The sequence below is a fragment of the Homarus americanus genome, unplaced genomic scaffold, assembly GCF_018991925.1.
Source record: "Homarus americanus isolate GMGI-L3 unplaced genomic scaffold, GMGI_Hamer_2.0 scaffold38613, whole genome shotgun sequence".
Taxonomy (NCBI): domain Eukaryota; kingdom Metazoa; phylum Arthropoda; class Malacostraca; order Decapoda; family Nephropidae; genus Homarus; species Homarus americanus.
Genome location: NW_024742068.1, coordinates 2,741 through 66,597, shown reverse-complemented (window position 1 = coordinate 66,597; position 63,857 = coordinate 2,741). Strand labels below are relative to the sequence as shown.

The 63,857-nt window shown below is 43.0% G+C and overlaps 1 protein-coding gene and 1 long non-coding RNA gene across 2 annotated transcripts; one reads left to right on the top strand and one right to left on the bottom strand.

The window, feature by feature from the left end:
• Positions 1–8,609: 8,609 nt before the first annotated feature.
• On the bottom strand, positions 8,610–37,590 carry LOC121876475 (protein unc-13 homolog A-like). The gene is made up of 5 exons (XM_042381576.1): positions 37,551–37,590; positions 34,767–34,781; positions 19,638–19,725; positions 18,720–18,728; positions 8,610–8,752 (listed from the first exon to the last, which is right to left on the bottom strand). Coding segments are annotated over exons 1-5 (225 nt in total). The 5' UTR covers positions 37,553–37,590; the 3' UTR covers positions 8,610–8,641.
• LOC121876476 lies at positions 26,190–26,590 on the top strand. Its single transcript, XR_006090771.1, has 3 exons — positions 26,190–26,214; positions 26,428–26,518; positions 26,550–26,590. It is a non-coding gene; the product is annotated as an uncharacterized LOC121876476 (long non-coding RNA).
• Positions 37,591–63,857: the final 26,267 nt, after the last annotated feature.

Below are 63,857 nucleotides of genomic sequence, written 5' to 3'. Positions count from 1 at the left end.
ACTGGTAGTGATGGTGGTAGGTAAGAACACTGGCAGTGATTGCAGGTAATGAACACTGGCAGTGATGGTAGTAGTAATGAATACTGGTAGTGATGGAGGTAGGTGAATGAACACTGGAGTGATGGTGGTAGGTGAAGAATACTGGTAGTAGCGATGGTGGTAGGTATGAACACTGGCAGTGATGGTGGTAGGTGAATGAACACTGGCAGTGATGGTGGCAGGCAGGCGAATACTGCAGTGATGGTGGTAGGTAATAACACTGGTGTGATGGTGGTAGTGAAGAACACTGGTAGTGATGGTGGTGGGAAGGAATACTGCAGTGATGGTGAGTGGCGAATACTGGTAGTGGTAGTGATGGTGGCAGGTAATGAACACTGCAGAATGGTGGCAGGTGAAGGAATACTGGCAGGATGGGGGTAGGTGGTAATCACTGGTGATGGTGGTAGGTGAAGGAATACTGCAGTAGTGGTGGTAGTGAATGAACACGTAGCAGTGGTGAAGGGCAGGAAAGAATACCGGTAGCAATTGCGGTAAGGAACACTGGCAGTAATGGTGGTAGGTGTAACACTGGCAGTGATGGTAGGTAAGGAACACTGGCAGTGATGGTAGGTAATGAACACTGGCAGCAATGGTGGTAGGTAATGAACACTGGCAGTGATGGAGGTGAATATCACCGAGTGGCAGTGATGGTGCAGGCAATGAACACTGGTGCAATGGTGGCAGGTAATGAACACTGGCAGTGATGGTGGTAGGTAATGAACACTGCAGTGATGGCGGTAGGTAATGAACACTGGCAGTAGTGGCAGGATGGTGGTAATGAATACTGGCAGATGGTGGAGGTACGAATACTGGTAGTGATGGTGGAAGGAAGCGAACACTGGTGAAAGATGGTGGTAGTGATGAATACCGGCAGTGATGGTGGTAGGCGATGAATACTGGTAGTGGTGGTAGTGATGAAGCTGGATGATGGTGGTAGTGAATGAATACTGGAAGGATGGTGGTAGGTGAAGGAACACTGGTAGCAATGGTGGTAGTGATGAACAGAAAGATGGTGGTGGTGAAGGAACGCCGGTAGTGATGGTGGAGTGAAATACTGGTAGTAATGGTGGTAGGTGAAGGAACACTGGTAGTGATGGTGGTAGGGGTGAAATACTGGCAGTAATGGTGCAGGTGAAGGAACCGGTAGTGATGGTGGTAGGTGAAGCGACTGCAGTGATGGTGGTAGGTAAGGAATACTGGTGAAAATGGTGGTAGGTAATGAATACTGGTAGTGATGGTAGTGGCGGCGCAGTGATGGTAGGTAATGAACACTGGCAGTGATGGTGGTAGGTGAATGAACACTGGCAGTGATGGTGGTAGGTGAATGAACAGAGGATGGTAGTGAAGAACACTGGTAGTGATGGTAGAGTAATAACATTGTAGTGATGGTAGAGGTGAAGGAATACTGGTAGTGATGGTGGCAGGTAATGAACACTGGTAGTGATGGTAGAGGTAAAGGAATACTGCCAGTGATGGTGGTAGGTGAAGGAATACTGGTAGTGATGCAGGTGAATGAATACTAGCAATGGTGGCAGGTAAAGAATACTGGTAGTGATGGTAGGTGAAGAACACTGGGTGGTGATGGTGGTGAGGGAATACTGGTAGTGATGGTGGTAGTGAATGAATACTGGCAGTGATGGTAGGTAATGAACACTGGTAGTGATGGTGGCAGGTGAATGAACACTGGCAGTGATGGTGGTAGGTGAATGAACACTGGTAGTAATGGTGGCAGGTGAATGAACACTGGTAGTGATGGTAGAGGTAATGAACACTGGTGAAAGATGGCAGAGGTAATGAACACTGGTAGTGATGCAGGGTAATGAACACTGCAGTGATGGTAATGAACACTGGTAGTGATGCTGTAGGTAATGAGCACTGGCAGGGATGGTGGCAGGTGAAGGAACACTGGTAGTGATGGTAGTAGGTGGGCGAACACTGGTAGTAATGGTGGTAGGTGAAGAATACTGGTAGTGATGGTGGAGGTAATGAATACTGGTAGTAATGGTGGTAGGAAGGAATACTGGTAGTGATGGTGGTGTAGGAATACTGGTAGTAGGTGGTAGTAATGGTGGCAGGCGCGAATACTGGAGTAATGGTGGTAGGTGATGGAAACTGGTAGTGATGGTAGTAGGGGAGGAATACTGGTAGTAATGGTGGTAGGTGAAGGAACACTGGAGTGATGGTGGTAGGTAAGGAATACTGTAGTATGGTAGGTGAATGAACACTGGAGATGGTAGTAGTGAAGGAATACTGGAGTGATGGGTAGTAGGTGTAAATACTGTAGTAGGTAGTAAGGGTAGTAGGTGATGGGACGAAAGAGTGGCAATAAGGGAAATGAAGAGGCAATATTCACAAATACAAGGGCAATAATAGAAGACTGAAGGAATAATTAGAAGACGAAGGCAATACAATTAGGAGCAATGAGAGCAGAGAAGGCAGAGAAGAGACAAGGAGCATGGATAATGAAGGGGCAATAATGAATTTGAAGGGGCAATAATGAATAGAATAACGATGGCGGGTAAGGGGGCAATAATAAATGGCCAAATTGATAATTCTTGGAGATGGGCAAGGGAAGACAAAGGTAAGGGCAATGGGGGCAAGTTATATGTTAGTAATTAGACACAAGAGAAGAAAACAAGACTTACTGCAACTAGTGCAACTACAAAAGCAACATACAGACACACGATTGAAAAAGAGGCACACACACACACAATCAACATGCAACACACAATGTTCATAATGATACAAGGGACAAAATATATATAGACCAAATATATATATATATATATAAATAAATATATACAGAGTCATCATAGAGCCAATGAATATTATATATATATAGGCTATTCTATATATTTCAACATAACATTGCTTTAATTAATATATATTTCAATTAAGAACTGATGGAGGGGAGGCAACAAGCAAGATCAATAGCGTAACTTAACTCACTAAGCTATTGAAATAAAATTATCCAAGCCAAATCTATTATATACTTTCACTGTACAATTGCAAAAAAATAAATAAATAAATAAATATAATAATAATAATAATAATAATAATAATAATAATAATCATAATAATAATAATTCATTCTATTGTGTTTATGATAAAAAAATATATATAATAATAATCGATAATAATGATGATTATGATGATAATAATAATAATAATATTTATCATAAGGTACCAAAGCTGTTGGGAGTTAGAAAAGAAGGGGAGGAAGCTGAGGTATAAATTTTTACCTACCTTACCTTTGACTCAAAAACCGACTATTTAATTTTGCAGGTCAGGTCAGGTCAGGTTATGTTAGGTTTTTTAGGGTTAGGTAGAAGTTAAGGTTTGGGCTTATTAGGGTTAGGTTAGGTTAGGGTTTTGGTGGTTTTGTTGAAGGGTTAGGTTAGGTTATTTTCGTCCACCGAGCCTGGTGTCAGGAGCCACCTCATCACCAGCTCCCTACAAGGATCATCACTATATTGTTGCTAACAGCCTCATTCTCTAGTTAACATATCATTATCGCTCACTACACTGCTGTAAGACCCATGCTAACGAATGAGGTGATTGCGTGGTGATTGGGTGGTGATAAGTAGTGATTTTTACGGGTTGGTTGACTGGTGAACGTGGGGTGAGTGTGTGTGGTGATTGTAGGGTGCTTGGGTGGTGATTGATTGCGTGGTGATTGAGTGGTGATTGTGTGGTGATTGATAGCGTGGTGATAAGTGATGATTCTTACGGGTTGGTTGACTGGTGAACGTGGGGTGAGTGTGTGGTGATTGATTGCGTGGTGATTGAGTGATGAGTGTGTGGTGATTGATTGCGTGGTGATTGAGTGATGAGTGTGGTGATTGATTGCGTGGTGATTGATTGCGTGATCATGGAGTGAACGTATGGTAACCCAGTAGTAAACATATAGTGAACATGTGATGACTGTGTGTTGTGATGCATGTATGGTGACAAATATAGTGAAGGAAAGATATAGTGACTGATGGTAGTAGGATAGTGAGGTGATGGTGAGATGTGGTGACACCATCACCACCACCACCATCGTATATAAACACACCTTTGACACCTATAACTAATTAAATATATATATAATTACTGCTTCAATTAGTATATAAATAATTATTCTTAGGCCATAATTAGTGAATCATAAGTAATCCCGTTTAGTTATGGTCATTAGCCCTGATTAATTATCCTGATGTAATTAGTATGTCAGGTAATTAATTTCATTGTCTATTTAATTTACGTAGATATATTAGTTATTTTATATTGTTTATCTGTATGACGTAGGCCTCTGTATAACGAAAGCTTTTATAACGAAGTTTCTTATATAACAAAACCTCTGCGTAACGAAGCCTCTGCATAACGAAATGTCTGTATAACGAAGCCTCATATAACGAAGCCTTTATAACACAACCTGTATAACAAAGCCAGATATATAACGTAAAACTATACCGTATTTCGTTATATATTTCGTTTATGTCACAAATTACGAAATAGATTGAAATATATCCATTCCGGGTGAATAAATAATAATTTGAATATATTTTGAAATATATTTTTATTCCGCTGAAAATACGTCAAATTTCAGATTAAAACACCGAGTTCTATTTCCTGTTAAATTATGTTCGAAATCGGATTAAAATACGGATTGTTATTCCACCAAAATATGTTCAAAATCGGATAAAAATATGTATTGTAATTCCACCAAAATATGTTCAAAATCGGATAAAAATATGTATTGTTATTCCGATTATTACATGTTCGAAATCTGACTCAAATACGTATTGTTACTCAGATTAAAATCGGTTCTAAATCTGAATGAAACACCGCGGAGGCTTCCATTTTGCTTACGGGTTTGGAAGGTTATGAGTGAACAGTGCCACTTAGTAATTGGCACTCCTTATACAGTGCCTAGTGCCTTATGGTGCCTGGGTGGAGAGTGGGGGGGGAGGGGAGGAAGAGGTCTTTTGGCAATACTTATTATCTTCAAGATCAATACAGAGGAGGGAAGGAAGGAGGGAGGCAGGGAGGGAAGGAGAGAGATAGGGAAGGAGAGGAGGGGGAGGAGGGAGGGAGGAAAGAGAAGAACGCGGAGGAGTTCTGCAATAGGTCGGTTGGCTTGTGCATGGCAGCTCCTGTCGAGAGTTACTACCACCTCTATCATCCATGAATCTATCTAGCCTTCTTTAAAACTTTCCAGAGTTCCGCACTTACTACAAAGTTACAGCTTGTTCCATCTGTCCACCACCCTATTTGTGAACCAGTTTCTTATCTCCTCCTAAACCTAAACTTATCCAACTTGAATCCGTTGTTCGAGTCCTATCCTGCTCGGATATTATAAGAACTTTATCTATATCCCTTTATTGATTCCTTTCACCCACTTAAATACTTCTATCATATCTCCCGCACTCTTCGTCTTTCTAGGAATGCAAGTTAAGTTTCTTTAACCTATCCTGATATGGAAGGCTTCTAAGTCCCGGAATCATTTTTGTCATTCTTCGCTGCACCGACTCTAGTGAATTGATATCCATTCTATAATAGGGGCACCAGAACTGAACCGCATAATCGAGGTGCGGCCTGACTAGCGCAAGATATAGTTGCAAGACCTCCTATTACTTACACTTCTAGATAAAAACCCAATACTCTGTTTGCCTTATTTCGAACATTAACGCACTGTTTTCTAGGCCGTAGGTCCGCTACAAGTACCCCTAGGTCTCTTTCACAAGTCGTCTTCTCTAGGTTGATGTTGTTAAGGCTGTATACATTGACAGTATTTGTTCTTCCAATATTAAGTACGCTGTGTGGAAAAAGGGTATAAGTACCATAACACCCCCCCACACACCTGTTCAGCACCTGTGACGGCAGGTGACAACATACTGCTGTAGTGTGACGGGGGTGTGACGGTCTGTGACGAGAATCTATTTATGTTACTAACGCGTGACGGCAATTTGATGTAACAGGCAGACCGTGTAACAGGCAAATGGTGTGGCAGACAGATGGTGTGACAGACAGATGGTGTGACAGACAGATGGTGTGAGACAGATGGTGTGACAGACAGATGGTGTGACAGATAGATGGTATGACAGATAGATGGTGTGACAGACATATGGTGTGACAGATAGATGGTGTGACGCTACTGTCGGATGAAAGATCAGGGAAGTGTCACAAAAGATGGCAGTGTCAATAATCATGAGAAAGTGTCAATACAAATAATGGTAATGTCAATAACTCACAAATGACGCAATGAATGACATGACACAATGAATGACGCAATGACAATGAATGACGCAATGACGCAATGACAAAAAAATGGAATGAAAACTTTGAAAATGAGATAAATTCATATATACAAGATCAAAAAAATAATAATAATAGTTATAATCATCATAGCGGATATTCATAATTAATAATAATTAGAAGTAAAAATTGTAACTTGTGTACTTACTGGCACCTAGCCGAGGTAAAGTAGATTAAAATACAGAAAGATAAGGAAGAAAGATAGTCAGAAAATGAGCAATTAGCAAGCCCCCTCCCCCCCACCCCCCCAACCTTTACTTAACTATCACAACTACCCTTCAACATTTCCATCCCTTTCCCTTTACGTGTTACGGTTGTTACGGCCGCTAGATACCGTAACAGGACGTAACTCGTTGTCTGTTTCCCCTTTGTAGTCACCACTCTTAGTCACATTGCCCCTTTGTTACTTGTTTCTCTGGTCATATAAAGGGGGGGGGGGTGAAGTTTAAGCCTTTGTTAGATTTAAAGGGTGGAGTAATGGGTACCTAAGGGGTGTCAAGCACTGCCTCTTCACACTAAGGGGAGATGTAATGCTTAAGGGGAAAAATTCTACCATTTTGACTCATTAAGGGGAAAGGGGTAGGTTGAGATTGATATGACCCCTTTACTACACTAAGGGGAGATGACATACCCTTTAATACACTAAAGGGGAGGTGGTATACCCTTTAATACACTAAGGGGAGGTCCTAGATCTATACAAAAGCATTAACATATCACCCCTTAGATAATGTGACCAACTAAGGGGTAAATCTACGTTCATTAAATGGGTGAAGAGAGTAACCCATTATATCAGTCTCTAGTTAAGGGGGAAATACAAAAACCATTAGGAGTTACTTATATACAAACCTATTGATTCCACTAATGGGAAAATAGGATCAAAGGAATTAACACTAATGGGGAAGAGGATTATCCCTTAGTTACATCCAAGGGAAAGGGGGTAATGATTCGCACCCCAATTTCATTGAGATTCGAACCACTACGGATGAAACCCCCACCCGAATCCTTTCCACCCTTTAACCTCGTCCCTAATGGTCCAAAAAACGCCCCAAAAGCTAAATAGGATAAAATATCAAAGCTAAGAGGAGCTGATATATGGCAAAGCTAAAAGCCAGAAAGCCAGCCAATCAGATACCACTTGAACCTGAATCAAGGGCCAATCAGGTTTTTAAGATTGAGTGTGAGTAACGCAGAAGGCAGAACGTGAGTGCTAGAGGGAGTGACTATTAAGGGGAGTGAGTTCCCTCTCTGAGTTCCTGGAAGCTATATAAGGAGTCTAATTTATCACACTACAGGGAAACAGATAAATATTACAGGTGAGAGACAAATGAGAATATAGTGTGTCTGACCAATCTCTTCAGGTCGAGAGTGAGAAATATTTTGAGATAATTAAAGAATTGTAGATATTAAGAGAAATTTGAATATCTCTTAGGTATACATAAGAGACATTAGGACATTTGTGAGATAATAAAAGTTAAGTGAGAGAGAATTTGAGAGATTTTTTTTGAGATATTTAAAGAGATGAAACTACTGATAGGTTTTCAGAGATTTACACTCCTAATTGTGAGACACTGAGCTAATTATTCTATTCCACCTTATAATTAAGAGATAATGACATCTGGGGGGGGTTAATTAGGCAGTCTTATTAGCCTAATGACCTTGTTAATTACATAAGTTACACGGCATTATATTACTCACAATGGGAGAAAATTTACTTATGCATTAATTAGCTCTCTCAAAATGGAGCGTTTATGAGTAATATGCTCAAAAAATACATCTCAGTAAAGTATTAGGAGAGGTTTACAGCTATGAGTTTACTATTTATGAGAGCTATTACTCATAAAGGATGACACATAGGTAAATTTACCCTCTTGTGAGTCTTAGCATTGTCTCAGTATTTTATGAGACATGATTTAAAAGAGAGAGTGTTTCTGTGAGTTTGTGAGTCTAAGAATGCTTGTAAGTTCTCATAAGTGCTTGTGAGTACTCATAAGTGACTTGTAGTGTGCTTAAGGGTGCAAAATAAGTGTTTGTGGCACCACTTACACTGATAGTAAAAATAAGTGCCAGTCTGTGTGTGAGAGAGAGAGAGAGAGAGAGAGAGAGAGAGAGAGATGCTGTGAGTGGCCTTGTAAGAGAATTAGAGAGAGAGAGAGAGAGAGAGAGAGAGAGATGCTGTGAGTGGTCTTGGAAGAGAATTAGAGAGAGAGAGAGAGAGAGAGAGAGAGAGAGAGAGAGAGAGAGAGAGAGAGAGAGAGAGAGAGATTTCCTATGAGTGGCCTTGTGAGTGTCTGTGACAGAGGAGATATTATGAGTGACAGAGGGGGTAGGGAGGGTTACTCACCAGCTCCTCGTCGTTGAGTGACGCCCTGGGAACTGCTGACGTCAACCCGGCATTTCTCTTCGTAGCTGCCATCGTCTGTAGCAGCATCGAGCGAGGGGAGAGGAAGGGAGAGAAGCAAAATAGAATTAGTTACATCGTATTGGTATATGGAAGAGGGGAGATGGGAAGGGGGAGCAGGAGGAGGGGAAGGAAAAGGAGTAATCACGAAGGAAGGGGGAGGAGAGAGAGAGAGAGAGAGAGAGAGAGAGAGAGAGAGAGAGAGAGAGAGAGAGAGAGAGAGAGAGAGAGAGATGGGATGGGTGATTAAAAGTCATGGGAATATCAATAATGGTCGATAAATGGGAGAAAAAAATAATGGGAGTTATAATACAGTCATGATGGTAATGGAAAAATAATGGTTATGGTAGTAAGAATAATGGTAGATAATGGTAGATGAAGGGGGGTAAAAAAATGGTAGTGATCAGATAGTAATGGTAATAATGGGGGAAATATTATCAATGGTAATACAGCCATAATGGTAATGGGAAATAATGGTAGCCAGAATAATGACATAATGGGAAAATAGTGACAATGGTAGCCAGAATAATGACATAATAGAGAAATAATGGTAATAATGACATAATGGGAAAATAATGACAATGGTAGCCAGAATAATGACAGATAATGGAGAAATAATGGTAATAATGACATAATGGGAAAATAATGACAATGGTAGCCAGAATAATGACAGAAATGGAGAAATAATGACAATGGTACTAATAATAATGATAAAGGGAACTAATGGTTATCCAAGTAATAATATAATGGTACATAAGGGGGGAAAAATTTCTAATGGTAGTTATATTAATGGTAGTGACGCAGGTGACACAACGAAGAGGAAGAAATGAAAGAAAACGGGTGATGATGGAGGGGGAAACTAGCGTAAACACGAGAGAGAGAGAGAGAGAGAGAGAGAGAGAGAGAGAGATATGGATAAGACAAAAAAAATCTGAAAGCAAAATGAAAGTAAGAAGAAAAATGAAAGATGAAAGAAAGAAAGAAAGGAAAAACCCCCAAACACTTTCTCTTCGCAGTCTTCTGGCACACGAGGATAAAAAAAAACTTTCTTTCACACGCAAAATGAAGGAGAAAGTAAAGACAAAGAAAACAAAGACTATGACGTCACATAACCTAGACACTATGACGTCACACCGCCTAGATACTATGACGTCACACCACCAAGGCAGTAATTAGGGACAGGTAAGCCTTTTGTTTACCTGCGGGATCACGTAACATAAATGGCTTTCTTAGACAATGTTGATGTTTTCTTGAAGGAGGGAGAGAGAGAAGAAGGATAAACAGTGGAAGAGAGAAGTAGGGGAAGAGAGGAGAGATAAGAATAGCGAGAAAAAAGGTTAAGATAATAAGACAGACAGAGAGAGAGAGAGAGAGAGATATCCTAAGTTAAAAAAAAAAAATTATAGCCCCACTGTTGAAAATATAGCCTAGAAAATAGTCCCTACTACAGTGCCCAATGGAGGAATGCAAACTAGCCCTGACTGTAATATAGCCCACACACACACACACACACACACACACACACACACACACACACACACACACACACACACACACACACACACACACACACACACACACACACACACACACACACACCCATACCATTCTCGCTCTCCATTTGTCACGGGAAACCAGAGAGTCAATCTAATATATGCATAGTAACTCCTGGGGAAAAAATATGCAGTCCTCCCCATCCCTCCTCCTTCCTCCCCTTTCTTCCTCCTCCCCTTCTTCCCCCTTCCCCAAAAACAAACATCATCAGCTATGCATAGACCCGAAGCCTGAGGCAAAAAAGACCACAAAGCCTCAACCCTGGTGATTATTATTTTCCAATATGGCGATGATGTTTCCTATGAGAGAGAGAGAGAGAGAGAGAGAGAGGAGAGAGAGGGAGAGAGAGGAGAGGAGAGAGAGAGAGAGAGAGAGAGAGAGAGAGAGAGAGAGAGAGGAGAGAGAGAGAGAGAGATATCTTTAATCACGACCCATAACCATGCCTAAATATCCCCTTTAACATACAAACAAACATCATTCTCCAACACAAACACCAAAAATAAATAAAAAAAACACAAATAAACACCGATGTTTACCTCCTAGAACACAAAAAAAAACACCTGATTGAAACACGTCAAGATTCTTCGCTACCAGATGACCGATAACTGCACTTGCTTTCCCTCGTTCCTAAGGACCTCACTAGCTTGATTCCTAACCTAACCCAACCTAACCTAACCTAGCCTAACCCAACCCAACCCAACCTAACCTAACCTAACCCAACCTAACCCAACCTAACCTAACCTAACCCAACCTAACCCAACCTAACCTAACCTAACCTAACCTAACCTAACCTAACCTAACCTAACCTAATCTAACCTAACCCAGTGACCTTAAACCCAACTTTTTATCAATATTCTCACCTTGACCTTTGACCTACTGACCCCATAACTCACTATCTCCAAGACGTTGTGACAGACAGACAGACAGATAGATAGATAGATAGATAGATGCCACCGGTGTCGTTGTCAGGCTAAATAATAATAATAATAATACAAAAAATATATAATAAATGGTTAAGGAAGGATTGAATAAGTATGGATAGAGGTGGATAGATGGATTGACAAACGTGAAGTGGCTGTTATGACTTACCTGGATAGTTTGGTTAGCATCGGTTCATTGATTATGATATTTAGCGGTGATTGGTGGATAGGAAGGAGACTCGAATGGTGATTGGTGGATAGTAAAGAGGAAATGACCGGTGATTGGTGGATAAGATTCTGAAAAACACGATGATTGGTGAAGAGGAAAGAGATATGAACGGTGATTGGTAGAGAGAAAGAAAATACGAACGATGATTGGTAGAGAGAAAGAAAATACGAACGATGATTGGTAAATAAAATAATGAAAAATATGGTGATTAAAGGTGGAGAGAGAGAGAGAGAGAGAGAGAGAGAGAGAGAGAGAGAGAGAGAGAGAGAGAGAGAGAGAGAGATTTTACATGAAGAAAAAATATGGAAAAAAAAAAAAAAAATCACCAAAAACTGATACATTATAACAAATTAAATTATTATATAAGATAATTCAACCTATAGAAGAGATGATATATATATAGAGGAACAATATAGCAGTATATACATAGGCATAGTGTACAGTGAGACAGGTGATAGCACAGAATTGAGGTGGCAGCGAGACATTTTTATTCACTTTAAATAATTTTGGCCCCTTAGAGGTCAACAGAGGTCAATAAAGGTCACATCCTGAAAGAAAGGTTATTGAGGAAGGCATAACCAACCTCATGGCGTAATAATAATAACGAGAAAAAAAAAATCATGCATCATTCGCGGTTAACTCACAACTACTATGGGTTAATGCCCCAGTCATGCGTCAGGCACGGTTAATGCCCTGTTGAGTTTAACCCATGCGCCATGCACCACCAACACAGGACACTACAGTAGCTATAGCCTATGGGGGTGATGGAGAGTCGATCACTCACTAACAGATGCGATCGATCACTTGTTTTGAGCGGAATGAGGGAGTGATGTGAGGTGAGAACACAACACGGGGGTGAGGGGGGAGAGGGGGGAGGGGGGAGTATTTTGCCAGGAGGAACGCTGAAAGAAAGGGGGAAGTGGGAAGGGGGGGATGGGGGAGGAGGGAATGAGATACCTAATCGGAGTTTAAGCGACCTGTTTCTATACAGAGAATTGACCGCCGCTTGAAATTCAGGGGAGACTTGAAGAAAAAAATCGACCTAACCTCATATTACCAAGTAATCTATAATCACCTTAAATAATTAATCGATAAATAAGGATAATAAACAATAACGAACATACAGATAATAGGGAAATACAAGAATTGCGAAAGAATTTAGGAAATTTAAATAATGATAAAAATCTAAAAAAAAAATCGATTTTCTTTCTGGGGGGAAACTGAAATATTTTGAGGTCTACTAATAAGTGTGAGAAGACATGCCGTTAAGTGCTCATGTGAACTTAAGTGCACTGACATGTGAAATAAAGTGTGATGCTGTTAACACAAACTGTACACGACTTACTGGGTTACTGAATTGAGTGAGACTATTTAATGATTACATACGATTAACGGCACTAATTATTACCCGATCATACATACGATATTACTGAACACAGGTAACTAATTAATCGGACGAAACAACCAACACCTAAGCTAAGTGTTCTCAGCTGAAGCTACGTCGTAATTTTAACTGAAACTACATTCGTTTCAGCTTCAGTACAGCTAAAAGCTATCGACAGTTACGTTTATGAGTGGTGGTGACAGAGATATAGACAACCTCGCTACATTAACACTGGACAGGTGTAGGTCAGGATAGGTCAACCTCTGACGTCATATCAAGTGTCATTTGAGGTCAATGGAAGGTTAAAATCGACATTCTTGATATAGAAAGGTTGAATAAAGAAAAAAATGCAATATATATACACTGAAAAAGTCTAATATATCGAAATTTAATTATTTACAAAAAACTAAATCTAATCAAAGGAAGAATAATTTACAGATTACTTAAAAAAATCACTAAAAATCGATATTTAAAGAAGAGAACGAATTAAATGCTTTAGGCCAAGAAATTCAGTGTCGAATTGTCTCCAAACCAATTTTTTTTTTAATTTATTATAAAAATCGATGAAAATTCTCTAAATAAAACCAATGTGACTTAAGTTTCCTCAATAGCAAGATGACTCCATCTTATATACAATGAAAACAACAAAAATATATGAAAAAGCATAAAAAAAAATCACCAAAAAATAAAATTCCTAAGATTCTATATTATATAAAAGCCGCAATATTTACAATGCAATATGAAAAAGCATAACAGACAAAACCGCAAACAACTATTTTATTTATAGTTTTACACTAAATCCGTCATATCCACAACGTAAACAAAATAAGAAAATGCTTAAAAACAAATTACAAAATAAAACAAATCTTATCATCTTCTTAAAAATAACACCGTGACGTCACATCCACAAAGTCGAAAAAAAAAACCAAAAAAAGCATCGGACAAAAGATCGCTTAAGGAACGTTTATATTCAACACCATCGTAAAAAAAAAGGGAAATAAATCACCAAGTCAGAACGAACCTGAATAAAAAAACAATAAAAACCAAGACCTTTTTAAAACCACGAGTCAAAGGTAATTATTGACCAGGCAAAGAAGAGGGGCAGAGGTCTTAGGGAGATATAAAGAACAACAAAGAAACAAATAAACAAGACCACAGACAAATGCCAACATGACACAGAACTAAACAGACAGACACAGACATACAACCTTGGGTTAATAGGAGCTGGTCTCGTAAGGTCTAATATCTGGTGTATTTGGGATTAATTTTGACCCCTAGTGATATATTTTTAGCGTGTTCTTGCCTAGCCTGGAGGAGATAGATAGATAGATAGATAGATAGATAGATAGATAGATAGATAGATAGATAGATAGATAGATAGATAGATAGATAGATAGATAGATAGATAGATAGATAGATAGATAGATAGATAGATAGATAGATTTACAGAAAAAATCAGAGAACATTCAAAGGAACTAGAGAGAAATGGAGAATAATTCATGAAAGAAAGAAAGAAAGAAAGAAAGTAAGTAAGAAAGAAAGAAAGTAGAAGCCAGGGAAAATGATATAGTTACCCAATAAAAAAGAAAAAACCCGAAAGAAAACGGAACAAGGTTGAGATGCCAGGGGTAACTTGGCCAATTAACCCAAAATAATCTCACAGAAAACGGGAGGAGGTACTAAAGATGGGTAACACTTTAGTTAAATGAGTCAAAATAAAGCCTCACAGAAAACGGAACTTGATACAGATATTAGGAAGTAATTCACCCAAACGAACCAAAAATAATCGTAAAGAAAATGGAGGGCGGTAGTTATTTCAGGAGATACTTAGCTAAAACGTTTAGAGCCAATAAACTGCACAGAAAGTGGAGGGCGGCAGTTATTGAAGGAATTAACTATGCAAACTTCCTGAGCTAATATAATGCATAGAAAACGGAGGAATGTAAAGTCCTTAGCTTATAGAATGGAAGGAAAACGGAGGGATATACTAATTGAAGGGGTAACTTAACCAAAACGTCCAGAGTCAATATAATGCATAGAAAACGGAGGTATGTAACGTCCTTAGCTAATAAAATGCAAAGAAAAGAGAGGAATATCATAATTGAAGGGGGTTAACTTAGCTAAATGACTATAAATGCCTCCCAGTGCTGTGATAATTTCCCCCTTAGACACAGCTGATGTTGGCGAATTAGTAAAAACTACACTGGGAAATTATATATATCAAGTAATTTAAAAAGGCAATAATTAGCCTATAATTCATGAAGTAACTGCCAGCTAGAATAGGCTCATCTACCTATAATTGTTGTAGTTAGCTGGGAATGGTTCTCTGCAGGGCTCTTATAGTTAATGGTATAATATCGTGTTTTTTCTATAATTTCATTTTAGATTATATTAATTTTGCAGTTTTTTTTCTATGATAATATTTTTTGATGCTATTTATAATATGTTTATTTCATCTTATAAATTAAAACCTGTTCAAGATACGCAATATTAATTAAAACAATATACAAGTACCCCATAAAAGAAAATGACTTCATAGAAAACGGGGACGATAGAGGATACAGGGGTAACTTTAATAAATTTACTGTGACGTGAATAATAATGATGGTTGCAGATTCACACTTGAACACATGTAACTTAATCCACAGTGTGTCTATAGTGGGTAAATATGGCGTTGAATTCGTAACGAACCTAGAGTAAACAAATACATTATTTTATCGTAAGTCTAATGAAAATCAATTTACGATTATTTTGGGGTAATTTGGCGTGGCTAAATATGGATGACGAATAGGTAACAAACTGAATAGGAAAGGATAGTTAATAGAAGATTTGTAAAAAAAAACACACTAGCTTAAGTTCCCCCTCGATTAAACCTCAACAGAAAACGGAGCTGAATCATCAATAGAAAACGTAACTTACCCAAACAAAAGATATAACTAAACCCTTTAAATAAAATAAAATGCAATACAAAAATAGGAAAAAAATTCCCCACCTTAAAAAAAAAGGCGAAACTAAACATTAAAAACTAAGTTCACTCTAAAAAAAAAATAAATAAAAGAAAACGGGTCTGCATTATAGAAAACCCCCAAGCGATTCAGGGAAAACTAAACCAATTTTACACACTTAGGACGGAACCAGCACCCTATTTGACACCAGGCTCTCAGTTCCTTGCCTTGTTCTCATACTTACAATAAACTGGACACAGGAAGATGAATTGAAGGAGAATGAGGAGGAATGATGAACGTGAATACCAAACAAACACACGGACGATGGAGATATTGTCGGTACACACGATCATGGTGAGAGAGGAGCACATAAGATCTAGTTCATCATCAAATTAATATTATTGTTAATTATCTTCTTTGCTGTGTGTGTGTGTGTGTGTGGTGTGTGTGTGTGTGGTGTGTGTGTGTGTGTGTTTACTTTTATTAATAAGGGTTGGGCGGGTTAGGAAAGGGTGATGGAAGATTAATTATATGGACGAAATTGAGTTGTATTCCCACAATGTCCAAAATTATGGATTATTTCACTACAATAATAATAATAATAATAATAATAATAATAATAATAATAATAATAATAATAATAACAGCCATCATTATCATTGTCATTATAATTTTCATTTCTCCAATAACATCAACTAAATTATCTCACTATTTAAAGTAATTACTCTATTCTTTTAATAATTCTTAGTTAACAGATAAAAGAAGAATATAGTGAAACCTCTATTTAACGCACAATGTGGATGAAAAAGTCCGTTATATCGAGGATCCATTCCTTGAAACCCTCCATTTAACGGACTATATGGCTAGAGAAGTCCGTTATATGGAGGGACTGTCATAAAGAGACACAAATCATAACACAGGATGCGCCATCTTTGGGACTGTGACGTCATCTGTGGTGTCAGGCTGAGAGGGTGCTGTCAGTCTGAGTGGGTGCTGTCAGTCTGAGTGGGTGCTGTCAGTCTGAGTGGGTGCTGTCAGTCTGAGTGGGTGCTGTCAGTCTGAGTGGGTGCTGTCAGTCTGAGAGGGTGTTGTCAGTCTGAGAGGGCTGTCAGTCTGAGAGTGCTGTCTGAGAGGGTGCTGTCAGTCTGAGAGGGTGCTGTCTGAGAGGGTGCTGTCATTCTGAGAGGGTGCTGTCAGTCTGGAGAGGTGCTGTCAGTCTGAGAGGGTGCTGTCAGTCTGAGGAGGGTGCTGTCAGTCTGAGAGGGTGCTGTCAGTCTGAGAGCTGTCAGTCTGAGAGGGTGCTCAGTCTGAGAGGGTGCTGTCAGTCTGTCGGTCTGAGGAGTGGGTGCTGTCAGTCTGAGAGTCTGAGAGGGAGTCAGTCTGAGAGGGTGCTGTCAGTCTGAGAGGGTGCTGTCAGTCTGAGAGGTGCTGTCAGTCTGAGAGGGTGCTGGTCTGCTGTCTGAGAGGGTGTCTGAGAGGGTGCTGTCAGTCTGAGAGGGTGCTGTCAATCTGAGAGGGGTCAGTCTGAGAGGGTGCTGTCAGTCTGTCATTCTCATGGGTTGAAGTCAGACACCAACAGACCGCCACGTAGGTGGGGGCGAAGGGGGGGGGGAGGGGGGGACAGGGGGAGAGGGGGAGGCATAGGGGGGGGGCATAAGGGAGGAGGGGCAGATGGGGAGGGGAGGGGAGGGGGCGACACGTAGCAGCCAAATGGGAAGGAAAAATAAATAAATAAATAACAATAACAACAACAATAAAGAAAACATGAAACATTTATATACCAACAATATTATTAGAAAATATTTATCTGATTAGCCACAAGACAGACATTAAATTGCTTTATTAACCATTCTGCGAAGAGTATAATAATAATAATAATAATAATAATAATAATAATAATAATAATAATAATAATAATAATAAAATAAATTTGTCTACAAGAGCCTAAAATTTATTCTCTTCTCTAATAAGCTAAAAAAAATCCTCAGATGCGATAAAATTCAGGAGAATAAATTTATATATTGGAATATATTTTAGATCAAGTAGAATAAATTTGTGGGTAGAACAGAATAAATTTTTAATAGAATATTGAGTTTCTATTTAAATGTAATATTATATGATTGTATTGTTGTATTTAGTATATAAGTATTAATAAAGCATTGATTTATATACAATACTGTATCTAATCAACACAGGTAACAATAAATTCCCATAATACAACACATAATTAAAAATCAACACAATACAATAATACAACGCCAATTAACCTGAATATTATCACCTAAATACCATATTACACACCTGGATAATTAATCAAAAATAATAATTAATTAAAAAAGGACACACTATGAGCTGCCATTATTGCATGCATTATCTGCAACACAAACACGGACACCAAACTGCGTACCACTGAAGAAGCCTTGGGTAAATAATAATTTTTTTTAAGATCTGGAGCTAAGAGGTACACATGCTCTGTAAACGGGAGTTAGTGGTAGTGGTGAGACGGGTATATCCGGCCTGGGATATATCCGGCCTGAGGTATATCCGGCCTGAGGTATATCCGGCCTGAGGTATATCCGGCCTGAGGTATATCCGGCCTTGGGTATATCCGGTCTTGGGTATATCCGGCCTTACAGGTATATCCGGCCTTACAGGTATATCCGGCCTTACAGGTATATCCGGCCTTAGACAGGTATATCCAGCCTTAGGTATATCTGGCCTTAGACAAATATAATCTGTCCTTAGACGGGTATTTTCGACCTTAGACAGGTATATCTGGCCTTAGACAGGTATATCTGGCCTTAGACAGGTAAAACTAACTCAAAACACACACACACACACACACACACACACTGAATATAAACCCACACGTAAAAATCCCATTAAAACATAAAAAAAAACCACTAGCTTAAAACACTACATAAATCACGTCAACAAGAGATAGAACTTGTACCTTGAGAACCTGCAGCATGGGAAGACACGAGAAAAAAAACAACATTAATATACAAAGACATACATAGACCCTGTAACAGTGACGTATGCAAGACTCCAGTGACGTATGCAAGACTCCAGTGACGTATGCAAGACTCCAGTGACGTATGCAAGACTCCAGTGACGTAAGCAATATGCCATTTACATTCGATAAAGACATAATTTCTACATATTATGACTTACACAATTTACAAGCATATCTTTTATTACTCCTATACCATAGAAATTAATACTAATTCTCAAAGTAGTATTTTTTTTTACATTGTTACGAGGTCTGTCAATAATGCATATGGATACGAACTCCAAAAATATATATATCTCATAGTATGTATATTAATGTATTATATTCGTATTCCAGAAATATTAAGGTTGTTTTAAGTAATGCTAAATGTTAAAACAACTATAATATGGTTTAATTATTAAGTAGAGTAATTATGGATAAACCAACAGTATTTTGTGACGTAATAATAATAATGTCAGTATAATCGACCACAAGAAGAGTAAGTGAAACGTGGCACCATATCACAGTAGACTTTATTATATTATATTGATCAGTTTTAACTCATATACTGTTGTTTATCCAGAAAATACTCGTTAAAAATAAACCAATTTCGAACGCTCATTAAGCTACGGCCAATTTCAGCGTTCATAGCAACCAGTGTGCAATTCATGGACGCTGATTGGCTGCTGGTTGCCAAGTGAATCCCCTCAGACTCACCAAAACAAAACAACAACCAATTTGCTTAAGATGACCATTTAACAGTTAATCTTCCTTTAATTTTTTTGAGATTACTGAGGAAATTAAGTCCATGAATTGTAGAGGTTGCTGAGGATGCCAAGAGTGAACTAAGCACGTAAGGCAAAGGTAATTCGTACTCACCAGCTCAGAGACGAGAGGTATAGACTTCCTCCTGGGTCGAATATCAGGCATACTGTCAATGTTGCTGTAGAAGGGGTTATCGCCCGGCCTACAGAGAGAACAGAGAGAGGCACAGGTTACTCCTCAGGCACTCCTGCTCTCACCCATGCTTGGAAAAAACATAACAAATAAACTTCTTTTTTTTTGTCTAATCTATAAAACCTTTTTTTTTAACTGGTGACGAAATAAAACATGCCTATTATAATATTTTTTTGCTGAAATGTACATAATATTTTTTGTTTGTTGAAAAATCAAACCGATAAATCTTTTTTTTTTATGATAAATTCAGCAGCTTAAAACTGACTATAAAACAATATTGAAGCTGTGATAAATTAGAACATAACCGTGCATGTGAGTATTGAGCTGCCTTGACAGTTAGGCCTCTTGTCGTGGAGAGTTTTGTGGGCATAAGGAACAAGGGTACAGTACAGCACTAATAAGTCCACGGGGTACACAAGCGGTTTTTATCAATACACACTATTTAATTATTTAAAAAAAAAAAAAAAAAAATCAACAAATATCACAGAAAAAAAAAATTAGTTTAAATATCGTTACTATACACCAGACTACATGAAACATTAAACTCTTCCTGTAGTGTGAGGTTAGGACACAGCACACCATCACTGTGTCTTCTTTACAACAACAATCATGTGTTGTGACTTAGACTAGGAACAACTATGTGCTGATGACAGAGAAACACACACGAGAGTTGTCCAAAAGGTAGAACACACCAGAATACACGTGTAGGGTGTCGTAACCTCACAACACAGGGAGTAGTTGGGATTGTTTGGCCGTAGCGAACATGGGATAAACTCTTTGCTAAAATCTGTCTACAGGAAGGAATCAGTCTTGGCCAAAATAACTGTCCCATTGGTTTTGGCAGACATGATAACAACAGCCGGAAGCCTTTCACGCTAATGAGGCCAAGACATGATAACAACAGCCGGAAGCCTTTCACGCTAATGAGGCAAAACTAGGTGTGGGCTGGTCTGGTCTGGGCTGGTCTGGGCTGGGCTGGGCTGGGCTCTCCCTGTTCACCTAATGTAGCAACTGTGAGCTCTGTACTGTATGTCTGTAGTTCCTTAATGAGTAGTCCTCCGCTGATGCCGATGTGGTCCAAACAGCTTCTGGGGCTACTGGCATCACTTCAAAACTTCACTTTATATGCGAACCTGTTTACTTAATCCTCTAAAAACACACACACACACACACACACACACACACAGAGAAAGGTCAAATCTCTCCCAGATGACCTCTCAATATATGACCTTTGCTCTAGTTGAAGGTCAAACACACCCATTCCTAAGAGCCCCCCTCCTTCCTCCCACTATAGCCTAACCTAACCAAAATTTCCAAAGTTCAGTTAGGTTAAGGTTTTCAGGGGAGGAAGAGGGGAATATGACAGTTCACTCGTTTGAACTTTTAACTCTTTTAAGATCAAAAGGTCATTTCAGGTCACATCACTACGTCATAACTTGTGTGTAAATGAGGCTTCACACGATTACCTTGGCCTGACCTGACTTGATCTGACCTGACCTAGGACCTCGACACTTACCCCACAAGTATTCCAAATAGTTCTATGTACTCAGGGGATCCTACAAATGTGCTAATATATTATAACTGTACTCAATCTACAAATTCCCACAAATGTACTCCTTAAAACTGTACTCAATCTACGAATTTCCACATATGTACTCCTTAAAACTGTACTCAATCTACGGGTTCCCACAAATGTACTCCTTAAAACTGTACTCAATCTACGGGTTCCCACAAATGTACTACTTAAAACTGTACTCAATCTACTAATACCCACACTGTACTTGATCTGAGTCCCTACAAAAGTACTTCCTTCCTACAATGTACTAATTCCATCGACCGCCAAAAGAGTACTAATCTACTAGAAAGCAATGATGACTTTACTATGTACACTTTACAAGATGACACCGCAATCACGCAAGTACTCAAATTACCCCCAAAATGGCGTCAAAATTACACCAAGACTCTAATATAACCAGTATCAATAAGAGACAAAAATTACCTCAATCACCAACCTTAGGAAAGTACATCAATCACCAGCCTAAAGACAGTACTTCAATCACCAAGTTTAAGAAAGTACCGCAATCACCAAGTTTAAGACAGTACCGCAATCACCATTCTTATGTTAAACCCTGGTAATAAAACGGGTTTAAGTTTAGCGTGGCGACGTGGTTTAACAGTGGATGAAAAAATGATGATTAAACCTGAGTAAACAGACAGACAGACAGACAGACAGACACAGACACACAGACAGACACAGACAGACAGACACAGACAGACAGACAGACATGACATGACCACAATACACAAGGAAACGCAATTCTAACTCTGAACTTAGACAAGAGACATGTAACTTATTGATCGACAGACAGACAGACAGACAGACAGACAGACACACAATCTCCCACGCCCACATAAACCCCCACCACCCCCACTACCACGCCCACATAACACAACATAGAAAACAACATGACAAATAAGAGCTCCCCTTAACACGTAATACCTTGATAACACAGTTGGCAACACTATCTTTGTTTTGATGTGTGTGTGTGTGTGTGTGTGTGTGTGTGTGTGTGTGTGTGTGTGTGTGTGTGTGTGGTCTTATCGTGGCGTCTCTATTAAGCTGTAAGACGTGTTTATTCGGCACGTCTTACTCCAGGTATGAAATTTGCATCCCAATTATGTTCATTTGTCACCTAAATATGTGGGGTGTCTTCAGCCGAGCTGATTCTCTCCTGGTTATTACAGAGTGTGTGTGTGTGTGTGTGTGGTCGATTGCCTCATAAATAATGGTTATATTAGCGATCCACCGGGGCAAACAGCGAGCGACCCTTCCCTTCCTCCCTTCCTTCCTCTCCCTTCCCTACCCTTCCTTTACCTCCCTTCCTCTTCCTTTACCTTCCCCTCTTCCTTTCCCTTCCCTTCCTCTCCCTTCCCTACCCTTCCTCCCTTCCCTACCCTCCCTCCCCTCCCTTCCCTACTCCCCTTCCTCCCTCCCCCAACCTTCCCTCTTCCTTCCCTACCCTACCCTTCCCTTCCCTACCCTTCCCCTCCCTCCCACTCTCCTTCCCCATGTATTTACTCAAAAGTCCCTGCATTAATAATTCCCACTGAAAAATATGTTGCAATTTTATACACGTTGCGGCGACAGATGACCAAAGAGGGGCTAGTACTGAGAGAGGTCGTATCTCAACGACTCCTCTTGGCAGGGGTCGTACGTAAGGCTGTCAGGATTAGTAATTGGAAGTAATATCATGGCACTGCTAAGACTCTCGTGGCATTTATTCCAGGAGGTAGTGGCACTGTGATCTATCATCGTAGCACTCTTGATGACTCACAAGGTGCCAGAATACTATCACACTGACTCATAAGTGCCTGAAGATGCCATGACACACTGACACAGCCTTCTGACTCACAAACAACACACTGCTGACTCAAAGTGCCATGACAGTGCCAGCTGACTCAAGAGGAAGAGGAGGAGAGGAGGGAAGAGGACGAGGTCTCTCTCAGTATCTCCAGCTGAGAGACAGACACTCAGAAGGTCTCAAAAATTGACTCCCACACCTGAGGCTTCTGACAGACAGATCGATAAGCAGGACAAATGGTGCCAGTCTTGTGGTGACATTGTGCCAGATGTGTGTGATGGCTCCTTCCCTGTGATGGCTCCTTCCCTACCCACCCTGTGATGGCTCCTTCCCTCCCCACCCTGTGATGGCTCCTTCCCTCCCCACCCTGTGATGGCTCCTTCCCTCCCCACCCTGTGATGGCTCCTTCCCTCCCCACCCTGTGATGGCTCCTTCCCTGTGATGGCTCCTTCCCTCCCCACCCTGTGATGGCTCCTTCCCTCCCCACCCTGTGATGGCTCCTTCCCTCCCCACCCTGTGATGGCTCCTTCCCTCCCCACCCTGTGATGGCTCCTTCCCTCCCACCCTGTGATGGCTCCTTCCCTCCCCACCCTGTGATGGCTCCTTCCCTCCCCACCCTGTGATGGCTCCTTCCCTCCCCACCCTGTGATGGCTCCTTCCCTCCCCACCCATGATGGCTCCTTCCCTGTGATGGCTCCTTCCCCTCCCCACCCCACCTCTCATCATCATCATCATCTACACTCCTTGACATTTACCTCCCCATTTAGACCTCCTCCCCATCTACGTATCCTCCCCAAATCATCTCCTCCCATCGACAAATTCTTCCTAAAAACCCCACCTACACCTCCCTCTCCACCCACACCCCCTCCTCCCCCACCCACACCTCCCCACTCCCCACACCTCACCTACACCTCCACCCCACCTACACCTCCACCCCACCCTCCACCTCACTCTCCACCTACACCTCCCTCCCCACCCACACCCCCCCACCCACACCTCCACCCCACCCACACCTCCCTCCCCACCCACACCCTCCCCACCCACACCTCCTCCCCAGCCACACCCTCCCCACCCAAACCTCCCTCCCCCACCTCCACCCCACCCACACCCTCCCCACCCACACCTCCCCACCCCACACCTCCTCCCACCCACACCTCCTCCCCCACCCCACACCTCCCCACCCACACCCTCCTCCCCACCCTCCCCACCCACACCTCCTCCCCACCCACACCTCCTCCCCACCCACACCTCCCCTCCCCACCCACACCTCCCTCCCCACCCACACCTCCTCCCTCACCCACACCTCCTCACCCACACCCCTCCACCCACACCCTCCCCCACCCACACCCTCCCTCCCCACCCACACCTCCTCCCCACCCACACCTCCTCCCCACCCACACCCTCCCCCACCCACCTCCACCCACACCTCCTCCCCACCCACACCCCCCTCCTCCACCCACACCCCCTTCCACCCACACCTCCCCACCCACACCTCCCTCCCCCACCCACACCTCCTCCCCACCCACACCTCCTCCCCACCCACACCCTCCCCACCCACACCTCCTCCCCACACACCTCCCTCCCACCCACACCTCCTCCCCCACCCACACCTCCTTCCACCTACACCTCCTCTCCACTCACACACCACCTCCCCACTCCACCTCCTTCCCCACCCACCTCCCCTCCCCACCACACCATCTCTCTCCCCACCTCATCTCCTCCTCTACCCACATCTCCTCCCCTAAATACCCTACCAAACTGGTACAGTTCTCCCCTCCCCATCATAATACCCCATCTCAAATCCCCCCTCCCGCCCCCAAACGAACACCTCTGGCTTCACCCCCACCCTACAGACAGACAGACAGACACAGACAGACAGACACAGACAGACAGACAGACAGACAGACAGACAGACAGAGACACATACAGACAGACAGACAGAGACAGACAGACAGACAGACAGACAGACAGACAGACAGAGACAGACAGACAGACAGACAGACAGACAGACAGACACCCACTAACTTCAAGAAATCATTAATACACATTGGCTTTCCTCTCTGACTTCATATATTGACTTCATCAGCTGACGTCAAAGGAATATTATCTATCGTATCTATTCTGGAAGCCTTTGATGTCGTAAAGGTTACCTGTAGCCTTACCTGGGTGGTAATTAAGTCTTTAGTGAATAATGATGATGATTCAGGTAGTTGTTATAGTGGTAATAATAATAATAATAATAATAATAATAATAATAATAATAATAATAATAATAATAATAATAATAATAATAATAATAATAATCACACAATATACCAACGTTATTTAAGACTCTCTCTCTCTCTCTCTCTCTCTCTGCAACACCTCATCAGCCTACATGACCTGACCTTACAAGCCACATCTGGGGTCATTACAGCCAGACAGGTCAATCTGTCTCCCAAATTACTACTAGGTGTACCTGTCTCTACCTGTACTAAATTAATGACTAATTTACAGGTGAGATATGTGGGTGGATTATACTTTCTCTCTCTCTCCGTCTCTCTCTCTCTCTCTCATCAACCAAACAAAGTAAATCCATCTTACGATCTCTCGAGCATCCATCTTTATCCACACCACACAATCCATACATCTTGAATCCGTCCCAATCCACAATCCAATTTATACCAATCACAGAGAGAGAGAGAGAGAGAGAGAGAGAGAGAGAGAGAGAGAGAGAGAGAGTGTGATATACTACCAATAGACAAAAGGGGAGCGTTCTTTGTGCCCTTCTCCCCCTGACACTAGAGACGAAACTCACATCCTTTAGGGTTGAGACTTTCACCCTTACTGAAGACCAAGATGAGGGAAGAAATTGCGTTAAGATTTATGGAGATGGATCGTGGCTGAGTTGACGTCTGGAAGTGTGTGGGGATCTGTGGGGGATGTGTGTGGGGGTGTGTGGGGGATGTGTGGGGGGGTGTGTGGGGGTGTCAAGTCTCGGTACAATTTCATCGCCATTCTCGCACTAAAACAAGACACAGACACGAATTTCCTGATCATAACGACAGGTGATAAATGACAAACTATTCTGGTCAATATTTCATCTGTGACACAACACAAACACGGTTAAAGGTCTGAGTGCCACCCTCTGTGTTAAGGTCATAGGTTAGTGCCACCCTCTGTGTTAAGGTCATAGGTTAGTGCCACCCTCTGTGTTAAGGTCATAGGTTAGTGCCACCCTCTGTGTTAAGGTCATAGGTTAGTGCCACCCTCTGTGTTAAGGTCATAGGTTAGTGCCACTGCTGTGTAAGGTCATAACTCAGTGCCACCCTCTGTGTTGAGGTCATAGGTTAGTGCCACTGCTGTGTAAGGTCATAACTCAGTGCCACCCTCTGTGTTAAGGTCATAGGTTAGTGCCACTGCTGTGTAAGGTCATAACTCAGTGCCACCCTCTGTGTTAAGGTCATAACTCAGTGCCACCGTCTGTGTTAAGGTCATAGGTTAGTGCCACTGCTGTGTAAGGTCATAACTCAGTGTCACCCTCTGTGTTAAGGTCATAGGTTAGTGCCACTGCTGTGTAAGGTCATAACTCAGTGCCACCCTCTGTGTTTGGGTCATAGGTTAGTGCCACTGCTGTGTAAGGTCATAACTCAGTGCCACCCTCTGTGTTAAGGTCATAGGTTAGTGCCACTGCCGTGTAAGGTCATAACTCAGTACCACCCTCTGTGTTTGGGTCATAGGTTAGTGCCACTGCTGTGTAAGGTCATAAGTCGGTGCCATTGGTGTGTAAGGTCAGACGTCAGAGTCACTTCTGTGTATGGTAAGAGTGCTACCCGTGCATAAGGTCAGAGGTCATGTGCTGGGTAGATTCATTAGGTCGAGAGGTCACGTTTAGAGTGATAATTACCTATATAAGGTGTAGGTCAAATGTAAATATCTAACCCATAAGGTCACGTCAGGGTCAAGAGGTCAGGTCAGAGGTCACGAACATTTTAGGTCAAGAGGTTGGAGGTCAAAATACACCTTATCTTTGCTTTTCCTCTTTATTACTTTATTTCTTATTCACCTGTTAATTACCACCAGGTAAGTAATTACGGTGAATAACTTCCCTTTGTAATTATCAAATCACCTGGAGGAAGATAATCGGAACACCTGTGGGATTATTGCTGCTGTAATTACACCATAATAACAATAATCGCTAGGGAATTAATTTTGTCTAAGATATAATGCGATTAATAATTATTCCGCCGTGTCAATAATTTCAAAACTAAACCAATGAATTATATTTCCAGCTGTCAGACAATAACGAATTATAACCCGTAATAATCTTGATAATCGCTGTAATAATCATAACATTTAGACAAACTAACGTACATAGAATTATTTTTCACTCGATTATGGAACGGGAAAGTGAGACTGGGAATAACATTTGCAATAATCGTAGAAATAATTACAGCTATTGTCATTTAATTCCACTTAATTCGTCGGGTAATTCTTTTAAGGTAATTCAATAACCATTTAAGATCAATTATAGTATTATTATCCTTTAAATAATTACTTAGTTTAATTATACTTTAAATATTTTAAGGACCCTAAATTTACCTAATATTTAAGGGGTTAAAGTTGGTGTGTGTGTGTGTGTGTGTGTATGTGTGTGTGTGAATTAGTTTAAGTGTACATTGCTCGATCCTGTTCATTAATCCTAAAACACACACACTATCAACGTTTTCCTTACATACATACATACATACATACATACACACAAAATATTTTTCTATCTTGAATTTTCAATATAAAAATTATCTTTCTAGGACCTTAATAATACAAAGTACTCCCAATAATCACTAAAATCGAGAATTTTTTTAAAATATCACAAATTATGTGATTAATCATTAAAATAATCGCCTTTACGTCACTAAATTATCCCCAGTAGCTGCTATAATCAAGATTAATCTACAAGTGACAAATAATCTACCTATAATCGCTAAAATAATCACCTATGGCACTAAATTACCCCAAATAACTGCTATAATCTCAAGAATAATCCTCAAGTGTCCAATTACCTGCATATAATCACTTAAACAATCTTCACGTCACGAATTATCCCCCCAATAACTCATATAATCATGAATAATCCACAAGTGACAAATTATCTACCTATAATCACTATTTACTTTTTACTCTGAGTCGCTAAGTAGGAATTCCAATAGAAATTCCACCCCATCTTATGTGCCTGACATGTGAGAGGATAGGTACGTGTTAGTATAGTTTCCCCTTAACATATCATAGAAAACGGGCAGAAATATATATCTTCATAGAAAACGGGGGTTGTGGAGTGTGATAAATATCTTCATAGAAAATGGGATCTCCTTGTTAATTATCATGCATGACATAATTTAAATTTTCCTGATTAAAAATGAATGAAACATGACCTCTTTCCTTCCCAAGATGACAACTTCATTTTCCTGTCAAGTATGGACACGTGACATGGAGGGGGGGGGGTTTCCTTCTCTGGATGAATGACAAGATGAATGGCATATGACACCTCAATTCTCCTTGACAAGATGACTGACACGTGACATAAGACATATGACAATTTAATTTTCCCTGACAAGACGAATAACATAATTTTCCTTAACAATATAACTACCACATTGCTCAGTTATCCTCGACGAGATGAATACCACATGACAAAAAAATGACACATGGCAAATCAATTATCCTGTGACAATATAAAAATGACACATGACAGATCAATATTATATTCCTAGTACAATCGCCTTCACATACACCTAATACACAAGTTAGCACCTTCTGCGAGATGTGGCAATACTGTGTTTGTTTACATCATGTTAAAACTCCCTAAATGGCCCCCCTAAGGAACCTCGCAATAGTAGCCAGAATAGAATACTAGATAAACATTCCACAGTGGTGCCACATCTCACAAAACACACCACTCACTGTACCAGGTGTTAATGCAAGCAACTGTACATATACATAGACAAAACTCGGAAGATTGTGACGCTAAAGAGTACAGTTTTCTATAGTGAAAGTGGAGTCAAGGGAGAGTTTTTTTTTCTCGAAATCATTGGAGAAAGTTCACAGCTTTCAGAGTAGAAAGGGGGGGCATGGGAGACAGCTGTTCTAAGCGAGAGATAATTCTACTTTTGTTATACTCGTACTGTAAGCAAAGAGAGAGAGAGAGAGAGAGAGAGATTCGGTGGTGAGTTCTAATATACAATAAGCAACACCGCACAACCTTATACGAGAGAGAGAGAGAGAGAGAGAGAGAGAGAGAGAGAGATAAGAGACAAAAATAAACGTTAAACAGAGACAAGAGATAGAGAGATAAGCACCCAGAGATGATGCTAGTGGAACGAGAGAAAGCGAATGAGAGACAGTGAGTGAAAGAGAGCCAAAGAGAGTGAGAACAGAAGTGAGAGTGTGAGTGAAAAAAAGAGAGATTAGTAAAAGTAGAAAAACAAAAGAGAGAGAGAGAGAGAGAGAGAGAGAGAGAGAGAGTCGTCAACACCAGCGGGTCGTGTTGCCACCTACAAGTATATAACTAAACTGAGCGTGCCTTTGGTATAGCGTCTAAGCGAGCGAGAGTTAGCGATATTTTTTTTTTCTCTCCAGCAGCAGCAGCAGCAGCAGCAGCAGCAAACAACAACAACAACACGTAAAAAAATCGTCTGATCTCCAGCAATAACTTGGCTCAGACAGGTTGGGGGGGAGGAGGGGGGAGGGGAGGGGGGGTTTTTGAAGGGAGAGGGAGGGGAGGAGGGGGGGTTTATTGTTTACGTCAACACCAGTCAACACCACCAACAATGCCAGTTTATAATCTACACTGAACAAGCAGCCTTTCTACCATACCATACAACACCCGTTCTCCATCCCATATACGTGCAATGAGACTATTTTGACCCTTTCACTCCCATAACGAAATGTAAGTAAAGATTTTAATATTACTTTTTTTTTTCTTACATATTTTCCAAAGTTACAAGGGAAAGTTTGTTGTGATTCCTTATCTTACACTCGTGAGGTGAGAGATGAGGGGTGAGGAGAGAGGGGGGCTGGTAGTAGTGTCATTATCACGTACAGAGTTTGTTTGTGTATGTGTGTTTAGGAGAACGGAACAATAAACATATTTATGACCACGTACAAGTACTTTCCTCCACCCCTAGTTAGGTTAGGTTACGTGGGCTTCTTCGTTCGTGATCCGCTGTTAGTCCCTTTGTCGTTTAGGGGAGGGGAGGACGTGACCCCGTAAGGGCATGACCTCGTATGGATATGACACCGTAAAGACATGACCCCGCATGGACATGAACCCATTTTGACCCATGGTGAAGACGGCAATATGACCCCTTACGGGCAATAACATGACCCCCTTGATAACAGTGACATGACCCCCTTGATAACAGTGACATGACCCCCTTGATGACAGCAACAAGACCCCCTTGATAACAGTGACATGACCCCCTTGATGACAGTAACATAAGCCCCTTGAATACAGTGGCATAAATCCTTAAGGACAGTGACATGACCCCTTCCATCCAAAGATAATATAGTGACCTGATCTAACTCCGACATGACCTAACTCCTTTAGAAAGACAGAAGAGCGCCTAAAACGCCATGAAAAGTCTCAAAACGCATCAAAACATCTGGAAAACGCATTAAAACTACTTGAAAACGCATTAAACATCTTGAAAACGCACTAAAAACGCCTAAAGGTCTTCAAAACGTCTTGAAAACGAATTAAAACGCCCGAAAACGTCTTGAAATAACCAACATAACTCACTCCATAATGTAAACAAACGCCTTAATTTAATAATATATTCTAGGGTTCGTCTATGCAAATTTAAGGGCTAGAACGCACTTACACCCACTTATAAAAACACTTATAACATGTAAAGTGAACACAATACACTCTACTTACAATACCAGAGCCCGAGTTTTTTATTACTACTTAACACTAAAACACACACACTCCCTTTGGGTATATAGAGAGAATTAATTAGAAGTTAAATCATGAGTTTCTTCAATTAAAATAAACTGTCTTCACTTATTTTTTGTTACTTTAGGGCTTATTCGTGTTACTTTAGGGCTGTCTTCACTTATTTTTGTTACTTTAGGGCTTATTCGTGTTACTTTAGGGCTGTCTTCACTTATTTTTGTTACTTTAGGGCTGTCTTCACTATTTTTTCTTACTTTAGGGCTGTCTTCACTATTTTTGTTACTTTAGGGCTGTCTTCACTATTTTTGTTACTTTAGGGCTGTCTTCACTATTTTTGTTACTTTAGGGCTGTCTTCACTATTTTTGTTACTTTAGGGCTGTCTTCACTATTTTTTGTTACTTTAGGGCTGTCTTCACTATTTTTTGTTACTTTAGGGCTGTCTTCACTATTTTTTGTTACTTTAGGGCTGTTCCTCACTATTTTTTGTTACTTTAGGGTTGTCTTCACTATTTTTGTTACTTTAGGCTGTCCAATTATTTCGTTACTTTAGGCTGTCTTCAATTATTTTTGTTACTTTAGGCTGTCTTCACTATTTTTTGTTACTTTAGGCTGTCTTCACTATTTTTTGTTACTTTAGGCTGTCTTTCACTATTTTTTGTTACTTTAAGGTTGTCTTCTACTCATTTTTGTATACTTTTTAGGCTGTCTTCAATTATTTTTTGTTACTTTTCACTTATTTTGTCATACTTTAGAGCTGCCTTCACTTATTTTTGTTACTTTAGGGCTGTCTTCACATATTTTTGTTACTTTAGGGCTGTCTTCACGTATTTTTGTTACTTTAGGTCTGTCTTCACGTATTTTTGTTACTTTAGGGCTGTCTTCACTTATTTTTGTTACTTTAGGGCTGTCTTCACGTATTTTTGTTACTTTAGGGCTGTTTTCACGTATTTTTGTTACTTTAGGGCTGTTTTCACTTATTTTTGTTACTTTAGGGCTGTCTTCACGTATTTTTGTTACTTTAGGGCTGTCTTCACTTATTTTTGTTACTTTAGGGCTGTCTTCACGTATTTTTGTTACTTTAGGGCTGTCTTCATGTTACTTTAGGCTTGACTTCACTTATTTTGGAGGACCTGTAATTACTGTGGGAACTAATTTACATACATACGAACTATCTTAAGTTATTCAGTAAGTTTCCAGTTACTCAAGAGCTCTTATGAGTTACCGGTACTCAGAGGCCTTACGAATTGCCGGTACTCAAAGCCCTTGCAAATTATCGGTACTCCAGGCCTTACACTATATCGGTACTCAAAAGCCTTACAAGTTATCGGTACTCAAAAGCCTTACAAGTTATCGGTACTCAAAAGCCTTACAAGTTATCGGTACTCAAAAGCCTTACAAGTTATCGGTACTCAAAAGCCTTACAAGTTATCGATACTCAAAAGCCTTACAAGTTATCGGTACTCAAAAGCCTTACAAGTTATCGATACTCAAAAGCCTTACAAGTTATCGATACTCAAAAGCCTTACAAGTTATCGATACTCAAAAGCCTTACAAGTTATCGGTACTCAAAAGCCTTAGAAGTTATCGATACTCAAAAGCCTTACACGTTATCGATACTCAAAAGGCTTTACGAGTTATCGGTACTCAATGGCCTCGTGAGGTATCGGTACTCAAATGCCCTTACAAATTATCGGTACTCAAAGCCCTTACAAATTATCGGTACTCAATGGCCTTATGAGGTATCGGTACTCAAAAAGCCTTACACGTTATCGATACTCAAAAGGCTTTACGAGTTATCGGTACTCAATGGCCTCGTGAGGTATCGGTACTCAAATGCCCTTACAAATTATCGGTACTCAAAGCCCTTACAAATTATCGGTACTCAATGGCCTTATGAGGTATCGGTACTCAAATAAGTTATGCTATATTATTATGGGATGCTTAAAGTCATTTGAGTGACGGCAAAATGACCATATTATTCTTTGTATTTCATTCATATTTCTAATAAATAATTAATCTTTTTTATCAATTATAAATCCTATGTTAAAAAAAATATCCTCATTTAGTGATAAGAGTTAAGAATAATCGTAATTTAAAATGTTTATAAATTAAGAATAAAAATCATATACAAATGGGAATTATTTTTCACTTTTAAAAATTAGTAAATCTTGGTATATATGTTGGTTTCCTGGCCATAATCTACCATAGCCACACTACCATAGTAACACCACCAATAGCCACACTACCAATAGCCACACTAACATAGCCACACTAACATAGCCACACAAACGCTGCCTTCCGGATCACGTACGAGAAGCCCAGACCAAAGGGAGGGTGGAGTCTTAAAATAACTGGCCGGAATCAGGGCGTATTGTCGAAGCGTAGCCAGTGCTCAGTGAACTAGTCAACACGTACACGGCCTTGATAGGTAAGTACGGTCCGTGTTGGGAAGGGAGTAGGTGGGTGGCGGGAAACCTGGACCCTTGAGAATATGTAATTCGTAAGGTGGAGTATTAATTGCAACCAAATCTCCAAAGTGAAAATAATATAAATAACCGCAAACTACGTTATTTTATCTTCTATGACGTAAAAGTGAAAAGAAAACGGAGATGTAGAGGGAAAACTATCATATTTAATCTTCTATGACAGTAACTAGAGGCAATGAGATAATTTTAGAGGAGAAAACTAGAAAACCGATAAAACAAGAGAACAAGTTGACATTAACGAATAGAAAACGAGAGAGAAAAGAAAACGGGGTAAAGAGGTGTAAGGGAAATTAAATTATTCTTCTGTGAGGTGCTTAGAGTGTTTGAAGAAGAATATAAACACACACGATAACACGATAATGAAGGTTTCAACATAAATACAAACCACGAGAGAGAGAGAGAGAGAGAGAGAGAGAGACGTATATATGTGGAAATAACACCAGAAACGACTCACAAGATAAAGTATATGTCATCCTGGGAGAAAAAAAAACATAGGTTAATAATAAAAGAAGAAGATCAACAGATATAAAGATCAACTGTGGTATAAATAATGACACACTGAAGAGGTCATAGAAGACTCGTATGTTTGCGCGTCTACAGTAATCAATAAGCTACGTTACTTGTCAACAATGAACACAGGAACAAGTTCACACCAAGAGCCTTTACTGACAGCAGTCTGGGATTATTACAACTTGCGCCAGACGGGCCAGCGCCACAAGGGCCCGGTGCCACAAGGGCCCGGTGTCACAAGGGCCTGGTGTCACAAGGGCCTGGTGTCACAAGGGCCTGGTGTCACAAGGGCCTGGTGAAACAAGATCCTGGTGTCACAAGGGCCCGGTGCCACAAGGGCCTGGTGTCACAAGGGCCTGGTGTCACAAGATCCTGGTGTCACAAGGGCCCGGTGCCACAAGGGCCTGTTGTCACAAGGGCCTGGTGTCACAAGATCCTGGTGTTACAAGGGCCTGGTGTCACAAGGGCCTGGTGTCACAAGGGCCTGGTGCCACAAGGGCCTGGTGTTACAAGGGCCTGGGAGACACACAGGTACTTGGGTCACACGGGCCTGGCGTCACAAGAGCCTGGCATCACAAGGCGGAACAGGACGACAGGGGAGGAGGTGGTGGGGGTGGGACACCTTTCGTTACAAGGGCCTGGCGTCAAATAGGGATAAGAGATAAGGGAATGGAACAGGGGTAAGGGACAGAGGGAAGTACTCGTTACACTGGGGCTTGAGCTACGCTTCGTCAACCACCGAGCCTTAGTAATACCCACCTCGCCAAGATGACCCTTATGGGAACGTAGACAGTCATATAAGAGAACAAGAATAATAATAAAGGGGAAATTGTAAGAGAGACGAGAATAAATCCTGAAAAAACTAATGTAAGTAAAAAGACGGCGTTAAGAGAGAGACACACAGGCATATGTACAGCTGACTACTGGAATGGTGAGAGGATAAGACGGGGGGGGGTTGGTAGACGAGGGGAGGAGATGAGAAGACAGAAAGTGGAGACGGGGGAGAAGGACAGAGATGGAGGAGGAAAAAGGGGATGAAAAGGAGAAGAGAGAGGAGGAAAAGTAGGTACGGTAGGTAAAGAAGACAACAAATACAAGAGAGAAAGAGACATAACGATACTGGTAGAGGATGGAGAGGGGAAAAGAAGGAATCAGAGAGACAGGAAAGGGTGGATAAGACTCCGGGAGACAGGAGGGATATGGAATTCGAGGGAAGAAGGAAGAAGAATGGAAGGAAGGAAGGAAGGAAGGAAGGAAGGAAGGGATCAGAGTCATAACTGAAGTAGAGATTATATAAATAATACAAGTCATTAAATGGATGCAATAGACTGAAATATATACACATTTTATATACATTTATATATATATATGTAAATACTTCAAAAAATTCATATATATATATAAACATACATATGAACTACTATGGTACAAATATATATATACATACAAATTATTAATATATATATATACAATAATAAATAAAATCAAGCCACATTATAGGTCCACTGAGCCCTGTCTGGACAAAGAGGAGGGTCAAGATAATGCTATAAAATGATGGGAAAATAAGTGTCACAATCTAGTCTCTGTGAGCGTGGCTGTGGCCCTTCTGTCCCAAGGAGCACTTCGGGCCATTAACACTCGTGATCTGGCAGCTCTAGGGAGGGGCAGTAAGTGGCAGCTCTAGGGAGGGGCAGTAAGTGGCAGCTCTAGGGAGGGGCAGTAAGTGGCACCTCAGGAGGGCCAGCATCTGCCATGTGTGCCACCCTATGCCTGGGTCACTGTGCTGCTCTGTTGCTACGAGGTGCTAAGTAATGGTGCCTGTGTCACTTGAGGTATGTGTCCGGGGTGAGAGGTGTCCAGGATGAGATGTGTCCAGGATGAGATGTGTCCAGGATGAGATGTGTCCAGGATGAGATGTGTCCAGGCGAGATGTGTCCAGGTGAGATGTGTCCAAGTGAGATGTGTCCAGGTGAGATGTGTCTAAGGTGAGATGTGTCTAAGGTGAGATGTGTCCAGGTGAGATGTGTCTAAGGTTAGGATACTAGGCAGATATGTAACCAGGGTGAGATGTCCAGGGGTGAGATGTGTCCATAGAGAGACACATGAAGGCAACAGAGAGATGTGCTGGTGAGATGTGTGTCCTGGTCAGATGTGTCCAGGGGGTGAGATGTACAAGGTGATGTCCAAATATGCCCAGAGATGTATCCAGGAGATAAGTCTGAGAGATGTGTCAAGGTGGCAAGCCCAAGGAGGGGTCCAGGTGAGATGTGTCCAGGTGAGGTGTCCAGGTGAGATGGGGTCCAGGTGAGAGAGGCCAGGTGAGGTGTCCAGGTGAGATGTCAGGAACAGGAGATGTGTCCAGGTGAGGCCCAGGTGGAGATGTGTCCAGGCAGATGTCCAAGGTGAGTGTGTGTCCAAGGTGAGATGTGTCCAAGGTGAGATGTCTGTTAAAGAGATGTGTCCACAAGAGATGTCCATGTGAGATGTGTCCAAGGTGAGATGTTCAAGAGAGCGTAACCAAGGATGTCCACAGAATGTGTCCAAGTGAGATGTGTCCAGGATATTAATATGTATCCGGATGGTGGTAATTGTGGTACTTTGGATTGTGGTAGATGTAGACTAGTGTGTATGTGTGGTAGAAGAAATTAAATTGTGGTTGAATAACTTTAGTGTGTGAGAAAGTGAACAGAATTTGGTGGACTCAGACGATAGTAGTGGAAGATTAGCGTGTGTGTGTGTGTGTGTGTGTGTGGTAGAGGTAATTAGAGTGTGTGATAGAGGTAGTTTGGCTGTTTGGAATTAATAATAAACAAATACCAAAGTTAAAGACAGGTGTGTAATGACTTAATTAATAGCGGTTGTTGGGTTCAGGTTAATCACAGGTAAGGGGTGGTGTTTGTGTTGACCTATGACGTCACAAGGGAGGGTGGTGGTATATATCGGTTACCATGACTACCTATGTGATAAAAAATTAACATATTACAACTTATATAATAATGTTAATAATGTGTATAGATGTATATATATATATGTATAAATTTCAAGTTATTAATAAGTGTAATAATGCTATGTATATGTATAAAAGTGTATTAGTGAAAGATTATTTACAAGTGTATGCATTAGATTACACGTATGTATGAATATATATATATATACATAAATATATATATATACACATACATACATATATATATATATACACAAACTACCATGGTATCTTGCATGTATAACAAACCATATTTTTTATACATATATACAGTGCTGTCTGTATGAACGTTAATTCATTATAAAGATCATACTAATATATACAAAACTACATAATATACATAATATATACATACATATAATAATAATAATCACTAATAAAACCACATTATAATTATCAATTTAGAAATATTTAGAAACAATTATATAAAATGCTCTAATTTTTTTTTCAAGATAGTGTGCTTGTAGCAGATGGCCAGAGACTGATAACACACAGGTAATTCTAATTGGTTTCTATAATAAACAACTAGAGAACTGGGATAGAAAACAGCTACTTACATGAGTTTGGTGACAACCCCATCAAGACCACCTCGATTATGCTGTAAACAACAAACAAATGAAAGTTAGTTGGTTTTTTTTATATGGAAATTTTAATATATGTTAGATTGGTGAAATGATACGTGATGTTGACAGACAGACAGACAGACAGACAGACAGACAGACAGACATACACAGGTGAATCAATATTGTTTACATGTATAAATGTATCTGCTTCTCGCTCTATGATTTGTCGGCTCTTGACCAATCAGCGTTCACCTCTCTCTCTCTCTCTCTCTCTCTCTTTTAACAGTGAGAATCCATCTTCGTATTGTACAGCAGCTTAGCTTAAGTTAAGTTAGGTTAGGTTAGGTTAGGTTAACAGACCAAAACCCCACCATTAAAACAAATAAAATAAATATCACCTGGCAACTTACCCACCCCCCCCTACCTCCTCCCAGGTAAGCTTTCCAATATTGTCTCTGTGTCGCCTTAACGCTATGGTAGCTTAACCGTGATTGGATGGCTGCCAGATTGCCAATAACCAATGAAAATGGTTGATAATATAGTTGGTCTGAACGCTGGGGGTAATACTTCTTGTTGTGTGTGTGTGTGTGTGTGTGTGTAGATGTATATGTGTACGTGTGTGTGTATGTATATATGTATGTATGTGTGTGTGTGTAAGTAATTAATTTTATACACTATTTACCTATACAGACAATCCAATTACCTTTATAAACAATCCAATTACATTTATCTAATATACGAAACTTAAGGCATAGTGGAAATGAATTGCCACAGTGAATTAAGTACTAAAGATGTTTACACGACCCCCCCATACCTGGCTTGCCTAATTAGTGGAGGGGGGTCAGGTGATAGGTGGAGAAATGGGGAAGGTGAGGGAAAAGAGGAAAGAAAGAGGGAGGGAGGTGAGGGAGGAGGGGAGAAGGGGTGAGGGAGGGGGGGGAGGGGTGAGATAGGGAGTGAGGAGAGGGAGATAGGGAGTGAAAAGAGGAGGGAAAAAGGGAAGAGGAGGAGAGGGGGGTGAGGAGAGGGGTGAGAAAAGAGAGAAAGAGGGTGAGGGAGACGAGAGGGGAAGGGCAGGTCAGATAATCAATGCAGTGTTAGTGTGGTACCTGGGTTCTTGATACACGCCCTGCCACGCCACCCACGGTTAGGTTGCCATACCACCCAAGGTCAAGTTGCCACACCACCCACGGTTAGGTTGCCATACCACCCACGGCTAGGTTGCCACACCACCCAAGGTCAAGTTGCCACACCACCCACGGTTAGGTTGCCATACCACCCACGGCTAGGTTGCCACACCACCCAAGGTCAAGTTGCCACACCACCCAAGGTCAAGTTGCCACACCACCCAAGGTCAAGTTGCCACACCACCCACGGTTAGGTTGCCATACCACCCACGGCTAGGTTGCCACACCACCCAAGGTCAAGTTGCCACACCACCCAAGGTCAAGTTGCCACACCACCCAAGGTCAAGTTGCCACACCACCCAAGGGAGGATTAACAATAGCGTGACTTATCAATCTAATATATTATTCCAATTCTTTCTTATACGTCATTACCCTGGAGCTTATGCGTGAGGGCTTCCGGACCTGAAACCTCGAGTCACGAAACCCCCCGGAAGCCACCAAAATGAACCCCCCGCAGGACTGAACCCACCAAAAGGAACCCTCCGGAAGACTGAACCCACCAAAAGGAACCCCCGGAAAACAGAACCCACCAAAAGGAACCCCCAGAAGACTGAACCCACCAAAACCCCCGGAAGACTGAACCCACCAAAAGGAACCCCGGAAGACTGAACCCACCCCCAAAAAAGGAACCCCACTGAACCCACCAAAAGCAACCCCCTGAACCACCAAAGGAACCCCCCGGAAGACTGAACCCACCTAAAGGAACCCCAGGACGAACCCCCCCCCGAAGACTGAACCCACCAAAAAACCCCGGAACTGAACCACCAAAAACCCCACCACCAAAGGAACCCCGAATAACCCACCAAAAGAACCCCGGAAACCCACCAAAAGAACCCCGAAGCCTTAACCCACCCAAAAGGAACCCCCGCCTTAACCCACCAAAAGGAACCCCAGGAAGCCAACCACCAAAGGAACCCCCAGGAGCCTTAACCACCAAAAGGAACCCTTAACCCACCAAGGAACCCCGGAGGAACCCCGGAACCCACCTTAACACACCAAGGAATCCCAGAGCCTTGATGAAACCTCACAAGGAAAATACCAGCACACACACACACACACACACACACACACACACACACACACACACACACACACACACTAAAGAAGGTAGGTAGAATCCCTCTTGTAATGTCGCACCGATCAATGTATTAAGAGAGAGATATTTATTTCCTCCACTTTTCTCCTTCTTACCCTTTCTTCCTTCCTTCCTTCCATCTCTCACCATTCTTTCTTCCTTCTCATCCCGCCGTTCCTCCCTCATCCTTCCTTCCTCCCTCCTACTATCTCTCCCCCCTCCCCAACTTCTTATTTTACATAATTTGATTTACTCGGCAGCCAGAGAAGAGATTTTTATTGTGTTTCTTCACGTAAACAAGTAGTAGTATAGTAGTAGTAGTATAGTAGTAGTAGTAGTAGGTGTTCGGTGGAAGTGAGGTCAAAATAACAAAGGAAGGCCAAAGACACACAGGCGCAGTAATCGGCACGACGGACTTCAAGACCGAGTACGTAACGGGAAAGGTGAATGAGTGGGTTAGGGAAATCCAAGCTCTGTCTGAGATTGCTAACACAGAGCCACATGCGGGTTTTGCTGCATTCACCCATGGAGTCAAGCATCGCTGGAACTACCTGATGCGCACTATCCCTGATATTGGACCCCTCCTCCACCCTCTGGAAGAAGCTATCAGAGTCAATTTCATTCCCAAATTAGTGAAACACCCTCACTTAACCCCAGCAGAAAGATCACTCCTTGCACTACCACCGAGACTGGGAGGAATGGGATTGACCAATCCAGAGGAGATTGCTGCCACCGAACATCAAAACTCAGTTAAGCTCACGGCAGCCCTCACGGACCACATAATAGCCCAGAACGCAACAGGCGAGGTAGATACCAGTGAAGTAAACAAGATTCGAAGGTTCATTACGACAGAACGACAGCACTGCCAAAGTGATAAGTTGCAGCAACTGTTGCTGCAAGTACCAGAGAATTTGAAAAATAAGTAGCTATAGCGCAGGAGGTGGGCGCCTCGAACTGGTTAACTACGTCACCAATAAGGGCAAATGGTTTCAGTCTCAATAAACAAGAATTTACAGATGCCATTGCTCCAAGGTACGGTAGGCCAGTAGAAGGTTTGCCCTCCCAATGCGTGTGTGGCTCTTCGTATGACGTCGATCACGCCATGGAGTGCAAGAAAGGGGGCTTCTAAGGCATGAGCCATGACGAGGTAAGGGATCTCACAGCAAATATGTTGAAGGAAATCTGCCGTAATGTCAGGGTAGAACCGACCCTCCTTCCATTGGACGGTGAGAATTTCCAACATAGGACTTCAAAAACATCCAACGAAGCCCGTGTTGACGTCAGTGCTCCAAGATTCTGGATGCGGGGACAGCGAGCCTTCTTCGACATCAGGATTTTTTATCCCATGACCGCAAGTCACCGTAACTTAGCTCACGATGCTGCACATAGGAGGAACGAGAACGACAAGAGAAGGGCATATGGGGAGAGAATTCAGAAAGTTGATCAAGGCAGCTTCACTCCTCTAGTGCTCACAACCTCTGGTGGGATGGGACCAAGTGCAAGATGTTTCTACGCCAGACTCACGGAGGTGCTATCCGAACAGAAGCAGCAGTCCAGAAGTTATGTTACAGCCTGGATGAGATGTCGACTGTCCTTCTCTCTCCTTCGGTCGGCTTTGCTCTGCCTCAGGGGAACGAGAGCTTCTGCCCCAAAGCCAAATACAGTCACAGATATCGACTATGAGGCAACAGTCACTGAATGCCGCATAGATCTGCGGCTCAACTAACTCAACACAGCCAGGGTAGCTACTTATGTATTAGGATATTTAATATTAAGGTAATAAAATGGCGGAGAAGGTGTGGCTATTGGGGGAGGCTGGAGGCCACCGCGTAGTAGTAGTGGGGGAGGCTAGTAGTAGTAGTGGGGGAGGTTATAGCAGTAGTGGGGGATAACAGAGTAGTAGTGGGGGAGGGGCTGAAGAATAGTAGTAGTGGGGAGGCTAGCAGTTATAGTAGTGGGGGAGGCTGGGGCAGTAGTGGGGAGGCCAGTAGTGGGGAGGCCATAGTAGTAGTGGGGGAGGGGCTAGTAGTAGTAGTGGGGAGGCCAGTAGTAGTAGTGGGGGGACATTAGTAGTAGTAGTGGGGAGGCCAGTGAGGTGGGGAGGCCATAGGTAGTAGGTGGGGAGGCCAGTAGCAGTAGTGGGCAGGGCTAGCAGTAGTAGTGGGGAGGCCAGTAGTAGTAGTGGGGAGGCCAGTAGTGGTAGTGGGGGAGGCTAGTAGTAGTAGTGGGGGAGGCTAGTAGTAGTAGTGGGGGAGGCTAGTAGTAGTAGTGGGGGAGGCTAGTAGTATTAGTGGGGGAGGCTAGTAGTAGTAGATCAAAAATAGCAACTACTCTAAACTGTAGTAACTCAAATATTCAATAAATCATGAGACAGACAGACAGAGAGACAGACAGACAGACAGACAGACAGACTACCAGACAGACAGACAGACAGACTACCAGACAGACAGACAGACAGACAGACTTAAACCACCTTCCACTATACATGGGTATTTTATATAGTGAACCTCCATATAACGAACTTCACTATCCATTGGTATTCGTTATATGGGGGTGATATCTAACGGACCCTTGATATAACGAATGATCAGTTCTATATAGTTCGTTAATAAATGTTTCACATCTAACAGATCTTTAATATAATTTACATATTATAACTGGGGCCTATTAGAACTGGGGCCTATTAGAACTGGGGCCTATTATAACTGGGGCCTATTAGAACTGGGGCCTATTATAACTGGGGCCTATTAGAACTGGGGCCTATTAGAACTGGGGCCTATTATAACTGGGGCCTATTAGAACTGGGGCCTATTAGAACTGGTGCCTATTATAACTGGGGCCTATTATAACTGGGGCCCGTTTGAAATACCACAGCCAATAAACTGTTGCATTTTACCGGAAGTATGACAAAGCCTGACACAGCATGACACGGTATGACACAGCATGACACGCCACTTGACACCTGACACAAGCTCTGGTCACGTGAGGATGTCAACAAGACCTCTCTAATATGGTTACCTTGTGTTGTCATATACGTAGGCAACAGGTATACATAATGGCGTCTGAGTGGCTGATTCTCTGACCAATGAGAGACCGGAAAAGATCAAATGAGAGTCTGACAAATACTTAACCTAAAATCAAATGAAAAACTAAAAATAAATAAATAAATAAATATTAAATAGATCAAATGAGAGTCTTAAAATTACAAACTTAACCGAAATCAAATGAAAAACTACCAAAAAAAAAAGCAAATACAATTATAAAATAGATCAAATGAGTAACTGACAACCTCGTAATCCATCACTGAACTCCTCATCAACAACAAGTCAAATGAGAAACTGATACGGGGAAGTCAAATGAGAATCTGATGTTTTAGCGCTTAAGCGAAATTGAAATCTGACGCAGCGGATTCTCTGACACACACACACACACACACACACACACACACACACACACACACACACACACACACACACTATTTTTGCGAATCCAATCAGTCAACTAATTTTTAGCCAACATACATCTGTCACCGTCAAGCAGCAGACTTCGTGTAACTGAGCAAACAGATGAGAATGAAGGAAGGAGGAGGGAGGAATGAGGGAGAGGGAGGGAGGGAGGGAGGAATGAGGGAGAGGGAGGGTGGAGGAATGAGGAGAGAGGGAGGAGGGAGGAATGAGGGGGAGAGGGAGGGAGGGAGGGAGGAATGAGGAGAGAGGGAGGGAGGAGGAGGAATGAGGGGAGAGGGGAGGAGGAGGAATGAGGGGAGAGAGGGAGGGAGGGAGGAATGAGGGGGAGAGGGAGGGAGGGAGGAATGAGGGGGAGAGGGAGGGAGGGAGGAATGAGGGAGGGATGAATGGGAGGGAGGGAGGGAAGGAAGGAAGGAAGGAATGAGGGGGAAGGAAGGAAGGAAGGAAGGAGGGAGGGAGGGAGGGAGGGAAGAATGAATTAAGGAAGGAAGGAGGTAGAAGCACAATAATAAACAGATGTAGCTCAATAACACAGAAAAAATAATAATAACAACAACAACAACTTAATCAAGTATCGTAATAAAAAATACAAACTTAAAATACGTTATTATCTAAGTCAATAACAAGATCTTGAACAATAACAAATCAAAAACATTCACAATAACAAGAGTGTTATTGTGAATGCTTTATACTCAATGTGTGTGCGTGTGATTTATGCTTTAGTGTACAGAGGTATAGACGGCAATTCCTATTGGTTGATTGCTTGGCTACACCGTCTCCTATTGGTTAGTTTTTCTCCTCTATAAAAGATTGACAGCTTGGCTATATCCGTCTCCTATTGGCTGATTGTTTTGATGAATGGCCTCCTATTGGTCAATTTCCTTCCCAGTAAAAACCACCTTAAGGTTTCATTGGCTGGTTGCCCGACTATATCGCCTCCTATTGGTCAACTTCATTCTCCACACAATATTACGTCTTACTGCCTCCAATTGGTCAATTTTCCTCTGTGGGCAACATAATCTGAGGGTTTTTTATTGGTTGGCTGGATCTGACACTTGCCATTGGTCAGCGTTGTTACTGGGTCGTTTCTATTGGCTGGCTGGACACCTACAACTAACCAATACCGTTCTTTGGTTCATGTAAACATCCAGGTCTATTGGCTGAGTACCTGGGCCCTGACACCTCCCATTGGTCAACCTCTTTTCCTCTCTAGTTCCGGGTACAATCAATCATGTGTGTGTGTGTGTGTGTGTGTGTGTGTGTATGTGTGTGTGTGTGTGTGTGTCGATAAGCTGTAATAGTGAGAGTCCAGTCAGTCAGTCAGTCAACCAACCCCTACTCCGACAACTGCTGCAGATATTGACTATGAGGCTACAGTCACTGAATGCCGCATAGATCTGCGGCTCAACTAATTTAACACAGATAGGATAGTTGCTTATGTATTAGGATATTTAATATTAAGGTAAATAAATGGTGGCGAAGGTGTGGCTATTGGGGGAGGCTGGAGGCCATTTAAAAAAAAAAAAAAAAAAAAAAAAAAAAAAAAAATAGTAGTAGTAGTGGTGGTAGTGTGGTGGTAGTAGTAGTAGTGGTGGTAGTAGTTGTAGTAGTAGTGGTGGTGAGTGGATAACAAACGGAAGGAGTGGCTCAGGCATTTCACTTTAAATTCTGAATGGTTGTGAATGTGGAAGAGGGGCCCTAGGAGAGAGGGGGTGAGGAGGGGTGGGAGGGAGAGAGAGTGGGAGGGAGAGGAGTGAGGAGGGGTGAGAGGGAGAGGGAGAGAGGGGGGTGAGGAGGTGAGGAGGTGAGTGAGGGGGGTGAGGAGGTAAGGTTAATGAGGCTGAGAGGTATGAGTGGGGGATTGAGGAGGTGTAGGAGATTGGAGTGAATGAGTGGGAGGGATTGCGTGAGAGGGAAGTGTGATGGAAAGGGGGCAATGGGGAGGGGAGGGAGGGAGTGGAAGAAGAGAGGAGGAAAAGAGAGTGAGGAGAAGAGGAAGGGAAGGTGAGAAGAGAAGGAAATAGGGGAACAGAGGAAAGGGAATGAGTGTGTGTGTGTGTGTGTGTGTGTGTGTGTGTGTGTGTGTGTGTATGTGTGTGTGTGCGTGTGTGCGTGTGTGTGTGTGTATGAGATAATCACCGACCAGCTGATTTCCTCGTCGACGGATTTGTTTGTTTACATCCGTCAGCTGATTCCCCTGCATCAGCTGATTGGTAAACTTGCCGACTCATTCATCACATTATCTGCAAAGTTTCCCGCGCAAACTCATTGTTGTGTCTTATCAGCTGATTGGCGATATTATATAGACGCCCAGTGATTGGTGAACTAGATCAGGTGTACTAGGACCGTGAGATCTGATTGGTGGAACGGATTACAGGGTCAATTCTACCTCAATACGTGATAATTAACTTAACCAGGTGTAAATAGTCTCCCATATACATCTATTAATTAGCGATTAATTAACAAACTATCAAATTAATTACCCTTTAACTACCAACTAAACACCCGTTAATTACACAAACTTTATTTTAACCCCGATTACAAAAAATAAATAAATAAATAAAATAATTACTCACTTTTGCATTGCATATCGAGGCTTAATTAATACAGGTAATTACGAAGCCTTACCGGTAAACTCAGGTGTATTTTCAATTAGGTCTGAATTTCGTGTCTAATTCATCTGCCAAGTTAGTGATTATATATTGGCTGGGTAGAAGTGCCACTGGTCTCCTAGGTGAGAGATCTCCTGGGTTGTGGCGTCTCCAAAGTGGGGTGTATTGTGTATTGGGTCTCTGGGGAGATTAGGAGATGTTTGTAGTGTCTCCAAGGTAAATGGTCTCCATGGTAACAATCTCCAAGGTAAATGGTCTCCATGGTAACATATTTCCAAGGTAACATATCTCCAATGTAACAGATCTCCAAGGTAACATATCTCCAAGGTAACAGATCTCCAAGGTAACAGATCTCCAAGGTAACAGATCTCCAAGGTAACAGATTCGATCCAGATCCATCAACTTGATAAACCAATTATCAATAGTTTTGGTAATACACCCACTAATACATGGATATTATACACATTTGGCTGCGCCAACCTCAGCACCAGGAACAGCGATGAGAGGGAGAATGAGGAGAGAAGAAGAGAAAGGAAGGAGGGGAAATGGGGAAGGAGGGGGAGGGGAAGGAGGAGGGAGAGGGGAATGAGGGGAGAGGGGATGGAGGGGGTGGGGGAGAGGGGAAGGAGGGGGGAAATTGGGGAAGGAGGGGGGGGAGAGGGGAAGGAGGGGAAATGGGGGAAGGAGGGGGAGAGGGGAAGGAGGGAGTGAGAGGGAGAGGGGGATGGAGGGTTGGGGGGAGGGGGAAGGAGGGGAGAGGGGGGAAGGAGGGGAGAGGGGGGAAGGAGGGGAGGGAGAGGGGAAGGGGAGGGGAGAGGGGGAAGGAGGGGAGAGGGGGAAGAGGGGTGGGGAGGGGAAGGAGGGGGGGAAAGGGGGAAGGAGGGGGGAGAGGGGGGAAGGAGGGGGGAGAGGGGAAGGAGGGGAGGAGAGGGGAAGGAGGGGAGGGGAGGAGGGAGGGGGGAAGGAGGGGGGGGAGGGGAAGGAGGGGTGGGAGAGGGGGGAAGGAGGGGGAAAAGGGGGGAAGTAGGGGAAATGGGGGAAGGAGGGGGAAGAGGGGGGAAGGAGGGGGGAATGGGGAAGGAGGGGGGGGAGAGGGGAAGGAGGGGAGGGAAAGGAGGGGGAGAGGGGAAGGACGGGGGAGAGGGGGAAGGAGGGTGGGGAAGGAGGGAGAGGGGAAGGAGGGGTGGGGAGAGGGGGAAGGAGGGGGGGGGGAAGGGGGGAGAGGGGGGAAGGAGGGGGAATGGGGAAGGAGGGGGGGAGAGGGGAAGGAGGGGAGGGAGAGGGGAAGGGAGAGGGGGCGGCTGGGTCAACACAGCAGCACTAATCTCACCTGACGTCAAGCAGCACTAATCTCACCTGACGTCAACACAGCAGCACTAATCTCACCTGACGTCAACACAGCAGCACTAATCTCACCTGACGTCAACACAGCAGCACTAATCTCACCTGACGTCAACACAGCAGCACTAATCTCACCTGACGTCAACACAGCAGCACTAATCTCACCTGACGTCAACACAGCAGCACTAATCTCACCTGACGTCAACACAGCAGCACTAATCTCACCTGACGTCAACACAGCAGCAACTAATCTCACCTGACGTCAACACAGCAGCACTAATCTCACCTGACGTCAACACAGCAGCACTAATCTCACCTGACGTCAACACAGCAGCACTAATCTCACCTGACGTCAACACAGCAGCACTAATCTCACCTGACGTCAACACAGCAGCACTAATCTCACCTGACGTCAACACAGCAGCACTAATCTCACCTGACGTCAACACGCTAATTTAATTCACGGAAACAAAAATACTAATTAATCGTCTCTGACCTTAAATTACCCTAAGCGATTACCCCGATTACTTGAGCGAAATTCTGATTACCCGTTCCAGAAGTAATCGTTTTAGTTACGAATGGCTACTTAGGTACACATGGTTCTATTGTATACATGTGGTTTATATATGTATACATGGTTTATATATCTATGTATACAAGGACTACACACACTTATTCATTTCCTGTCTGTCTCTCCTTCTCCACTCCTCCCTCCATTATCTCCACCAATCTCTCCATTATCTCCACCAATCTCCTCCATTATCTCCATCCATCTCCTCTCCATTATCTCCACCAATCTCCTCCATTATCTCCCACCATCTCCTCCATTATCTCCACCAATCTCCTCCATTATCTCCACCCATCTCCTCCATATCTCCACCAATCTCCCTCCATTATCTCCACCAATCTCCTCCATTATCTCCACCAATCTCCCATTATCTCTCACCAATCTCCTCCATTATCTCCACCAATCTCCTCCATTATCTCCACCAATCTCCATTATTCCACCAATCTCCTCCATTATCTCCACCAATCTCCTCCATTATCTCCACCAGTCTCCTCCATTATCTCCAACCATCTCCTCCATTATCTCCATCAATCTCCTCCATTATCTCCACCAATCTCCTCCATTATCTCCACCAATCTCCTCCATTATCTCCACCCATCTCCATTATTCCCCTTTTTTTCCATTATCCCACCTCTCCTCCATTATCTCCACCATCTCCTCCATTATCTCACCCATCTCCTCCATTATCTCCACCCATCTCCTCCATTATCTCCACCCATCTCTCCATTATTCCACCAATCTCCTCCATTATCTCCACCAGTCTCCTCCATTATTCCACCAGTCTCTCCATTATCTCCACCCATCTCCTCCATTATCTCCACCAGTCTCCTCCATTATTCTCACCATCTCCTCCATTATCTCCACTAATCTCTCCATTATCTCCACCCATCTCCTCCATTATCTCCACCAATCTCTCCATTATTCCACCAATTCTCCATTATTCCACAGTCCTCCATTATCTCCACCAGTCCCTCCATTATTCCACCAATTCCTTTCTCCACCAGTCTCCATTATTCCACCAGTCTCCTCCATTATCTCCACCATCTCCTCCATTATCTCCACCAATCTCTCCCCACTCCATTATTCTCCACCAATCTCCATTATCTCCACCCATCTCCTCCATTATCTCCACCCATCTCCTCCATTATCTCCACCAATCTCCTCCCCCACCTCCATTATCTCCACCATCTCTCCATTATTCCACCATCTCCTTATCTCCACCATCTCCTCCATTATCTCCACCAATCTCTCCATTATCTCCTCATCTCCTCCATTATCTCCACCATCTCTCCATTATCTCCACCAATCTCCTCCCCCTCCATTATCTCCACCAATCTCTCATTTCTCCCATCTCCCCATTATTCCACATCTCTCCTATCTCCCAATCTCTCCCCCACTCCTCCATTATTCACCCATTATCTCCACCAATCTCCATTATCTCCACCCATCTCTCCATTATCTCCACCAGTCTCTCCTTATCTCCACCAATCTCCATTATCTCCACCAATCTCCCATTATCTCACCAGTCTCTCCATTATCTCCACCAGTCTCCATTATTCCACCACCCTCCATTATTCCACCAATCTCCATATTCCACCACTCCCATTATCTCACCACAAGATAAATGAACCAACTTGAGGAAATTATATCATTTTTCCAGGGCGTCAGCTAGGATACATAACATGAATACATACATGAATACATACACACGGATACATACATGAGTACACAAACACACACACGTACACAGACACATAAATACACACACGTACACACACAAGAAAATACACACATAAATACACACAGGAAGAAACAGCCCACGACCAGACAACATCCCTCCCTCCCTCCTCACCCCTCTCTCTTAATCCCTTCACCTCCCATCATCACTAACATCATTCTTGGTCCTCATTCACTTAATCCTTCCCTCACGTACAGGATGATGTAGGATAATACGTACACATAACACACACGTACTCAACACACACGTACACACGTCTCACTGGGAAATAGTTCAGCGATAAATTGTCCAGTGAGATTATGTCCAGCGGAAATTGTCCGGACACAACAGAGGGAGAGGGAAGGTAGGGAGGGGGGGAAGGGGGAAGGGGGAGGGGAGGAAAGGGGAGGAATAGAGTAATGTATATAGTTAGGTCTTTGGGGTCGTGCTATTTCCAGGTCATGGGGGAGGAGGGGGGGGAGGGAGGTGTTCTCCCTTCCTTCCCTCCCTCCCTCTGATGATGGTCGCCTTGGGAGGTCAGGGAGATGGTGTAAGGTGAGGGGGAAATGGAAGAGGTGGGGGAGGAGGAGGAGGAGATGAGGGAGGAGGGAGGAGGGAGGGTAGGGAGGAGGGAGGAGGAGGATGAGGGAGAGGAGGAGGAGAGAATGAGGGAGAGGAGGAGGAGGAGGAGAGGAGAGGAGGAGGAGGAGGGAGGGAGGTGGGGAGGAGGAGGAGGAGGAGAGGGTGAGGGAGGAGGGAGGGAGGAGGAGAGGTGAGGGAGAGGAGGAGGAGGAGAGGGTGGGGAGAGGAGAGAAGGAGGAGGAGAGAGAGAAACAGAGGATTGGGCCTTCTTAGAATACGAATACTACTACTATTACTATTACTACTATTACTACTACTACTACTACCACCAATAATAATAATAATAATAATAATAATAATAATAATAATAATAATAATAACAACAACAACAACACAATCAATAACAATCACGAACTTAAATCACAGCCAAAAATAACCTGAAGACCCCAAACTAACATCACAACAGGCACTCGTAAACACAAGAGCTTCAAAAGGTTTCATAAGGCAATTTTCCTCCTGGCCGGGTAGGTAAAATGGCACTTAACGACATAAAAGATGGATTCTCCCAATATGGCGGAGATATTACATGGAACTTTACTGGTTGGAGACAGTTATGGAGAACCAGGAGACCATGTGTGGGTAGTGAAGATGTTTTGTAAAGAGGGACACATCTTGGAATGGAACGGCACACACACACACACACAATGCTCCTTCAGTCATACAAATGCCGAGTTACGCTAATGCTCGACTCACGCGACACTATGTCCTTGTTAGTCTGATCATGATTCCTGAGTCACTGGTATTCACTCTGAGTCACTGTTATTTCCTTTGAGTCACTGGTATTCAGCCTGAGTCAGTGTTATACATTCTAGTAGCAGTGGTAGTAGTAGTAGTAGTAGTAGTAGTAGTAGTAGTATTAGTAGTAGTAGTAATAGTAGTAGTACCATCATACAGTCAACCGATGGAACAACGCAGGGGGTTCCTGTTGCAATGGCAATGTACGCAATAGGTCAAGCAATGGCGTACGCTGATGACCTCACAGGAGCAGGAAAAGTGGAGGACATCAAAAGTGGTGGGCCTGGTAACATCACGAGGCCCCACAAATAGGGTACCACCAAACGCCAACAAGTCCTTCCTCATTGTGAGGCCAGAACACTATGAACGGACAATGGAGGTGTTCGGTGGAAAGTGAGTAAAATCATGAGATGGCCAAAGACACCTAGGCGCAGTAATCGGCACGACGGACTTCAAGACCGAGTCGTAACGTGAATGTGAATGAGTGGGTTAGGGAAATCCAAGCTCTGTCTGAGATTGCTAACACAGAACCTGCGGCTTTTGCTGCATTCTCCCATGGAGTCAAGCATCGCTGGAACTACCTGATGCGCACTATCCTGATATTGGACTCATCCTCCACCCTCTGGAAGAAGTTATCAGAGTCAATCTCATTCCCAAATAGTAAAACACCCTCCACTTAGCCACAGCAGAAAGATCACTCCTTGCACTACCACCGAGACTGGGAGGAATGGGATTGACCAATCAGAGAGATTGCTGCTACCGAACATCAAAACTCAGTTAAGCTCACGGCAGCCCTCACGGACCACATAATAGCCCAGAACGCAACAGGGAAGTGGATACCAGTGAGGTATATAAAGTTCGTAGGTCATTACGACAGATCGACAGCACTGCCAAATGATAAGTTGCAGCAACTGTTGCTGCAGGTACCAGAAAATTTGAAAAAAAAAGTAGCTAGCACAGGTGGGCGCCTCCGAACTGGTTAATTACATTACCGATAAGGGCAAATGGTTTCAGTCTTAATAAACAGGAATTTACAGATGCCTTGCTCTAAGGTACGGTCGGCCAGTAGAGGTTTGCCCTCCCAATGCGTGTGTGGCTCTTCCTATGACAGCGATCACGCCATGGTGTGCAAAAAGGGCTTCATATGCATGACGACAGAGGCAAGGGACCTCACAGCAAATATGTTGAAGAAATCTGCCGTGATGTCATGGTAGAACCGACCCTCCTTCCATTGGATGGTGAGATCTTCCAACACAGGACTTCAAACACACATCTATGACCCGTGTTGACGTCAGTCTTTCGAGGATTCTGGGCGCGGGACAGCGAGCTTTCTTCAGGATTTTTATCCCATGGCCGCATGTCACCGTAACCTAGCTCACGATGCTGGGAGGAACGAGAACGACAAGAGAAGGGCATATGGGGAGAGAATTCAAAACGTTGATCAAGGCAGCTTCACTCCTCTAGTGTTCACAACCTCTGGTGGGATGGGCCCAAGTGAATGTTTCTCGCCAGACTCGTGGAGTTGATACCAGAAACTAGCTAGCCCAGAAGTTATGTTACAGCCTGGATGAGATGTCGACTGTCTTTCTCTCTCCTTCGGTCAGCTTTGCTCTGCCTCAGGGGAACGAGGCTTCTGCTCTACTCCGACAACTGCTGCAGATATTGACTGTGAGGCTACAGTCACTGAATGCCGCATAGATCTGCAGCTCAACTAATTTAACACAGATAAAGATAGCTTCTTATGTATTAGGATATTTATTGATCAGGTAATTAATGGTGGCGAAGATGTGGCTATTGGGGGAGGCTGGAGCCATTTAAAAAAAGTAGTAGTAGTAGTATTCTTGTCATCATCATCACCATAACAAGACCATCTAATACCCATAAAGACTCCTCAGCCAAGACTCCTAGCCATAGATTCCTAGCATGGACTCCTCAGCCAAGACTCCTAGCCATAGATTCTAGCCATAGACTCCTCAATAAGACTCCTAGTATAGACTCACAGCCAAGACTCCTCAGCCAAGACTTCTAGCCAAGACTCCTCAGCCAAGACTCTAAGCGAAGACTCTCAGGCATATAGATCTCAGCCAAGACTCCTAGCCATGACTCCTCAGTACTTGGACTCCTCAGCCGCAGGCTCTCAGCCATAGACTCCTCAGCCATAGACTCCTCAGCGCAAGACTCTTGGCCATGGCTCCAGCCAGGCTCCACAGCCAAGACTCCTCAGCCATAGACTCCTCAGCCAGGACTCCTAGCCATAGACTCCACGGCCAAGACTCCACAGCGCAAGACTCCCACATAGAGCTCCACAGCCAGGAGACTCTAGCCATGGAGCTCCCCAGCAATAGGACTCAAGACATTGTGCAGCTAATCCCTTCACCAATTAAAACTGGCGTTCTCTTACCTCTCACTGCATTCTTTTGCCTCCCACTGCGTTCTTTTACACCTCTCACTGCGTTCTCTTACACCTCACTTCTCTTACCTCTCCTGCATTCTTTCCTCCCACTGCGTTCTTTTACCTCTCACTGCGTTCTCTTACCTCTCCTGCGTTCTCTTACCTCCTACTGCGTTCTCTTACCTCTCACTGGTTCCTGCACCTCTCACTGCGTTCTCCTTCCCTCACGTTCTCTTTCCTCTCACCCAGGTATTGCCTCCTGCCCTCACCTGACCATTAAGACACCAATTACACACTTCTCGGGCGACTGCTGACCACTTGGACGAACGACTATAACGAATCTGGTAGCTCTTTTTGAACTGGCTAGGGTCAAATGGGCCCTTGTCCTATTGGGCCCCTTGGTATTTTGGGTCCTTGTCTTATAGGCCTTGTTACCTGAGTCCTTGTCTTACTGGGCCTCGTTATTCTGGGCCCTCGTCCCTGCGAGTTGCTCGTTATCAGATAAATATTGAACTACAGTGACATTAATATTGGCACTGGTCCTTACCACTAAGGTCAGGCACACACACACACACACACACACACACACACACACACACACACACACACACACACACACACACACACGACCAACTTTCCTGTGGCTTTAAAGTTCTTTATTATTACCAGACAGACTGCAGACAGTGCCCTCAAAATACAGTTGGGGATAATATACATAAGTGAACTGTGTTTCTCGACTGGTTAACACAACACTTAATTACACTATTAGAATGGGAGTGTTTAATCCACTATTTAATCTCTTGAGTACGATGATTTTTAATCATGGTACGATTTAATCCTTTGAGTACGATTTAATCCCTGGTAAGATGATTTTAATCCTGAGGTGCGATTTAATCCCTTGAGTACCATTTAATCCCCTGAGTAAGATGATTTAAATCCTTGGGTGCGATTTAATCCCTTGAGCCATTTAATCCCTGAGTAGATGATTTTAATCCCTTGAGTGTGATTTAATCCTTGGTACGATTTAATCCCAGTACCATTTAATCTTTGATACGATGACTTACCATCAGGAGAGAGAGAAGTTAAGGATAGGTGAAAGTGGGAATAGAGTAGAGTGAGAGTAAGGTGAAAGAGTGAGGTGGGTGAAAGTAAGGTAAGGTAGTGAGGTAAGGAAATTAAGGTAAGGTAAAGAGTAAAGAGTAGGAAAGAGTGGGGTAAAGTGGAATTAAGTAAGGATTAAGGTGAGGTTAAGGTAGAGAAGTGGGTAAAGTGGAGAGTGAGGTGAGGGTGAAAGTGGGTGTGGGAGAAAGGTGAGGTGAAAGGTAGGGTGGGAGTGGGTGTGGGGTGTGGGTGGGTGTGTGGGGTGTGGAGTAAGATTAAAAAAGTGAAAAGTAAGAGGAGTTACAACACCTCTGCTGGCTCCTCTGAACAATACAAGACGATGGCTGTAGCTGGTGGCGGCAGCGTGGGACATCATCGGGTTCCTCCTTCGTTCGATCCTAGCTGGTGGTGGTGGTGGTGGTGGTGGTGGTAGTGGTGGTGGTGGTAGTGGTGGTGGTGGTGGTGGTGGTGGTGGTGGTGGTGGTGGTGGTAACGGCTGTGCAGCTACTAGTATGTGTATGCATGTGTGTGTATGTATGTGTGTATGTATGTATGTGTATGTGTGTGTGTGTATTAGTAGTAGGTACCAATCCAGCACTCGTGAGGTTCGTTTGTCTCTTGTCCATTCAGATGCGCCAATTCCTAATCCCTCTCTTCCTCCCACACTGATTGGCTACTCGTTAACCCTTCTCCAGCCTAAAACACACTGATTTCCTCCCCGGATCAACTTGCGTCGGTCAGCTCATGAATACGCCATTTGATTGTGAACGGAATGATTCGCTCGTTGATGGGGTGTTTCCAGTTCGTTTGGTTTTGGTTGGGTTTAGTTGGGGTTAGAGAGTTAGGTTGAAGCACAGACCAGAGCCAGAGATCACACCAGGTAGTGGTGACATTGGGTGAAATCTCTCTCTCTCTCTCTCTCTCTCTCTCTCTCTCTCTCTCTTTTTTTTTTTTTTTTTTTTTTTTTCTCTCTCTCTTTCTTCACAGAAGAGGATTTGCTGAAACGGTTATCCCGGTAAACAATGGCTCACATCCTATCGCTTGGGACACTAGGTTCCCCCCTAGGAATCCTCATTACCCCCACCTAGGACTCTTCACCTCCGCCCTTAGGACTCTTCAACCTCATCCTAGGACTCTTCAACCCTCATCCTTGGGACTCTTCAACCCTCATCCTAGGACTCTTCAACCCTCATCCTGGGACTCTTCAACCCTCATCCTAGGACTCTTCACCTCCGCCCTTGGGACTCACCCTCATCCTAGGACACTTCAGCTTCCCTCATCCTAGGACTCTTCAACCCTCATCCTGGGACACTTCAGCCTCATCCTGGGACTCTTCAACCCTCATCCTAGGACTCTTCAGCCTCCATCCTAGGACTCTTCAACCTCATCCTAGGACTCTTCAACCCTCATCCTAGGACTCTTCAACCTTCATCCTGGACTCTTCAACCCCTCATCCTGGACTCTTCTTCAACCCTCATCTAGGACTCTTCAACCTCATCCTGGGACTCTTCAACCCTCATCCTAGGACTCTTCAACCCTCATCTAGGACTCTTCAACCCCGTCCCTTCTAGGACTCAACCCCCCTTGTGTTCTAGGAGCCCACGTTCACCTTGGCCTTCCTGGATCCCTTCTCTCCAAACACCCTTTACCCTTTACCCTTTTCCTAAGACCCTGATCTCCTTCAGGCAAGACCCCTCCCCCGTGATCTCCTTCAAAGACCCTCCCCTGATCTCCTTTAAAGACCCCTACCCCTGATCTTAGAAAACCTAATCCCCCCACCCATAATATCTTGGGCACGCCCCCACCACCCCTCTTTAGCAGCAACGTTTGCCTTGTAGTTCAGACCCTCCCTTCCCCACTACCCCTCCCCCCCCTCCCAGGTCAATATTTACCGTGGGGATTGTTCGCTTGACACCTGATGTGATGACCTCACCTGGTCAACACCGTGAGAGGGAGGGAGAGGGTGAGGAAGAGGATGTGAGAGGGGGTGAGTGAGGAGAGAGGTGAGGAGAGAGCCAACAGGTAGAGAAAAGATCTTTAAATTTCATCAACATGGCGTCCTTTACTTAAAAAAATATATATAATTGCCAATAAAATCCTAATAATAAATCAATGACAAAGCCCAAGAAAAGTAATCCCAGTTAAATAATCCCACTGAAAAATCCCAAATAAATCCCCCAAAAATTTCACAATAAAACCCAATAAAAAATCCCCAAATGATAAGCCCCCCAGAAAATTCCCAATGAAAAATCGAAAAAATCGGATTACTGTAGGTGGGATTTTCGGCCACCATTGAGCAACACGCAACATAAGAGGAATAAAATGCTATAATTCGAACGTTCTTTTGGCATTAAAGTCGGTAATAGCCAGCCATAAAGTCAAGTGGTGGTACTTAGGACGGGTAAGTTATGACGACTTGTTGGAGTGGTCGCGTTATGGGGTAACAAGATGCTACTCGACCTCCTTTGCCCCCCTTCGCCACATAGGTTATCAAGAACTAAAGGGTAGGTTTTCGTATTTTTTAATCATTTGGGTTGAAGAAAATACATACATTTACATACATACACATAAGGAATGTTATTTTATGGACACACACACACACACACACACACACACACACACACACACACACACACACACACACACACACACACACACACACACACACACACACACACACACACATATTCCCCAACATGGCAGTCAGTCTCAACAAAAACTTCCAGCCAGAAATTCAGCAATTCCCAAATTCCACTTGTTAGCTTTTGCTATCAATATGAATAGTTAACCTTAACACAATGTCTTTCCTTCTGGCAAAAACTACCACTTTATACTTTGGTTGATGACAAAAGGCAGCCAGTGTATGTTATTAATCTCAAACTTTCGGCAGTAAAAACTTTTTAACAATTACTGACTGAAGGGTTTTGGGTAGGGTAGGGTAGGGGAGGGTAGGGAGGTAGGGTAGGGAGTAGGGTAGGAGGTAGGGTAGGGTAGGGTGGGTGGGAGGAGTAGGGGTGCTATGGTGGGGAGTAGAGATGGGGCGTGAGAATGGTGGGAGTAGGGAGTAGGGTGGGGTATGGTGGGAGTGGGAGTAGGGGTAGGTTTCGCTTGACACCTCGTGTAGTGTGTGGAGTCAGTCTTTAGGGAGACAAGATAGTGGACCCACTTCCTGTCTATCTGTCTGTCTCTCTCTCTGTCTGTATGTCTCTCTCTCCTTCCACCTGGCCTTCCTGTATATCTTGCTTTGCTTTCCTTCCTTCCTTCCTTCCTTCCTTCTTCTTTCCTCCTTCCTCATCCTGCCCAAATTCTCTCCACACTGGCTTAACATTATACAGAATCTCTCGGTCCCTGAGAGACCATCATCATCTCTGAAATGCATGAATCTCTACGCGCTATACCTGTAAGAGACTCCTGGGAGAGAGAGAGAGAGAGAGCGAAAAATGTTGTACGGATCCACAACTAAAATAGGAAAGTTGAAATGGGACGTGAATTCAGGGGCCAAAATACCGAAAAATGGGTCACGAATTATAGAAATTGGTCAGAATTATAGAAAAATGGGTCACAATTATGAAAAATGGGTCTGGTATTAGAAAAATGGGTCACGAATTATAGAAAAATGGGTCACGAACTATAGAAAATGGGTCACGAACTATGAAAAATGGGTTAAGATTATAGAAAAATGGGTCACGAACTATAGAAAAATGGGTCAGCAATTATAGAAAATGGGTCAGTGAATTATAGAAAAATGGGTATCAAAATAACAGACTACAAATTATTGACAAAAAACCCCATACGAAATATAGAAAAGTGGGGAAGGAATTATTGCCAAGAAAACGAGATACGAACTCCAGGGCCAACTGAACTAAATTTAAGACTTGAGAAAATATTACAAATATTATTGGGAATATTTCTTTTAAAGCCAGGAGAGAGATGAAGTGAAAGGAAAAAGGAGGAGGAAGAATTGAAAGAAGAAGGAAGCAGTGGAAAAAGGAAGCGGAGATGAAGATCTCGGATAAATAAGAAAAAATGAGTGACAAGGGAACACACACACGTGGATAAACATCTAGAATAAAAAGGGAAGAGACAGCAGGAATTCAAGGAAAGGAGGAAGGAGGAGGAAGTGAAGGGAAGAAATGGAGAAGAACAGACCTTAAAGTGAGGTCTGAGGAGAGAGAGAGAGAGAGAGAGAGACTGGGTGTGGTCGAGGGTGTAGGATGCCGGGGCGGGGCAGGAGCTGTGGGACATCTGGCAGCTGAAGGGGAGGAGCAACAGGCAGGTGGGGGAAGGTGGGGGGGGGTGGAGGTGGGGGGGAGAAGGGGGAGGAGGAAATGGGGAAGGGAAGGAGCAGGAGAAGATGAGCAGGAAGAGGAAGAAGAAGAAAAAGAACTAAGAAAAGAACAAGAGGGAAGAAGGAGAGGAAGAGGAGGAGGGAGGAAAGGGAGGGAGGCAGCAACAGGAAGACAGACCTTGTTTCACAGTCAAGTCAGACGGCCACGCATCACCTGTGTGTGTGTGTGTGTGTGTGTGTGTGTACCCTATGATCCCTTGTATGGTATGCTCTCAGCCCCTCTCATGTCCGTCACCTCAAACCATTCCCTCTCATCCCCACGCCCCTCTCATCTCCCTCCCACTCCTCTCAGCTCATCTCCTACCCTCCATCTCATCTCCTCACCCCCCTCCTCCACCCACTCCCCCTTTCATCTCCCCTCCTCTCCGCCTCCCCTCATCTCCTTCCACCCCTTCCCCTCTCATCTACCTCCCACCCCCACTCCCCTCTCATCTCCCTCTCACACCACTGCTCAACCACCCTCACTTCCCCACCTGTAAAGTTAGGTACCCATTTACAGCTGGGTGGACTGGGAAGTGGCCGGATCAAACCAGTGACCCTTAGAACGGGAGGAAGTGTTGTATCTCCTCAACCACCGCACTAACCCTCCCCCCCTCTCTTCTCTCTCTACATTCCCTCTCTTTCTATCTTTGTCTCTCCTTCCTTCCCTCTCCTCCTCTCTCTTTCACCCTCTATCCATCCACTCTCTTTCTCTACATCCCTCTCCCTGTTCCCCTCCTCTCTCGCTCATACCCTCCCCTCGTCCTCTACTCTCTCTCTCTCTCTCTCTCTCTCTCTCTCTCTCTCTTTCCATCCACTTTCTGTTGATATTCGAGTCTTCCCCCCCTCCTCCGAGCACCTTGATCGTTTAAAGACCCTCAATGCTGCTCTTACTCAAGGACTAATACCCCAATACTCGAGAGGGCCTCTTTATAAAGTTCCTGTATCAGGTTCCCGAACATTTAATATGTTGTTTTTTTTATTCCTTCCTCCTAAAACATACAGGATTTCTCTATTTCCTCAGTGGAGGCTAACCTAACCTAACCTAACCAAACCTAACCCTAACCTATTAAACAAGCCTAACCTAACCTAGCCTAATCTAACCTCAACCTAATCTACCTATCTAATCTAACCTAAAACATACATGAGTTTCTATATTTCCTCGATGTTTGGAGGCTAACTAACCTAACCTATCCTAATCTAGCAAACCTAGCCTAATCTAGCCTAACCTAATCTACCTATCCTAATCTAACCCTAAAACATACGAGTTTCTCTATTTCCTCGATGTTTGGAGGCCAACTAACCTAACATACCATCCTCTAACAAGCCTAGCCTTATTCTAACCTAACCTAATCTACCTATCTAATCTAACCTAAAACACATACGAGTTTCTCCATTTTCTCGATGTTTGGAGGCTAACCTAACCTTTATCCACCTCAGGACCTCGAGTTTTACCAGTACCTCACCCTCAGGGAAGGTCTATAATACCCTATCATTTCTCACCCCTCAATTTCTGAGCCAGCCTTTCCCGACCCTCTCCATATCTAACACCATAACTAACTATATCAACACCATACCTTACAAATATCTCCGGCACTATAACTAACTATATTTCAACACTATAAATATATTTCAAACACTATAACTAACAGCTCCTTTAATTATACTCAATTCCTTAAAATTTCATAAAAAAATATAGGTGAAATATTATGAAACAAACGTAAACTGGTTCTTTTCCCTGCCTATTGAAACCTGGAACGTATATAAATGTTTTTTTTTTTTTGTTCGTTCAACTAAACAAAACTATTCCCCTTACGTCTGGACAGTTTAAAACCATTTGTTCCATGTTTTGTTGTTGTTATTCTCTCGTATAGAACCAAATTTTATTCATTAATCTTTATTTGTTTTATGTAAGTTACTGATGTTGTTATATATTTTAGTAAAATTTTTTTTATTGCGCGTGTGATAGGTGGTTTTTTGTTTAGGAAAGCCATTTTTGTTTTAATTGTTTACCTTGTGAGATGTAAACAAGGTCCATTATTTGTAGAGATGTATTAATCACCTAAAAGCCTAGATCGAGTTTTTTTTTACATGGGTGGAGGTGGTGGGTGGGAGAATGGGGGGTGGCAGGAAGAGTGACTTACTCCGTCTAGTGCAGTTTTTCACCCACCTCCTCCTTTCCCTCCTCCTCTTCATCCCTCTCCCTTACCTGTCTTCCCTACACCTCCTCTCCCTCTACACCTCTCTAACTCCTTCCTTCTCCAAACCTTTCCATCAAGATCCTTCCTCCCTACCCCTCCTCCTCCTCTTGCTTCGTCCCTCCTCCTCCAAATCCCTCCTTCCTCTCCAAAGCCTCTCTCCACCACCCTTCCCACTCTTTGGGATTATCCCACGTCCTTCTGTCATCTTTTCTTCCTTCCTGTTATTCTTCCTTCATGGGCCCAACAGGACTCTGGTAGGATCTCTTTACTCCGAAGGACTCCTCCTCATCTGGGCTTTTCCTTTATTGTGTAGCATCCTTTCCTTCTTATTTCTCTCTAGTTCCTTCATTTATCTTATTTACTCTCTAGTTCCTTCATTTATCTTTATTTCTCTCAGTTCCTTCATTTATCTTTGTTCTTCTCTCTAGTTCCTTCATTTATCTTATTTCTCTCGTTCCTTGTCCATTTTTCTTATTTCTCTCTGGTTCCTTCATTTATCTTGTTTTCTCTCTAGTTCCTTCATTTATCTTATTTCTCTCCTAGTTCCTTCATTTATCTTATTTCTCTCTAGTTCTTTCATTTATCTTATTTCTCTCCTAGTTCCTTCATTTATCTTATTTCTCTCTAGTTCCTTCTTCCATTTCTTTCTTTTTTTAATCTTCATATCATCTCTCACTCCTCCTGCCTGTGCATCCCTCACTGCCTGTCATATCTCCCTCACTGTCTGTCATATCTCCCTCACTGTTTATATTCTCTATCTCTCCTCTCCCTCTGTCTTCCTACCTGTCAATATGTCTCTCACTGTCTCTCATCCTGCCTGTCAATGGGTCTGTCACTGCTGTCATCCCTCTCACTGGCTGTCATGTCTGGGTCCATCTCTCCCTCAATGCCTGACTGTCATACTGTGTCTTATTCCTGCCTGTGACACTTCTCTCTCTCTCTCTCTCTCTCTCTCTCTCTCTCTCCTCTCTCTCTCACTTGTCTTATGTAAATATTTTAAAAATAAGTTTCAATTTATTTTGCATTATTTTTTTTTACTTTTTATTTAATTTTGTAAGATAATTGGACATTATTTTTTATTTTATTTTTTTTAGTTTGGTTTATTGAATTACACACATACACACAGACACACATACACACACAGACACACATACACGCAATATACACATGCCAAATACATAAACAGTCACAAATACACATACACAAAAGCTGAGGTGCTCCATTGTTTCCTTTTCCTGTGTGGTTTTATCGACATACATACGCCCACCACACACACCCATTTTTGCCCACAACACACACCTCTTGCCCACCACACCATTTTTGCCCACCACACACCATTCTTGCCCACCACACACCACTCTTGCCCACCACACATTCTTGCCCACCACACCACTCTTGCCCATCACACACACCGTTCTTGCCCACCACACACCACTGTTGCCCACCACACACCGTTCTTGCCCACCACACACCGTTCTTGCCATCACACACCCACTCTTACACACCTCTCTTGCCCATCACACTCCCTTCCACACTCTTGCCCACCACACACCACGCCGCCATATTCCTCCAGTTATGTAAATCAGGAGGCGACATCAACTCATTTCAGGCCTGACATGGGAGCAAGAAGGGAGGAGGGGAAAGGCAGGGGAGAGGCAGGCAGGAGAGGTGTGGATGGAGGGAGCAAGGAGAACAGAAGGAAGGACAAAAAGGAAGGGCATTGGGAGAGCAAAGAGGCAAAGAAACCAAGGAGGAGGAAAAGAATAATGACCATCAAGCTAACTAGGCATATTAGAAAATTATGGGCAAGACTCTTCAAACAAAGAGAATGTAATAATTCTGTAACCAATAGACACATGAGCAACGGGCAATTCCTTACATAGAAACGGTCAATTTTTAACATACCAACGGGCAATTCCTTACATAGCAACGGGCAATTTCTTACATAACGGGCAATTCCTTACATCGCAAAGGGCAATATAGAGTAAGGGCAATAATCCGATGGGCGATATATCTGATAATGCACGGGCAATGGGCAATACTTTACAAGGTCAATGGGTCGGAAACCATCGTTACCTTTATATTATTATGACAGCTTAATGACCCGAGGGCAATTATCATGTATCAATTATCTCTTGAACAGATTAACGATGAGTCAACAACAACAACAACAACAACAACAACAATAAAAAAACCTTATCGACCAATAGGGGTTATACGACACATCTACCAATCAGGAACAAAGAATGCTAAAACAGCTGACCAATGAGGTTGCAGGAAGAGGCTAAACGCAACCAATCAGGAGAGAATTATTAAACCACAAATACGAGGGACCAATGACGATGCAGGAATATAATGACGGACGTAGAAACTAACCAATCACAAGACGGTATTTGGGAGGGCAATACGATAAAGAACAATGATGACCCAATTATAAAACAATATGGGGTTAACAAAGAGCCAACTCGTTTTACAAATGACTAAAACCACCTCGTTAAGCAGATGAGCTGAACCACCTCGTCAGCTGTTGATTGAAACCACCTCGTTAAGCAGATGGCTGAACCACCTCGTTAAGCAAATGACTAGCCGCCATTGGCAGATGACTGAACCTATTTCGTTAGATGACTAAACCTCATTTAAGCAGATGTCAATACTCAGTTAATGATTGACACCTCGTTAAGCAAATGATTGAACCACCTCGTTAAGTGAGTGAAGAATTTGGACACGAGTCAACAAAAAAGGTGAGAGAGAGAGAGTACCACGGATAATATTGCTTCGTCGATTCGAGTTGAATGAAAAATAACACTGAACGACCAATCACAACACAGAAACTTGAAACAAGTAGCCAATCAGGGGGTGAAGAGGACTTAAATAAATAATAGGAAATCGGGACACAAACGATGAGCGATCGTTATCAAATTGAGGCAGATCCTTAG